General features: G+C 35.5%; 4 protein-coding genes across 5 annotated transcripts; all 4 read right to left on the reverse strand.

Annotated features, from left to right (window-relative positions):
• Nucleotides 1-9522: 9522 nt before the first annotated feature.
• Nucleotides 9523-12828, reverse strand: LOC110686926 (ABC transporter I family member 17-like). The gene is made up of 4 exons (XM_021863539.1): nucleotides 12555-12828; nucleotides 11926-12279; nucleotides 10112-10299; nucleotides 9523-9947 (listed from the first exon to the last, which is right to left on the reverse strand). Exons 1-4 carry the CDS (start codon nucleotides 12583-12585, stop codon nucleotides 9693-9695), a joined length of 828 nt encoding a protein of 275 aa, XP_021719231.1. The 5' UTR covers nucleotides 12586-12828; the 3' UTR covers nucleotides 9523-9692.
• Nucleotides 12829-24847: 12019 nt separating this feature from the next.
• On the reverse strand, nucleotides 24848-29974 carry LOC110686927 (basic leucine zipper 34-like). Of its 2 annotated transcripts, none has more exons than XM_021863540.1 (4): nucleotides 28827-29974; nucleotides 28451-28544; nucleotides 28114-28240; nucleotides 24848-25792 (listed from the first exon to the last, which is right to left on the reverse strand). In XM_021863540.1, the coding sequence occupies exons 1-4, from the start codon at nucleotides 29507-29509 to the stop codon at nucleotides 25611-25613; spliced, it is 1086 nt and encodes a 361-aa protein (XP_021719232.1). In that variant the 5' UTR covers nucleotides 29510-29974; the 3' UTR covers nucleotides 24848-25610. The 2 variants fall into 2 exon arrangements, with proteins under 2 accessions (XP_021719232.1, XP_021719233.1); XM_021863541.1 differs by having other exon boundaries at nucleotides 28451-28541; nucleotides 28827-29951.
• A 28020-nt stretch (nucleotides 29975-57994) lies between these two features.
• Nucleotides 57995-59737, reverse strand: LOC110686993 (protein FAR1-RELATED SEQUENCE 7-like). Its single transcript, XM_021863627.1, has 2 exons — nucleotides 59705-59737; nucleotides 57995-58366 (listed from the first exon to the last, which is right to left on the reverse strand). The coding sequence occupies exons 1-2, from the start codon at nucleotides 59735-59737 to the stop codon at nucleotides 57995-57997; spliced, it is 405 nt and encodes a 134-aa protein (XP_021719319.1).
• A 6266-nt stretch (nucleotides 59738-66003) lies between these two features.
• Nucleotides 66004-67368, reverse strand: LOC110686994. Its single transcript, XM_021863628.1, has one exon. It carries the CDS (start codon nucleotides 67366-67368, stop codon nucleotides 66004-66006), a length of 1365 nt encoding a protein of 454 aa, XP_021719320.1.
• Nucleotides 67369-72089: the final 4721 nt, after the last annotated feature.

Below are 72089 nucleotides of genomic sequence, written 5' to 3' on the forward strand. Positions count from 1 at the left end.
TTTTTTTTTTTTTTATTTTATATATATTTTTTTTTGTCTTCCTGTTTTCAGTTCGTGCACAATCAGACTCTCACTGTAGAGCTGATTGATACCCTACAAGATAGGGTAGACGCTGCTGTGCACGAAAAGAAGGTGGCTGAAGAGGAAGTTAAGCTTGCTAAGCTGAAGCAAGCAGCAGCTGAAGAGAAGCAGCAGGAGGTTGAGGAGTACGGTAAAAAAGCTGCCGAAGCCCTGAAAACCTTCTGCGATGCTATGGAGAAGGAGGTTTTTCCCCCACTGATGGAAGGGGAAAAATTCCTCCAGGAGCATATGGGAGTGGACGTCTCCAAATTCAAGGCTGCCATTGAGAGCCGAATTCAAGAAGGAACTGCTGCACAAGCTGAAGTGCAGCAGCGTCTAGAGGCTCTTGAAGCCAGCCGAATGGCTGCTGAAGAATTGCTCCTGGCCAAAGACGTCCAACTCTCAGAGGCTGCTGCTGCTGCTGAAGCTCAAAGAGCTAAATTCCAAAAGGCTGAGGATCAATTGCTGATCCAGAAAGTTGAAGTGGCCCAGGCCCAGACAAAGGCTTTCCAAATTCAGCAAGAGCTGAATGAGCTGAAAGGTTCCTCCTCCCAAGTCGCTGATGAGCTGAAGAAATCCAAGGAAGACTTGGAGGAGACCCAGAAGAAGCTGGCTGATGCTGAGGCTTTACTCAAAGTCCGTGTTTATACCCAAGAGGAATATGAGATGGGTTTCAGAAACGGATTCCGAGTATGCCGAAGAGTCTGCCTTCATGCTGAGCCGAAACTGGACTGGTCTAAATGTGCTGAGTGGGTCCAGAATCCCGAAGACCCTCACATGAAGTATGCAACTCCAGCTGAAGCTGAAATTCTTAAGGCTGAGGAAGCCGAAGAGGAAGCTGAAAGACTGGAGTTGGAAGCTGAGCAGAGGGAAAGGGAGGCTCGGCAAAGTGCAAAGCCCGCTTCTTCTGCTGCTGGAGCTGAGGCCACCATGGGGCTCAACGCTGATCAGTCTGATCCTCCGGCTGAAGCATAGGAACTCGGGCAGTCGTCTTCAGAATCTTGCGGTTCATCATGTGCTTAACTTTAGACTTGCCGCTTTCTGAGTTTTTTGCCTTGTTTTTTGCTTCAGCTTGCCTTGTCGTACAGCAGTTTTATTTTTTTGCTTATGTACGTATTTCGGCAGCTGTTATTTTCCGCTTGTGGGCGGCTGCCGATACTGAATTATTGAACTTGTAGCTCAATTTTTGAGAAATATTAATCTAATGCTCTTTTCTTCAGTTGCTTTACTTTTGAATGCTTTACTGTTTCTTTTCTTCAACTCTGCCGAACATAGTTGCACTGAGTGCTTCTTGCCCCCACAGAAATTGAAGTATGACTTCAGTTGAATAAGCAATTTCTGAACTTCTTCAAAATGGGTATCCGAAACACAGGGCCAACTGAAGGCCATGCTTCTGGGATGCAAGTCTTACTGAAGATTGACTGTCTGAAAGTTGGATATCCGAAACACAGGGCCAGCTGAAGGCAATGCTTGGGATATTAGCTTTCTGGGACTAACCTCTTTAGAACAAGTCTTACTGAAATTTGACTTCAGCCGAAAGACCAGCGTTCTTAAAGAAGACGCATATCCGAAACACAGGGCCAACTGAAGGCAATGTTTCAAATAATGGCTTTCTGGGATACAAGGCTCAGTTAAGGCAATATCCCAGAATTGTCCATGGACTAATGTCTTTGGAGAACAGGTCTTACTGAAGTTTGATTTCAGCTGAAAGACCAGTGTTCTTTAAAAAGACGAGTTTTGTAAGCCATCTGAAACCCAGTTACCCGAAGGCGAAGGTTTCAGACGAGGCTGATTTAAAAATTTTCAACTGTTGCTGTTATCCTTGATTTTCTGTCTATCTTTGAAAAATGGATACCCGAAACACAGGGCCAACTTAAGGCAATGTTTCGGATAATGGCTCTCTGGGATACAAGGCTCAGTTAAGGCAATATCCCAGATTTGTCCATGGACTCATGTCTTTGGAGAACAAGTCTTACTGAAGTTTGACTTCAGCTGAAAGACCGGTGTTCTTTAAAAAGACAGGTTTTGTCAGCAATCTGAAACCCAGTTACCCGAAGGCGAAGGCTTCAGACGAGGCTGAATAAAAAACCCTTAAAGAGTAGATAGAACAAAGAAAATTTTGAAAGGATAAAAAGTTGTAAATACTTATATAAATGGCGGCTCCAAGGCCTTTCATTAGTTCAAAATGTACTTACAAAGATTGTTCTGCCCCGAAGGGTTTACACATGATATTTTTTCAGTACATCAGCGTTCCAGTGATTTTTCAACTCAGTTCCATCCAACTGCCGAAGTCGGTATGTCCCTGGCTGAAGCTCATCATAAATTTCATAAGGTCCCTCCCATGTAGCTGAGAGCTTCCCATGGATTCGGCCTTTCTGAACTGCAGCAGCATTCCGAAGGACAAGATCTCCAATTTTGAGAGGCCTTGCATGGACCCTTCGGTTATAAAATTTGCTGACTCTCTGCTTATAGGCCGCCATTTTATCTCGAGCTGAGTCTCTTACTTCGTCGAGGAAATCGAGAGATTCCCTCATCAGTCGCTCATTCCCAGTCGAGAAATGGTGCACTCGAAGGCTCTCAGAGCCAATTTCCACTGGAAGGACGGCTTCGGCACCATACACCAATTCAAAAGGTGAGTGGCCCGTTGCCTCCTTTTCAGTTGTCCGAAGGGACCAAAGGGTTCCAGGGAGCTCCTCTAGCCATTTGGACTTTTGATCTTCCACCCTCTTCTTGAGGGCATTTAAGATCTGTTTATTTGCTGCTTCGGCTTGTCCGTTACTTTGCGGGTGGCATACTGCTGAGTATGCCAGTTTGATGCCGAACTGATCTGTATATCGCTTCAGCGGTAAGTTATCAAATTGCCTCCCATGATCGAAGACAAATACTCTCGGGATGCCAAAGCGAGTGATGATATTCTGCCAGATAAATTTTCTGACAGCTTGCTCTGTAATGTTCGAGGCTGCTTCGGCCTCGATCCATTTACTGAAGTAGTCGACACCAACTATCAGCCATTTTTTCTGGTACACAGCCTCTGGAAATGGTCCCAGTATATCCAGTCCCCATTGGGCAAACGGGAGTGGATTAAGGATCGGCTGAAGATCCCTTGCTGGCTGATGGATATTCCAATTCATATGAATCTGTTTCGGCTCAGCATGAAGGCAGACTCTTCGGCATACTCGGAATCCGTTTCTGAAACCCATCTCATATTCCTCTTGGGTATAAACACGGACTTTGAGTAAAGCCTCAGCATCAGCCAGCTTCTTCTGGGTCTCCTCCAAGTCTTCCTTGGATTTCTTCAGCTCATCAGCGACTTGGGAGGAGGAACCTTTCAGCTCATTCAGCTCTTGCTGAATTTGGAAAGCCTTTGTCTGGGCCTGGGCCACTTCAACTTTCTGGATCAGCAATTGATCCTCAGCCTTTTGGAATTTAGCTCTTTGAGCTTCAGCAGCAGCAGCAGCCTCTGAGAGTTGGACGTCTTTGGCCAGGAGCAATTCTTCAGCAGCCATTCGGCTGGCTTCAAGAGCCTCTAGACGCTGCTGCACTTCAGCTTGTGCAGCAGTTCCTTCTTGAATTCGGCTCTCAATGGCAGCCTTGAATTTGGAGACGTCCACTCCCATATGCTCCTGGAGGAATTTTTCCCCTTCCATCAGTGGGGGAAAAACCTCCTTCTCCATAGCATCGCAGAAGGTTTTCAGGGCTTCGGCAGCTTTTTTACCGTACTCCTCAACCTCCTGCTGCTTCTCTTCAGCTGCTGCTTGCTTCAGCTTAGCAAGCTTAACTTCCTCTTCAGCCACCTTCTTTTCGTGCACAGCAGCGTCTACCCTATCTTGTAGGGTATCAATCAGCTCTACAGTGAGAGTCTGATTGTGCACGAACTGAAAACAGGAAGACAAAAAAAATATATATAAAATAAAAAAAAAAAAAATATGTATATATATAAAGAGCTGAATTTCGGAGGAAATGAAGGAAAATTACCTGCATCATCAGCAGTTGGTTAGACCTGGCTGGGTCAGGAACTGATCTGCTGGATTCGCCCATCCCAGCAGTGGCCTTCAGCGACCAGATCCTTGCCCTGTCTACTTCGGACATGCCAGCAAAATTGCCGAAGTAGGCTGCAGCTCCTTCTCGGTTTTGACCCCATATGAGGTCCCAGATGTGATCTGGGATTGGAATTCGGGGGGCCGAGAAACCCATTTCTCCAGAATGCAGAGTCTGGAAAGAAGGGAAGGACGACGATGGAGCTTGATTAGCTTTGGTTGTCTCAGCATCGTCCTTCTCAGAGGAGTCAATTACTATGACCTCCTCTTCTTCAGGGGTGAGGACGAAAGCCTCAACCTCTCTTGCGATATCTGCCGTGAAGCCCTCAGCACTTGACATCACGACATCTTTATTTTCGTGCTCAGCAGCACTCTTCTTGATTTCTTCTTGGACCCCTCCCTTAGGTTCGGGAGTTCTCTGATCCACCTCCATCTCAGGAGGTGGCGGAGGGGTCTTTTGAGGAGATTGGGGTGTTGGCTGGGGAACCCTCGGCGATCCATTGCCTTCCTCAGGTTCCCTTATTGCGACGCCGATGGTCATCGGCCTCTGCTGAAAGTCATGAGGGCCGATGATGGCCATCCTTCGGCGCCTTTTCAGAAGAGGCTGCTCGTCCATATCTGAGTCTGAAGACTCTTGTATTTGATCTTCGGGACGAACAGGAGCTTTGCCTTCTCTGTGTCTGTTACTCTCTTCAGACTGTAACAGACAGGGGGGAAGAAGAGTGTGAGTAATTAAAAAAAAAAAAAAAAAAAAAAAAATGAAAATGAAAAGAAAAAAAAAAGTTGTCTGAAGCTCACCGAGGTTTTCAGCAAAGCCTCGTCTTCTTCAGCTGCTCTAGCTGCAGCTTCGGCCTCAGCAGCTCTGGAGGACCCTTCTCCTCCTTCGCAAGCCTCAAGTACCCGTGCAACCTCTTCGGCTGTGCGGGCAGCTTCAGCTTCTTCGTTCAGCAGCTGAAACCAAGGGTCTCTCTTCTTCCACCAAGGCTTCTGCCTCTGATACAGAGCAACAGCCTCAATTTGGAAGTGGGAAGAATCCAGATGAACTTCCCTATGCCTCGGCTCAGTGATAGACGGGGCCCGTTCAGTTACAACTCGCTCTCGGTTAACACCAAGACGAGCGTAGTTAATACCAACGTTGGTCTCGTCCCGCTCTGAAAAAAGGGAAAGGGAAAAAGTTTAGCTCAGATATGTTGGCACAGCATAAAAAAGCAAAGCGAGAGAAGAAAAAGAGGTAGTTAAAAGCCTCGGCCCCAGCCGAAGAAGCTTACCATCCTTAAACTTTCGGCTGAGGCCAACAGCTGCTAGCATATTCTCTTGGAAAACGTAATGCGTATCGGGGAGCCAAGTCTCCGGGATATGCTGCATTCGACCACTCCCCCCCGGGTTCGGCAGCTTGCCGAAGATATGTTGCTGATCCAGGTTCGGATCCGCCCCGTTATCTGCGGGGGGACCTAGACTTCCCATTTCGGGATCAGGCTCAGCTAAGTACCGGGGAGCGCTGAAGACGCAAGGGTGGCCCGGATCTGTGGGTGCCCTAACCCAAATCCATTGACCTCTCCAGTCCTTGTCTGAAGAGTCATTTGGCCACATGGTCAAGTATTGGGGCCGGGACTCAATCCGATACCACCCAGAACCATGGCTTCCGTGCCCACTCTGAATATTTGGCACTAGCCGATGGAGCTTTCTGAAGCAGTGCAGGTTCGGCACGTATTTGAAGAACTTGCAGACCCATAAGTATGTCATCACCCTTCGGATGCTGGTGGGGGTTAGCTGACATAGGGAAATGTTGTAATGGATCAGCAAGTCTCGGACGAAAACGTCCAAAGGGAACCTCAGCCCATACTGAAGCTGTCTCGTGTACACCCCCACATACCCCGGGGGTGGACGATGGATTCTATCGGATGCTGAGGGCATTCGGCACCAATATCCGTCAGCTTCAAAAATGCCGTAGTGCAACTCAATTTGCTCAGCAAATCGATATTGATCGGCGTTCTCTACCCACCATGAGTAGGGGCGGTTCTTTATCATGGCCGAAGCGACTTCGGCATTCTCCCACTCTGAAAACCCAGGGAGGATATCCCAAAGGACAGCGGGAATTTCATCGTCCCGTCCAGAAGCACTCGGCTCATCCGTTCTTTGAGGAGGAGCCGAGGAAAGGGGAGTCGCCCTAATCCCTTCAGCAGGGTCAGACTCCGGCCTTTGACCATTCCAGGTCCCAATCCTATTCCTAGGATCGGGAATCGGCCTTGCTCTTCTTGGAGCACGGGCTCTACCTCTAACTCCTCTTGCCATGGATTATTTCGAAGAGAAAAGTCGAAAGAAAAGGGGAAGGAGTTCGAATTCGAAGAAAAATAAACTGAAATCAAAGGAATTTACCTTAATCTGAAGCGAAAGTTGCCGATTTACGAGTTCGTAGTGGCAAGTCTCAGTTTCTAAGCTCAATGCTCGGGGAATTTGCGAAGTTTTGATGCGGGTTCTTGGTTTCTCTCTCGAAGAATTCTGGGTTTGTATTGGTGAATAAGTGAGGAGAATGACGCGCCTCTGTTTATATCTCCAGGTACGGGATACGAAGAGTCTGTGCTTTAATTTCTCTTAAATACCCACTAAGTAGCCATTAAACACATGTCTTGTGGTTAAACTGCCCATTATCCGTCCAACTTCCGCAAATCATTAACCGTTGTTATCTCATTAATTATGGTTTAAATTCAAATTTTTGGATCAATTAAATCATTTACTTCCCTCCTTTTCTGAATTAAATCAAACCCGACCCGTCATCCTTCCAAATCGGGTCTGGGGGCAAGTTGTTTGGGTCCAATTTAGTCAAAATTGGGCCTAAGCACTAAATGATCCAATTAAAAGCCCAAGGTCAAGGTTCAACTCTCCAATTGCTCAAAAGTCAAAGGTCAGCCCACAAAGTAAGCCAATTGGGCTAAAGCCCAACCTCTCCATGTATGATGAGGTATAAAAGCCATCATATTGACACATTCAAAAGGACACATACATTGATATTCCAATTCATATGCTCATTCTTGCATTCAGGAATATTCCACAAAAGCCTCAAGCTACAAACTCTCTTGCATAGTGTCTTCCTTTTACACATTGTACTGACTTTAGCATCGGAGGGGCCTTCCTCGGAAACACCCCCGAGGCTAGTTTACGTGTGTTCACTGTGCAGGAAACCTTCGGCCCAACACAACTTGGACCGAATCCAGTCTTCTCCACTTCAGCGGACCTTCGGCAAGGTCCCATTGTTTTCAACCGAAACAACTACTTTGCTAAAAGAGACTTAAATGAGCTAGTAGATTAATCTAGATAATTGAGGAGCAATACCAACCATACTACATGTATCCGGAAGCTTCTAGAACATGAACCAATAATTCATCAAAATAATGGGCTTATTAAAATTTGGGTCACACCCATCATAAAAAATACTAATTAATATGACCATGTTTACTCTAATGTATACAACACAAATGTTGATTAAAGTAATGCATGCGAGTAGTGCAAAAGTCAAATTGAAATACTTTTACAAATTGAAGGGGATAATTATTTTCATTTATTACGTTGTAGGGAATAAAGTAAAGACATTATAAAAATTGGTGACTCAAATAAATAGACATCTTTCACATTAATTCAATTAGGTCTAGTGATAATTATCACTACGCTAGTAAATACAACTTTTTTTCATTGTTTATCTTAAGTGACACATTTCATTTATGCAGATTTGCCAACTCGTAATTTTGAGTTCTAATAGTTTCAATTAGGAAAAATTGACATTTGCTACCAGCAAAAGAACCGTGTGTTACATTTGCTACCTGTTAAATTTTTTTGTGTTTTTCTAAGCTATGCCCCCCTTAGTTATTGAATTTCTAAGATGTACCCATGCTTTTTCAAAGTTATAAGCTATGCCCTCCACTCACGATATTTTATCAACAATACCCTTTGACAACCATATATGTTAACGAAAGTTAAGTATTTTTATCAACAATGGTGTCGTGGCGTTATTTATTTGACACATGTCCCATTCTAATTGGTTTAACACTTTAAAAAAAATTAAAAAATCAGAAAAGAAAATAATAATAAAAAAGGTTATTGTTAACGTTAAAGGTTATTGGTAATAAAAATTAGTGAAGTTGAGGGCACAACTTAGACGTTTGAAAAAGTATGGGTACAACTAAGAAAACGAAGAAGTTTGGGGGCATAACTTAGAAAAACCTAATTTTTTTTTTTTAATTTTGCTACCACCCAAATCTCTAAAATATTTATTTCACTACCAGCTGACTTACTCCGATACTATTTCCGTTAGCTGGGTTTAGCCACCGTTCAACTACCTTGCAGCCACCCCTCCACCTCACTGCCACCCCTCCACCACCCTCCCCTCAACTGCCACCCCTCCCCCCTGTCGGCATCGGCGCGAAACCCACCCCCTCCCTTTCCCCCACCCCTACGCAACCAACGAACCCCTTCCCTTTCCCCGTTCTCGCTGCCTTAACCCCCACCCCGAACCAAAACCACCCCTTTCCCCCTTCCCCCACCGGAATCTGCCCCAGCCCGTTCCCCCCCACCAAAATCAACCCCCTCCCCTTCCCCTACCGTTTTTGGCCTTCCCTAACCCTAAACCACCACCCCAAAACCACCCAAAATGAATTTAGGGTTTTGCTTATTGTGGTTTTGGGGTGTTGGTTTAGGGTTCGGGAAGGCCAAAAACAGTAGGGGAAGGGGGGTTGATTTCGGTGGGGGGAACGGGGTGAGGGGGCGGATTCTGGTGAGGGAAGGGGAAGGGGAAAAGGGTGGTTTTGGTTCGGGGTGGGGGTCAGGCAGCGAGAACGGGGAAAGGGAAGGGGGGATCGTTGGGGTGGGGAAAAGGGAGGGGGTGGGTTCGCGCCGGCGTCGACTGCTGTCACGGTGGGGACGGAAGGGGGTGACAGTTGAGGGGAGGGAAGGGGGGTTCGTTGGTTGCCGTAGTGGTGGGGGGGAAAGGAGGGGGGTGGGTTCGCGCCGGCGCCGGCCGCCGTCACGGTGGGGAGGGAAGGGGGTGGCGTGGTTGTTGGCAGCGTGGGGCAGCGGGTACGGGAGTGAATGTGCAACAAGTGGTGTCGGGGGCTACTTAGTCGGTCAGGGGTTACTAGGTCAAGGTTACTTGGTCAGTCAAGGGTTACTAGGTCGGAGGTTAATAGGTCGGTTCGGGGTTACTTGGGGTTACTAGGTCGATTAGGGGTTACTTGGGGTTACTAGGTCGGTTGAGGGTTACTAGGTCGGGTTGGGGTTACTTGGTCAAGGGTTACTAAGTCAGTCAGAGGTTACTTTTGTCTGGGGTTACTTTATCTGGGGGTTACTTTATCATTTGTTGATTTGGCACCCTGCCGCATGGTGCGGCCACCAGAAGAAATGCACTGTATGTAGTATGTATCACATTGCAAACACATTATCCAAAATACACCAACTTCTTATTAGGTGCCATTAGGGCCATTATACAATTACATCAGTCTTTTATATCCATCCAAATCAAGGAAGTATCTTCTTCTATTAGGTACTTATCTTCTTCACATTCGAAGAACTTCTCTCCTTAATTACAAGGATGTCTTAATTTGGTTATTAAGAACTAAGCTCGAGAAATCTTTTAGCCATTGGATGCTTAGCATCGGAAAGTTGACTAGGCGGCAAAACTTCAACTACTGAACCATCTACCAAAAGGCAAGCTATATCAGCTATTCTTTGCACTTGCCTTATGCTATGAGATACCATGATCACTGTCATCCCTAGTGTTGTCTTCAACTTCACGAGTGCTTCCTCAATGTTTTGAGTCGATATTGGATCTAAGGCACTTGTAGGCTCGTCTAGCAGCAAAACCTTTAAACAATATAATCTCAAAAATTAGAAATTGTGAAAGTCATGAAATTGGACATTCAGTGTACTACCTTCGGATCATATTATATGCAACTTTGGGGTATTATTTGTGAGATATAAAAAATGATGCGGAGTTAGTATATATGAATGTAAGTCATTGTTGTTACCTCGGGTTCATTGGCAAGGGTCCTTGCGAGTGCAACTCGTTGTTGTTGTCCAACGGATAGTTCGTTCCCATTTGTGTTCATAAAAGAGGCATCAAGATCAGCAGCATTTAGCAATCTTTGCACTTCTTGATCACTTAGCTTCTTTCCCTTCAATTTTGGTCCATAACGTATGTTATCTGCTACCGTTCCTATAATTAAAATCATCAATTTAAGGTCTTTAGATTTTTGAACAAACAATCCTAATCAAAACTTAAACTTGCAATCAGGAAAGTTCATTGTATAATATCTCCTCTGTTTTTCAATATATAAAAACTCATTTGGTAGACAATAATATACTGATGATAAATCACACAAGATTGATTTCGAAAAATTACTTTTCACGTACGTTTTGATTCGATATTGATCTGGATAATTTCATGTGTAATTCATTTACAAGTCAAATATGTAACAACCTCATAAGATTTCATGTCACCATGTGATTTTTTTTTTTTTTTTTTTTTTTTTTTTGACAATAGCACCATGTGATGTTTCATGACTCCAGCAATATAATATTCTTGTTCATAAACTAGTTTATTCGATAATTTGGAACATTATCGAATATTGTCAAATCAGAACAAGTTAGACTGACATAGACTTGCTGTTTTTTAGTAAAAAAAAAAAGCATGGATTTTCTTCAATTTGCAATTTTATAAATCTTAAAGCAGGAAAATGTACTGATCGAAACCAATTAAGAATTGTTAAGCAATTTATTAGCTCAATAATTTAGACCAACTCTCATAAGGGGTATCCAAGATCGTATTCAAAGCATTTATTCGCAATTCAGAATCAAATCTCATAAAATAATGCATATTAGAGGACTTACTAAAAGTTTTCATGCCTTGCCTTCCTCGAAAAAAAATTACACTTCCTCAGTCGTAAAATAGTTCCTAATTCCTTTTTAAGCGGTAACTTATCAAAATACTTTCTAAGCTTACTTAGAATTTAAACTTACTCATTCTTAGAAATTTTAAAGAATGTATAGATTAGTATGGTACATACGCTGTATTATAAACAATAATGTAAGGTACGTGTAAACTTATACTTAGTGATACTTTGACTTAAATCAAGAAAGTTGGTCTTCAATCGATATCAATTTGTTATAAGAACTAAAAGAACAATAAATTCTTCCCTATGTTTGGATAACAATGGTGTAAATACAAGGTAATATTTTTCTTCCAAATTTCTCCGATATATTAATGTTTTATGGAGTATTTATTGTAGATAAAAGTAAATGAATCCTTCTATATATTGAGAAGGAAGTTTGGACCTACAATCTGACGGTCTGACCCTCGGTCCCTGGCTGCCTTAGTGCCGTTGTACCACATAGGCACATACGGCACTTAGCATAACAATCAATTTTTGATGTTACAAACTTACAATTCAATGCTCACTCAAGGATCTAAGCTAGTCTATTTGCATTTAGCTCAAGTAAACTTTTAAAGCCACATTTTCTACACTTTTGGATTTATATAATTCCTATAAACAACCAAGCTATTTGCAAAACCATTTATTACTACTCCATACATATATAACCATTGACTTATTTTTTTTTCATCAGCTTTCGCATATAACTTTAACCACTCAAATTACGTTGACTATTTATCACTTTAAACTCACTTTAAAAATCAATTATGGTAAGAAACACAAACAAAAAATCCGATACAAAAAGTACACTTTCAAAATAAATATCCAAATTAGATTCATTATAACAACACATTGGTTATCCATTTTGATCAATTCCACAAAAAAAAAAAAAGACTAAGCTAACAATTTACCTTGAAATAGGGCAGGGAGTTGAAAGAGCATGCCAACACGACGGCGAACGGAGAGCACATCAAGATCACAAATATCACGGCCATCCAAAAACCCCGTCCCAGCCGGCGGCTCCCACAACCGGTTCATCGCCCGTAGCAGCGTCGACTTGCCACTACCACTAGGACCAATGATCCCTACGATCGTACCCCTTGATATCTTCAAGTTCACCCCATCTAATATGCACACCCCTTTATCTGATACTTTCCTCAAATTCTTTATTTCAAATTTCTTTTCTACCTTATCATCACCATTGATAGTATTGTTATCATCTTCAATGCTAACGAGCAGGTGCTCTGTTGGGTCAACCCCTTCAACTGTATTATCCATCATAACACAAATTATAAATATGATTATACGATAATAATATATAGAGCTGATCAAATATGGTCCGATTTAAATATACATTTAGACTATTGATTAATAGTCTTTGACTAGTTAGGCCGATTGAGCCTATTTTGAATTTAGCGGGTTTGGGTACAATTTTTTTAGTGGTTAAACTCGCCGTGACCCTAACCCGGCCATATAATCAGCTCTATTAGTTTGTATTTTATATAATGAAATAAAAGAGGAGAGGGGAGCATGAACGTACCTTGAAAAGGTTCAGCAGTAGTGGGTGACATGTTAAATTTGTATAAAATCTCCACTATTTTATATAAGGATGTTGTTTTTGATGAATAATTTATTGTTTTTTTTTGGATTATATGATTTTATATTGAAGGAGAAAATAGTGGAGATTTGGAATGAGGTAGACTTGGTTGAAATATACAAGGAAAATGAGAGAAAGAGCCTTCCCTGGTGTCAACTAAAGTGGATAGTATTATTTGAGGGGGGTTGTAATTTTTGTCTCTTGGGTGGAATCTATTGTGTGGTGGGGCTATTCTTTGATTTCAACACTTTGTTCGATTCTAGATTTCTATGTAGAGCAACTCGAGTAAAAGTTATAACTTATCAAGGGATACGAGCACGGGTGGCTCATATAGATAGCGTATCACTTATCAAGTAAGGTTTGATTGAGTGGTAAAGATTGAATTTCACAACTTTCACGACTTTATTGTTATAGGATTTTATTAATGGCACTTAAGAGGTGAGATTTCTCTTGCATTTATCACTTACAACTTCCAAAAGGGCATTAGTGACTTCAAATGATGAATCCTAAATCATTATTCTATTTATTTAGTCACCTGTGAGCCATTTAATTTGTGGCCTTGTGGGAACCTTTTGATGCACTTTTGTATCTTCATAGCTAGTAGAGTCTACACATGAAATCTGGTTCTATATTTATGAAAAGTCGGGATTGAAAATGTTATGAAACTAGGGCAACAATTATTTATTACTGGTAATGAGAAAGGGTTAAGTGCCTCCAAAACTTATTAATAATTAAATAGAAACTTCTTTCAGTCTATTTTTTCAAAGAGAGGTAGAAGTTTAAAAACTTTTAGTAAAAAAAAATGGATATCCCTACCTCAAAAAGGCTAGCAACAATTCATAATCAAATCCGTTTGGTAGAAGTCGAGAAGCTCGAATGTGAGCAAAGGCTTGCTATGTTTTGGAAGCACTTTGGCTAAATGAAAATTTTCAATACAAATGGTAAATTAATTTTAAAACAAAACAAAGAAAAGGTCTTTATTCAATATTGTTTTGTTGATTTAAATTAGGAAAAATTGTCCGCAATAATTCCACCTTTGGGCCGTCCGCTAATAATAATCCGACCTTTGGATTATTTTTAAATAATCCCACATTTATACCTCTTGTGCTTTAAATGGTTCTAACCGGTCACATGACTTGTTATTACAAGTTACCAGACACGTGTCAGTCTATGATTGGTCAAAAAAATAAAAATAAAATTAAAAGTAATAATAATAATAAAAAAAAACAGAATTTTTGTTTTTTTTAAAAAAAAAAAAAAAATTGAAGCCAGATTCCGGCAACCCCACCTCCCCTACCCAATTCCGGCAGCCCCACCTCCCCTCCCCTCCCCGATTCCGGCCACCCCCTCCCTCTCCCTCCCCGATTCCGACCACCCCCTCCATCTCCCTCCCCGTTTCCGACCAGCCCTTCCCTCTCCCTCCCCGATTCCGACCACCCCATCCCTCTCCCTCGCCGTTTTCGACCAGCCACTCCCTTCCCCTGCCTGTTTAAGACCAGCCCCTCCCTCTCCCTCCCCATTTCCGACTAGCCCCTCCCTCTCCCTTCCAGTTCCAGGCCGACCCCACCCCAGTACCCATGCCGCAAACGCACCACCACGAATTCGGCCTCTATCTGCTCGTTGTCCCCCCCACCCTGATTCCGGCGTCGCTAACCTCCCCCGTCCCCCCAATTTCGGCTTCCCTGACCTCTTTCGTCCCCCGATTCCGGCCCCATTGAACTCCCCTGCCCCATTCAACCCATTTTCTGGGATTTAGTTTGGTGGGTTTAATTTGGTGGATTTTCGAATTGGTTGAGTCAATGGGGTTTTGGGGTTGGGTTGGCTGGGTGGGATTCCGGTCAGCGCGATTTCCTAGCGGTGGTTTCAGGTGTGGGAGGGATGGTTGTTCCAGAGTTTTGCTTTGGGTGGTGGTGGGATGGTGGTGGCTTGGGTGGTGCTGGTGGTTTTTTTTTTTACAAGTTTTTTTTTAAAAATTTTGACCAATCAAGTAGCTACACGTGTTAATTAAACTTTTTTTTTAAAAAAAAAACCTACACAACCGGTTCCAGGTAAAATGGGACCATTAAAAAAGATTAGGGGGTAAAGGTGGGATTATTTAAAAATAATCCAAAGGTCGGATTATTATTAGCGGACGGCCCAAAGGTGGGATTATTGCGGGCAATTTTTCCTTTAAATTATTGATACAATACCAATTTAGAAAAGCTAGGATAATAAGTGGTTTTGAATTTGTTTGCTTGCTTAGAAGCATGGGTATTCACACCATTGATCTCATGTGAAACAAGAGAGGCCATTCTTTGAGGAAAGAATATGTTTTTAGGCCTTGGTAAATATTTGGGCTTAAGAAGTTAAAGGATCAATTCCCTTTTGTTTAATTAAACTAGATTGTCCTAAATTATAAGCTTAACCAATACAAGGTACAAAGTAGCAAGTCATTTTGATACTCAAATAGTTAGTAACTCTTTTTAAAGTCATATTGTTTCACTAGTATAATTACAATTAATTCTAACTAATATAAAAGAGTAACCTTTATTTTTCACTTGCTGCAGTATAAAATGACAAAATTTTAGGAACGACCTACTTGTATTATGTTAAGGGTCATTGACTAATCTAGGAATAAAAGAAGACTAAAACTTCGATTTTAGTGGTAGTGGTAGTCTTTGGGATGATTCAATGGTAGTAAAGGATGACCACTATACTCAATTTTTTAAAAAGAAAATTTATTTTAATAATCTACTAATGAAAATTAAGTATAGGAGTAGCCATTTTGTAGAAATTTCAACATCTTTGATTGGGATCTAAGTAGAATCTCCTACATTTGTCTTAACAACATCTTTGATTGGGCCCTTGTCTATCATCTCGTAGCATGTATTATCAAGACAGTTAGCCCAAGACCGATTTTAACGGCCCAAAGTTTGAAGTGTCTTATGAGCTTAAGTTTGGGCCAGCGATAACTTGTCTGTGTTTGTTTATTAAACATAATCAATTGAATTTGAATAAATTTGTAAGAGCACAAATAATAAAGTCTGAATGTCTTCCAAAAAAATAAGGGAAATTCTCGTTGGTAACACTATAGTTTTTATTTTTCTCAGTGGTAAATTGTAAAAAAAAATTATTATCCTTGTAAACTTAACTAATTATAATTTCTCAATGGTAAACTTAATAAAATTATAAGCTTAACCTTAGTTAACTAAAGAATTAATGACTAATTTACCCTTAATGTCAATTCTATTTTTTCATCTAAAATCGTTCAACCCAAAAACTACTATGACCCAGCAGTCAAAACCACCGCCCAACAACCATAGCTGCCGCCAAACCGCCACCTCCACCGCCATCACCCAGAACCTTCCCCTTCAAACCAGCACATTCCACCATTACATAGTCTCAATAATTGCCGCATCACCTGACCACAACCACCGTCACCCACCATCTCCGATCTCCACTCAACCTTGCTGCCTAAAACACCCTTTGGTTCACCCCGTATCATCAATCTCATCCCTCTCCAGCCGCAAGTCCACACATCACAAGAACACCAACAACAACAAACTCACCACACATCCCCTGCTCCACCAATCTAGAATCAACATCCACCTTCACCAATTCTACCTCGCCATTCAACCACCAACCACAGCCCACAACCCACCGCTCCACAATCGCAAACAACCACAACGACGATAGCAATTGGTGGAAGCTCAGCAAAAATCACATTCGCACTCGCCACCAACAGAAGCTCTTCACAACAACACCATACACAAGATCGCAACCAGCTCACTTCAATTAAGGAGCAGCAGCCCGTCAATTTCAGCATACAAAGCCCCAATTCAATTGATTATCAACCTAATTTCCCCAAATTTAATTGCAAGGTTTGATTTTTTTGATTATTTTGTAGGACAATTCTTTAGTAATTACCCAAAATACAAACAAGAAGATTAGTGGGTCGACTAACAATTTGATTTCTGCAATTTGAAGATCAATTACAAATTTTGGGGAGGGTTGGTGGTTTTTCTTAAGGGAAAGGAGAGATGCGGCAGGGGTGGGGTGGGCGGTGCACCAACGGGAGAAGGGCTAGGTGCGGGCGCCGGCATGGGTGGAGGGTGGAGGTAGGGGAAAGTTGGTTGGTTGGTGGTGATTGGGTGGAACTTGTTTAGAAAGTGAAAGCTAAAGATGAAAAATTAAAGAGAGGAGGATGAAGATGATGATAGGTTGGGTTTATGTGGGGGCATTTTAGGTATTTTGAGTGTATAAAGTAAGGACATTTTAGGAATTTCAATATTTTTATTTTTAAAAAAATTTAACCATGGTTAAGAATTAACTAAATTAATTCATTAAGTTTACCATTGAAAAATTACACTACGTGAAAAAATGAATTTGGCACCGGTTCAAACCCGGCCTAAGGCACCGGTTTGAACCGGTGCCAATGTGGGGGGTGCCAAAAAGGCACCGGTTCAAACCGGTGCCAAAAATCGAAATTGACACCGGTTAACCGGTGCCAAAAAGGCTCACAGAAAATTATTTCAAAGTTTTTGGCACTGGTTAACCGGTGCCAAAAACCCCCTAAAAATCATTTTTTTTTTGTTGGTGTCATTTTTCACTTAACATCAAATTGACTAAAATAAATAAGAACAACAACATATTAATCGAATATCATTGAATATAACTGAAATTTACAGTATATAGTCAAGAAAAAAATTAAAATATACGAATTATAAAATTAAACAATTACAACATATAAATAAATAAAAAAGAACTACAATATAAATAAAAAAAAAATTACAACATCACAATAAAAAAAAAAACCCAAACATCTAAATCAATATTCTTGATTCTTGATTCTTCGATTATGTGCAATATTTTGGGCTTGCAAAGCAAATAGTATACCAGCGCCAATTAGTTCATCCAACAAAATCAATTAAAATGTATTAGCTGCGAAAATTAGTTAAAAACCCAGAAAATTAAAAAAAAAAATCGAAAAAATTAAAATTGAAAAAAAATTAAAACCCAGAAAATCAAAAAAATTAATATCGAAAATTAGTTAAAACCCAGAAAATCGAGAAAATCCAGAAAATGAAGAAAAAATTAAATTAAAACCCAGAAAATCGAAAAAAAATTAAAACCCAGAAAATTAAAAAAAATTAAAATCGAAAATTAGTTATAAACCCAAAAAATTAAAAAAAAAAAAACGAAAAAATACCCAGAAAAAATTGAAATCGAAAACCAAATAATAATCCCAAAAATTGAAAAAAAATTCAAACCCAGAAAAAATGGAAATCGAAAAAACACAGAAAAAAAAACTTGAAATCGAAAAAAAATTCAAAATCTAAAAACAAAACCCAGAAAACAACCCCAAAACGCATGCATGAACCCAAAAAAAACGATTATTTTAATCGAAAATTAACCAAGAAAAATTGAAATGCTAGCCATAACCCAGAACTCGATTAATTAACCAACAAAAATCGAAAATAAAATCGAAAATTAACCCAGAACTCGATTAATTAGCCCAAAAAACGATTATTTTAATCGAAAATTAACCCAAGAAAAATCGAAATAAAATCCGAAAAAAGATTTAAATCGATTAATGAAACCCAGATCAATAGAATTAAAATCCAAAAATCGATTTAAATCGATTAATTAAACCCATAAAAATCCAATTAAACCCAAAACTCGATTAATTAAACCCATAAATCTCAAAATAAAGAAAAAAAAATACCCAAAAACCACATGCATGTACCTAGAATCGGTGTTCTTGGTGGTCTTGGGTGTTGGTCTTGGTGGTGGTCTTCGCCTCTTCGGTGGTGGCCTTTGGTGGTGGAAACGAGTGAGAAGCAGATGAGATCGAAGGAGAAAGAAGGCGAACAGAGAAGAGAGATAGAAGGAGGAGAGAGAAGGAAAAGGAGGAGCAGCTGAGGAAGTGAGGGAGAGTTAGGGTTATATATGGGGCGGGTTTTTTTTTTTAATTATATAGATGAACCGGTTTAGTGGCACCGGTTCAAACCGGTGCCCTTTGTATTTTTGGCACCGGTTTGAGTTGAACCGGTGCCATTGCTCTTGGTCTGAAATTCCGCCCATTTTTAGGCAGGTATTTGGCACCGGTTTGGCCTGAACCGGTGCCTTTTGGGGGTTGCCTTTTTGTATTTTTCTACTAGTGTTATAACAATTAAAGTTTACCTGGGATAATAAGTTTTTTTGCAATTTACCACTAAGAAAAATGAAAACTATAGTGTTACCAAAAAGAACTCAGAAAAATCATTGTATAAATTCAGAAAAATATGTATTGATGAACAAAATAGACATTTAAAGAAAGCAAAAATTAAAATAGAAAAAGTAACGCCTTTAACATTAATAACTAACCCTCAGTATGACTATCCGCATATAAAAATTTGTGATTATTGAAATTTATAATTTAATATTTTTTATTTTTGAATTAAGTTATACGTAGTAATTTAAAGAAAGCAAATGTTTAAGTAGAAGGATGGGTTTGGCAGAAGTGTAATGTAGGGTTGTACAAATTATAATGTACCACTAAAAAGAACGGTTGTCTAAAGTTGTGATTTATTTTCATTTTCGCTGAACATCTAGAGGAAAGCTGGTTGCATGTTAAGATTTAAGTAAGAAACGGTTATATTCAACTTAGGGCCTGTTCTAATCGGCTTAATTTCAGTTCAGTTTAGTTCAGTTCTTGATTTCCTTCTCTCATAAACAATTCATTTTAGCTCTATTCAGTTCAGTTGTTCTCTGTAAATCGAAACAGGCCCTTAGTATAGGTCTTCTTTGATTTTTTTTTCCTTTTGTACCACTTTGGATCCACCATTTGTATAGAAATATTGGTACGTTGTACAAAATAAAATTATAAACCAAAAGTTTTATCGAAAATAAAAATCTAAAATAACTTTTTTTTATCCTACTAAATCTATCTAAATTTTATTGAAAATAAAACTCAATAATTACTTTTTCAGTCAAATTTATTATCCTATTAAATCTATCCAACTTTTGTTTATCTTTTTCAAAAATATATTCAAATAAATCCTATGTGTCATACTTATAATTAATTGTATGCGCAACACTTGGCATACACTTCGTAAAAAGTTGGAATGCCAAGTGTCACTGTCTCGCAACCAGACTAAAAGTTTAGCTTTATATATTAGTTATATTATACTAGTTTTTTGCCTAGGTGGTGCCTAGATTGTTGATAATAAAAATTTTAGGATAAAATTTTTGGCTTGAAGGTTCATTAATACAATCCTGTAATCCCTTTTAATAATACAGAATATTTAGACATACGATATTCTATCGCTAATTTATACAATAGTGTATATTTAATTTGTAATTTTGTTTGTAAATAGTTATCTATGTTATTATTAAATTGAAATTATTGTTATTGAACTTAAATTATTTGTATAGAACTGAAAGTATTTTTACCAAACCAAAATTATTTTTACAGATTAAAACTTATTTTTACCGATTCTCAACTATTATTTTTAACAAAATTAAATATATTATAAATGGATCTCATTATAACGAAATTTTTGAAACGATTTTTATGATAGAAATAAAACTGAGTTATAGGATATTTATTAGAAATTATGATTAATTTTGTATATATTAAATATTAGAAGTATGGTGATAATAAAACTCTATACAACATTTTAATCTTAAAAAACCTATTCAAAAATCGCTTATTTTATCATTTGTGTTACAAATATACCTATTTGTCGCCTACGTGACGTAACACTTGGCGAAAAATTGAAATACTAAGTGCCGCTATCTCGTGGCCTGAGAGACCAGCTTTATTAGTAATATTAGATTTACTAAAAGAATTTTAAATTTTTATTAATAGATTTTTTTATAAAAAATAAATAAATAAAATTTCATATGTGGGTAGTCACACCGTGTGATCAGCCAAATATTTTTTTTGAAAGAATGGCCGGGGTTCAGGGGTCGTTACTCAGTCAGTCATGGGTTACTTCTCGGTCAGAAGTTATTCACTCGGTTATGGGTTACTCGTCGATAAGGGGTTACATGGTTAAGGGTTACTCGTGTGTTAGTTGGCTACACGATGTGACCAGCCAAACACAAAAGTTGCTGAAATAAATAAATATAGAATTTTATTGGAGAGAAAGTGTTTTCACAAAATTATGCCAAGTGTCTTACTCGATGATTACTTTAATATACAGTATAGATTATATCTCCGGTATCAACACTACCAAACCTTTCATCTTCTATAAATGTCACCATACAATTAATCATTTAATCATTGCTCACCCATTTGGTTTTGAAGTTTGTTCTTAACATGATTCACAGAAGAAAAACCTCTTTCTCTTTCAATAATGCTTGTTATTGCAATTGGTAAATTTAGTGCAAGTTTCAATAGCAAAAGCACCAATGGATATACATCATGCTTCTCAACCTTTACTAGATTAGTAAAATGTTCACTAATTCCGCTCTAATCACAAAAATCCTTTTTAGAGTGCATATCAATAATGTAATACCCAAGTGGATTATAATTAAGCTGTCACAACATCACTTCTAAAAAATCTCTTGATATAATCGAGCAATTTAAATAATTTTTGCTTATCAAAATTCTGAAATGAATTAGTGTCATTCATCAAATAAGCAACACATAAAAGAATGTCAATTATTGCCTGATTGAGATTTGTGATATTAAGTACCTTACATTTTAACTTCCCCTATCCTCTAGGACAAAGAAATCATCCATATTGGGAACAAAAAAATTTCACGTATTTTACAAAATGAAGATACATCTTTCATTAAATATTCAATTCTCACCATTTACTTCTCACCATTTGTATACATATTCTAGTTTTGTGAAGTGAATCCATATCAATGTTAATATCATCATCTGTAGAGGTAACTTCTAACAATGTACAATAAACAATGTACAATTGAGAGATAATGTCTAACATCTTGTCAATAATTATTAGAAGTTTACCCATTTACTACAATCAAAATTGTTGAAAATAATTAATAAGAATTACTTATCTCGCTTAAATAGATATTGTATTCCTTAATTATAATAAGAACATGATTGATATAAATATCATTGAGAAATAGAGGATACAAATCGCAATAGCAAACTAGAAAATTGTGATGCATGTAGCCTAATTTTCAATGGGGTACAATAATGAATAATGTAATAATTATTATAAAGTTTCAAAATTATTTAAACGGACACTGTAAACCTCAAATAAAAGGATGTAATCATTTCTTCTATCAATGCAATTCTTAAAGAAAAAGGGTTTCACTAATCTGAAAATTTTAACATATGCCTCCTCTTTAATTAATTTTTTTTTTCTCATATTGCAATTTCTTAAGTATACAATACACTCAATGTTTATTTAAAAAAAACAGCCACTTTATATAAAACAAGTACACAACAATACACATACTTACCTTAGCTTCTAAATAGTACAGTGCATCTAGTCACTATATGTTCTAAAACATGCTTGAATCTTAAGATTTGGTGTGTTTCAAACTTTCAATAGATGTACATTGAGCCATTGAATGTGCATTTTTGTATAGTCTAGTTTGGGAATATTATATTATTTACAGTCTCAGAAGTTCTTTTAAATTATTTCCAATTTATAAGAAAAATCATAGTGATATGCATGGGATTTTGTTTAATTCATCTTTTTTAATATATTTAAATATTAAAAATTTTATTACGTTGTATTATATAACTAAAGATATTAATGGTCAAATATGTACATTGATGAACATACCTATCTTACAAAATTTAAATATCAAAAACAAACTGAGGGGATATGGTTTTTTTTTTTTTTTTTTTTTTTTTTTTTTTTTTGACATCAACATAATATACTTGAAATAAAAATTACAAACTATGGAGTAAGTTTGATAAACTACTCAAAGAAGCTTTACTAGCTCCAATGGTACAACTATTACAAATAAAACTATTACTAAACATCATCCTTGCAAGAAATAGTCGGCTTGAAAAACCAAGTGTTTGCCTTCCAACATGCTTCGGGAGATTCCCAATGTTACCATTGTTATCTTTACATCTCATATATCGTTGATCTTAGAGAATGGACGGAAGAACATAGAACACACAATTGTTGGTTGTTAACAATATCACGAGCTCAAGAGAACTCCAGTAGTCCTTAACATTAGGCAACAGGGGATGGGAACAATAGAAGACCTAGGCTTAAAAACACACTCAGAGTCACTTTGAAAAGTGATTCGGTACTCTTAACTGTGGGTACCTTTGCCTTCTTCTCTAAGAAAAAGATCATTAACATACTATAAACCCCCAAATAAACTTAAGGGAGCCCCATGTTGGAGAGCAGGGGTAAGATAAAGGTTTTTCAAAGCAATGAATTGAAAATACATTACTAAGCTGAAATAAAGGTTACCAAGGGATAACCTTTGAAAACTCTCTTGACCGTAGAGATCAAAAGAGCTAACAACATACAAACAACAAGCCAAGACCAATCTTATAAACCTAAACATACCACAATTGGCAATCCCCACAATTACCCATACCCGAGCACCAAGACACTATAAAAGGAGGCTAACACATCCCCCTAGATCCCCTAAAACCATGTTACAACACATGATATAACATAACCAACCCCAAATAGTACAACGACAAGAGCATCGAAGAACATCCAACTTATCAAACTTTCGACAGAAAACACAAGGAGACCACAAACCGTACTAATAAAACACGAAACTAACTCCACCAAACTAAAAAATAAACAAACTTAACACAAAGGAGCTTAACCAAATAAGAAACCTTAACCCTAACCCTAACCTTTACCTTTACCTTTACCAGTGAAGTGATCAACGACTGAGGTTGGGAAAGCTTTAAAAGAGGACCCCCAAGGTGATGGAAACCCACGAACCTCGCTCATTTGCGATGAAGAACACCGGCGAGCCGACTGACTGAAGTGTCGAGTTTGAACACGTCACCACCGAGAAAACCAGGATCCTTCTGGTTGCGAACTCTAGGACTTGGATCTGAAGGTAATCCTCGATTAGAAGAAAGGAAAATCGTCCCCAAAATTGAAACCATAACCCGGACTTTACTTCGTAACCGAAGTGTTTGAGATAGCTTTGGGAGACTAGGCCCTCAACCAGAATTTCACTCTTGAGACCTTTAAGGAAGCTCGCCGGTGACCTTAGATGAGCAGCGTTGCTCTAGCCGCCGGCGATAAGGGAAAACAGAGATAGGAGTTGTTTGTAGAGAGAAGAAGGAGGTTTGATTTTTAGAGAGACACTTTTGTTAGTTCTCTACTTGATTGGGGTCTTAAGGGAAAAAATATATGTGAATTGTTATTTGCCACAATAGAATTACTTGCTATGGTATTAAATGACCTCCATGTTCCTTTTTATTTTGAAAATTACATACTCATCCAACCACCACTAACTTTGACCCACTACACTAACCTTGACCCACTACACTAACCTTGACCCTTCAAGTTACGGCTCCACCTTGACCATCAACTCCGATCCACCACATGTATCGCCACTAACCCTAACCATCTACCATTATATTACGGGTAGCTTGACCACCAACATTGTAGTTTCACGATTGTTGACCACCAAAATTGTACTTTTCGACCACTAAAATGAGTCGACGCTTGTCCGCGTTCATATCGAAGGCACTTGGTGGGGATGAACCTTCAACGTCGTTGAGTCAAGTATATGTCGAACCTTTTTTTTTTTCATTTTCCAATGTACATTGTCGCATATTGACTGTACCATGGTATTGTCGCATGTTACCTCTGCAACTACACCATGGTACAGTTGCATTTTACATGCGACTATACCATGGTACATTGTGGTATAGTCGCATATTATATGTGTTCGTGTACCGTTTAAATTTTTAAATTTTTTTTAATAATAATTAAAAATAACAAAATACATTTAATTAGTAAATTTACGGATTTTTTTTTTATTTTTTTTCACATGAATTTAATTTAATTCTCATTGTTTTTTTTTTTTTTTTTTAGGAAAAAAAAATTAATTTTAATTTCTAATATATCATGTAATAGTTTATAAGTAAAAAAAATAATAAAATAAATAAATTGGAGGGGGCATGGGTGGTGAGAAAATTGGGTGGAACCAAATATTAAATTATTAAGGGTAGAAAGATCATTTAATACCGCAGCATAAGTAATTCCATGGTGACATTTAGTAACCCCACGACTATGGGAGAATGCCAAAAAAAAAATATGGGGGTATGTTGATGACAAATAAGAAAGTAAAGTAAAGCAATTCAATAAAGTATAATTAGAACTTCTTTTAAAAATTAAAAGTTCCTTTATACAATTGCATATCAATAACACGAAGTAATAAAATAAAATAAAATAAAAAAAACATAAAAATGAAACTAGAACATTATTACAATCAGAAAAATTAACCCACAAATCCACAATGAAAAGAAGTCACCACAATGAGACATTGAACACACCCCCAGTCAATCTGACAACTTCCTCACACTCTCACTTCCTTTCATACTTCCCACTTCCTTTTGCTCCCTCCCAAAAATTCACATCCAATAAAAAATCCCCTCTAAGAATAATTAAATTTATTTTATTAATTTTTTTTACTAAAAGAATAATAACAAGAAATACCCAAAAATTAAATTTTAAAAATCACATTTAAAAAAAAAAAAAAAAATCTTCACCCAATAATAATAAGTTAAAAGAGTAATCTAAAATAGTGTTTCGAACCCCATACTTGCTGGACACGTGTCAGTGTACCATCCCCCCACCTTCCAACTTGATCATGGTCCCCCCTCATTAAAAATCAATTTAATTAAAAAAAATTAAAACCCAAAAAATTAAAAATTAGAAAAAAAAAAAAAAAAAAGTTGAGGACTTTGGGAACATGTCATGTGAATACATACAGGTTAGCTAATCCCACCACTAGTCACACTACCATCAATTTTTTAGAATGGCCTGCATTGTGCTTAGCCTAAACCCAGTTCGACTTGACCTATGATCACCTCTACATTGTTGTCGACTAAGTCATAAGTTGCTCTTTATCAGCAAAACCCATGTTGCTAAAATCTGAGGTGGGTGGCGCTGAGGCTGCATTAGCGCTAGAATTGTTATTGTTGTTCATCTTGTTCTTCATGTTTTGTTGTTGATGCTGATATATTTGCCTTAACCTCTCAATTTCCTTCTTCAATGCTTCTTGATGAGCTGGACAAATGATAATAATATCAATATATAATTAATAATTGTGTTATGATTATAATTTGTATGCATTTATATTAGGAGAATTAATTAGGGGCTTGTTTGGATCTGAAAGTAGAATAAAGTTACTCAAAGTACATGTTACGTAGTTATCCCAAAAAAGATATCATGCATTCATTGCTATTTAATTTGCATCATTAATGTAATAATTGTATTAATTAATTTAACCGCTGGACAGACTGAAATTTCTCTGAGCATTATTGTTTAATTGATTTGTGTATGGAATAACACCATATTACATAGAAAAGATTATGTCAAAAAAAAAACATAAAAAAAAAAGATAAAAAAGAATTCCATTTCAACACACAATACATAATAACATAAAAATTAGCAAGCATGTTTTTATTTATTTTTTAAAATATTCATTTTACAAATGGAATTACACATCAATTGTTTGATTTTACTATTTACATTATTATTTTTAGTTAAAGAAATATGAGAAATTTGTATTTTGTTCAAATTAAAATGTTTGATTGCTAGCACATAATAGCTTAGTTTAAATTATAGAATAACCCAAGGAAACTAGAGATTCAATTCATAAGTAGATATTATGTCATAATTACTCTTAACATAATGTATAATTCATTAAGCTATATATAGATTGTATGACTTATAAGAATAATTACTTCTAAAATATACGGAGTAATACATATACTTTTCAATTTTATTAAACTTATACTGTGCAAGCTTTAAATAAAATGCATGATTTTGGTTTTACTTTGATACATTCTTTGAGAGCATGGAAAGGTATTTTGTTATTTATAATTTAGTTAATACGTATTAGTATTAATTAAAAATATAATAATAGCAATTAAGATGGCTAGTACACTAGATGTTCGATCTACAAATTAATGGAAAAACTAGTGGAGAATGACAGCTAATATAATTATGTTAGTAGATTAAAAATATATTGTAAGATTGTACCAACTAAATTCTTACTAACAATGTCTTGTTCTTACATTATTGGTTTAAGATTTGAAGTATATATTATTAGGGATGTCAATGGGGCGGGACGGGGCGGATGTTGGCCTTCCTATCCCCATCCCCACCTAATATTTTCATCCTCATCCCCATCCCCATCCCTGCGGCGGGTCCAATTTTCATCCCCATCCCCGCCCCACCGGGTACAACTCCAAAACCATCCCCGCCTCACCCCCCACTTGGATATCCATCCCCACCAAAGACCCGCCTAATCCCCACCCAAGATCCACCTAATACCCGTATCTCAAATACACAATCTTACATAATTAATACGAATTATAAAATAAAACATTCTATACACATTTTTGTGTTATAATATAAGTGTCGTACAAAGTATTATAATTAATATTGTATTTCATGTAATTATTTTATAAATAGAATAAAAGTATGTAATTTTGCTTTAAAAGATATATAGATGTGGGTATGAGGTGGGGATGAGGCGGGTACGAAGTGGGGCGAGTGGGGCGAGGCGGGGATGGGGCGGGTACAACTTAAAATTCACCCCCGCCCCATCACCCATGGCGGGTATGGTTTTAATCCCCATCCCCGCCCCACCACCCGCCAAACCGAGACCCATCCCCGCCCCATTGGGACGGAAATGGGACGGGTCTCCTACTTGACCCGCCCCACTGACATCCCTATATATTATATATGCTTGGTCTTAGGTCAAGATTCGAACCCGACTTCATAATATACATAATACGGATTATATAATTTTGGTGTAAAGCTTTATACTTGTATATAAATAATTACATAGATCATTATAATTTTATGGGAAATAACTAAGTAAAATTATAACTTATTATAGGCAAAATTTGGCCTTCTTATATAACACAATTATAGGCCATGCTATCTTCAATAAGGTGATTCCTAGTGTGTTGATAGCATGTTCTCAATATTCATTAAAAACCTTTTCTAGGCAATGTTAAGAAACATGAATAATTAATGTTTCAATTTATGGTGATTTCGACCTACAATAATTCACATGCATGTGCAATTAAAAGAAAGAACAAGTTGATTTAAAAATCGTGTTTTTTACACTTTTGTAACACAAGATAAGTTACCCTATTATATGGTGTTACTGTAACGAGAAAAAAAATCTTTTACGAGTTAAGTAACCGAATCACCCTATAATTCAAAATTCACGAAAACTCACAATTCAACATTTTCAGCTGTACGTCTTAACAACTTGATCAAACAAGTAGAGAATTGTTTACAAAATAATTAAGAGAGATCCTAATCTGAGATTAGCAATAATAATACTTAATTAAGAAGATAAAACTTACCATCTTTGAAAATCTTATCTTGAGCCAAAGCAGCAATTCTTTGCTTAAGAGCACTATTGTCCACGTTAAGAATCAATCTTTGGTGGTCCAAAAACGCTACCCTCGGAGACAAGGCTGATACCTCCGTCTTTATAAATATTTACATAAAAATAAAATAAAAATGTAAGTCATAATTCAATTAAATTTCAAACCATAAAAACGCGTAATATATAATTAATTAATTTTATTATAATGTATAATGTAATAACAATAATAATAGTAATTGTTTAATTAATTTTCAGAATTGTAATGAATTTTGTTCATGCACGTAATATTTAATCCGTACAAAAATAAATACCTGTAACGTAGTTACACTCCTTTCTAGCTCCGATATGTATTGTAACTTCCTCACCCTTGACCTTTGAGCCGATTGCCGGTTCGCCAAAATTCTACTTAAATAAATTCAAACAAACAAAAAAATCAATCTTAGTGATCTCAAATTTTAGATCCAATTATCACATTATTCACTTGAATTATGGTGTGTAACAATATTTTCATGAATAATTATAATTATATAATAAAGAACAATTAAGGCCGTGTTCTGTGCAGTTGATTTATATTAAAACAGTGATGTAGACGAGATTTGATCTCAAATATAAATTTATTCACACCCTAGTACTTCATTAAGTGAATCAACTTATTTTTACCGAATTAAAATAAAGGAAATGAGTTACCTCTTGACGCGTTTGGGATCGAGGATATTATCGCCACCGGAATTCTGAGTGCCGTCATCGGAAGGGTGAACGGAGAGTTGGTTGTTGTTATTGTTATTGTTATTATCGGAATTATTGTTATTGCACGCGCTTTCGACCTCGCCAGGCTCGCTCTTAGGGAAGCATTGTAGTAATTGTTGCTGCTGATTTTCACCATCATTATTGTTTACATTATCAGTGGACATAGCTTTGTCTTCGTTGTTAGAATTCTGATCAGAAGGGGAGGAAGGTGGGCCCACCATTCCGGCGGGGATATCGTCGGAGAACATAGACATTAATTGATCGTCATCAAGCCTATCGAAACCACCGCCACCGCTACCTCCGCCGCCGCCGCCGCCGCCGGAATTGCGACACTCGTCGACGAGGTGAGGCCCCTCAAGGAAGGCAATGGAGTCGCTAACCGAACGTCGGTGGGTGACTCGCCTCACGGATGTGAAGTCGAGAAATTCGTCTACCCACGACGTAGGGTTGTTACTAGCATTGCCCCCGGCCGAAGAGGCAGGGGGCGATGATTGTTGTTGTTGTTGCTGCTGCCCACCAAGAGTAACATTGTTGGTTAAAGGGGGCATTCTTTGGTGAGGAGGGAAGGCAGGAGGCCAATTTTGATGTGGTAAGCTAGGAATCTTAGGAGGTAACTGTGCCATTGTGTTTTGTGTACAATTTTAGTTTTTGGTGTATAAAAAAATGTGATGTTGTTGGGTATCAAAGTAAGAATAGAATGTAACTACTAAAACTGAAAAAATATGATGAAATGGACCAACAAAATGCTGGCTGCTAAGAAACCCCTTGCCCTTAAAAACACTAAATAAAAAACTTTATTGTATAATTTTAAATATAAATGTGAAGAGGTGAGAGGAGGATAAGATTAATATTAAAGTGGATCTCTAAAAGACATCATCATAAGCTCTACCCTAAGCTGTCTGTCTTAAGTCTTTTTATTTTCTCTCTCTTCTTCTCTTACTAGTGTGCTAAACTGTAACATGCAAGGAATTTTTATGTTTTTTATTATTAGATATTAAATAAATGACACCACTATGTCTTTGTGTCGGGAAATTGATTAAAATCCCTTTTTTTTTTTACCCATTTTTATCAATCATTTTTGACTTGGAAAAATAATAATTCCTCTGATTTAGAGAACTGTTATTTACATGATAATTGATAAGTAAGGAAAATCAGGCGTTTTAATTTTATCTAATTATTCATGATTATTTAAATTGTAGCATGCATGAAATTTGTTGTACAAAATATTAACTAGAAAATATCTTTATATAATCTTTATTAATTGAATTTATGAAAATTTAATTTTTAATTATACTTATTAAAATAGATAAATAAGCCTTACATTATTATTATTATTATTATTATTATTATTATTATTATTATATGGACAAAAATAACTATTTTTGCATGTCCATATATAAGAATAATTTGTCAAAAGACCTTTTAAACTGGAGTAGTACTAGAAATTTTGAGAGTGTTTTTGTGTGATCCATCAAAAAAACAAAAAAAAAAAAAAAAAAAAACGTACACACACAAAATGTTATAACCAACTATACTATTGTATAAAAAAATTTCTTACTATATTTTATGTATTATAAATCCAAAATTTGTATATCCACAGAAAAATGACAGTAATATCTAAACTAAATTTGTGCATGATATTCTACTATATGTGGAACATGCAATCTTGTTCCATCAGTTTCAATTTAAGTCATTATTATATACTCATCCACTTGAAATAGATTAATTGAATGGAGTTATATCACTTTGATTTGTTCATAAATTGTAAATTAATTTGTTTTCATTCAACTTATTTGAACCAAATAAACCTACTTATATAGACCACCATAATTTGGTTTGACTCATATTTAACTTATTATATTTTACATGTACATAATATGAGTATATACTTGTATATACCCAATTCAATATATAGTAAATTAACTAAGTTTTGGTGTAATTACGGGATTATTTTTAAGGCCCAATTTCGAATACTTAGCGATGAGAATAACTTACTCTTTCTCACTTTTAAGTATGAACAAAGATTGTAAACATGTTACGGAGTACTTGATAACAACATATTAAGAGTTGAGATATAATTAGGGTCATTTGATTAAGACGATAAAATCATAATACAATAAAATCAAGACTACTCAAGAGGATGTAGGTCAAGAGGCATCTAATGAACATTAGCTTAATTTATTTTTTTTAATTAAAATATAAAAAAATAGTTAAAAATAATAATTTTTTTTTTTAAAAAAAAAGGAAGGGGGAGCTAAGAAGGGTGATGGGTCACATGGGGGGAGAGGATAAAGAGACAGCTAGCAACAGGCTGGGAAGAGGTTGGGGGACTCATCACTCAACGGTTTTACTGGAAAGTCATCCAAATACTCGTAGTTTTTAATTAATTTAATTAAAATTAAATAAAACTGTGTGATTTTTAAGTGAGAAAAAAGAAAGAAAGAATCATATAATAGCCCACGAACCACGTGCCCTTGGATGTGACCTCTTCCTAGCACCAACCTTGTTACGAGCAAGTAGCTAGCTAGCTGCGTGCTTCTTTATGATATGATATCAATCACAAAAATTTTATTCCTATGAGTATGTGTGACTCTCCATGCACTTCTTTCAATTCTTTCTTTGTTTACCCTTGGATTCAGTGTTCATCATCATTATTAGTTTTCTTAATCATTGGTTCCTATACTAATATCTATAAGGGAGTAACCATTGGACGATGCGTCTAGTCTTCTTGACTTTCTCATACTCTAATTTTTTTTTCTTTCCTTAAATTTCAAATCAATATAAAATGGTCTGGACAATCCAAATGAGGAGGAGGAGAGTTTAGTCTACAAAGTAGGCTTAGGGCATGTTCATATTTACTGAACTGATTGGAGCTGAACTGAACTAAGCTGGAATGAATATTTTATGAGAGAGGGAAATTAGGAGCTGAACTGAATTGAAATCAACTAAACTGAACTGATTGGAGTTGAATTGAACTGAAATTAAGAATGTAGTGCACAGGCCCTTAGTAGCTTCCATACTAAAATCAATTGGCCACAGTAGGAGTTACTCCTCTACATTAGTGAAAACCATCTCTCGTCTTTCTCCAATGTAGGCTAACAAGTGGATTACAATGAGTTTCAACACTCCCCTTCACTTGTGAGTGTCCTTAGAACCACCAGAAGGTACAATATAAATCCTCTTTGGGAATGAACATCCAATGAATCCCCATAACCAGCCCTTGACAAATACCCAGTTATGAAAGACCCAACAAACCTGAGCTCTGATACCATGTTAAATTTCAAAATAATATGAAATGGGTATGGGCAATCCGAATAAGAAGGAGAAGAACTTGTTCAACTGCTTCTCAATGTTCAACTCCTTCTCTAGAGTCTCTCTGTCGCCATGTTATCTCTGAACTTAGCTCTAAATTGGAAATGAAGGACTTGGGTAACTTGAGCTATTTTTTGGGTATTGCTGTCTCTTGGGCTAAGAATGGCTTATTTTTATCTCAAAAGAAATATGCTCATGAAATTCCGGGAAAAGCAGGCGTGGCTAATTGCAAACCATCCACTACTCCGGTTGATTCCAAAGGGAAGTTAAGCTCTATATGATGATCTTACTTCCTATCGTCGTTTTTGTGGTGTTTTGCAATATTTGACGTTTACTCATCCGGATTTTTTTTATGCGGTACAACTAGTTTTGCCTGTTTATGAACTCCCTTCGTGTCGAACACATGAATGCGTTGAAATGTATTCTTCGATACATCGAAGGTACGACTGATTTTGGTTTGCATTTATATAAGTCATCCGTTTCTTCTTTTCTTTCTTATACGGATGCTGATTGGGCCGGGTGTTTGGACACTCGGAGGTCTACATCAGGACACTGTGTATTTCTTGGTGATAACTTGATTTCTTGGTCCTCCAAACGTTAACCTACTTTATCTAAGTCAAGTGTTGAGGCAGAATACCGAGGGGTTGCCATTGTTGTTTCTGAATCTTGTAGGGTTCGAAATCTGTTGCTTGAGCTTCGAAGTCCTATTTCAAAAGAAACACTCTTGTGTTATTGCGACAATGTTAATGTGATTTATCTTTATAGTAATCCAGTCCAACATCAGCGCACTAAATATATTAAGATGGATATTCACTTTGTCCTTGAGGAAAGTTCAAAGAGGCGAAGTTCGTGTCCTTCATGTGCCTTCCCTATACCAGATTGCAGATATCTTCACTAAAGGTCTGCCTAAGGTTTTATTTGATGATTTTTGGGACAGTCTCAGCGTTTTTCCACCTACCATTTCGACTGCGGAGGTGTGTTGGATTATGTAAATAATCTATCTATGTATTTATTGTTATGTAATTATCCTTGGTAATTATCTTTTGTATAGTTTCCTAGATTAGTTTAACCTAGAATATCCTTGTGTATATATTGGTTAATTGTTAATGAGAAAGGCACGACAAAAATTCTCATATTCTCTCACTTTTTTTTGTTGCTTAGAGAGCCACTAGGGCGAGGTGAAAATCGATCCCAAGATCTCTGAAACTTGAGAGAAAAGCTCTAACCATTTAAGTAATCCTTCACTCTCACTCTCACTCCCTCCGCTTTTTCAAGTGTTACTCTCTTTGTTTTTGAATAATTATCACGGTCAAATATTTACACATGTCATTGCACTACTTTGACCATAGATATATATGATTAACTATATATTAATTTACCTTATATGATTAAGAGCATTGAATATTATGCAACAAGGTCTTCCAATAATGCCATGCTAGCTAATCTTAACTAAGGCATTGCTCTTTTGAACTTCCGGGGAGAGCAGGACATATTATAGCAGATCAGAGTAGGTGTCAACATCAGATCAGAATAGGTGTCAACATATTAGATTAAATTAGCCGAGCAGAATAGATTTCAGCAACGCAAAGCAACTCTAAAGAACAAGGCCTAAGTGTAAAATTGGGTGTGTTCAATTCACCTAATTTTTACTTATCTGAACTTGTTAGACCTTATTAAAACTTATTGGTTTTTTCTATATAGTAACCCTGTTTTTTTTTCACTTTTCTACGTTGTGCCCCAACATATATCACTTTCTACACTGTAATCCCAATATATTTTTTTGTTTACATACGGTAACCTTGCCGTTATAAACTTCCGTTAGCGGGGCCAACTCTACATTATTAATATTTTTTTACCGATTTGCGCGTTGAAAAAATTCTGCCAAAGATTTTGAGGGCTATTTTGGCCCTTAGGGATCCAAATTGAGCTCGTTTTGGCAAAAAAAAAATAACGTAAATGGCTCGTTTTGTGTGTTAAAATGTGAACACGTAAATCGAGATATTTCTTAATAAGCAAAATGAGGCATTTACGTAATTGTTTTGCCAAATCTGAGCTCAATTTGGATCCCAAAGAACCAAAATAGCCCACGAAACCTTTGACAAAATATTTTTCAATGCGCAAATCGATAAAAAAATTACTAATAATGGAGAGTGGGCCCCACTAACGGAGTTTTTTAACGGCTGGATAACAGCAAGGTTACCGTATGGAAACAAAAAATATATTGGGGTTACAGTGTAGAGAGTGATATATGTTGGGGCACAACGTAGACAAGTGAAAAAAAAACAGGGTTACTATATAGAAAAACCCAAACTTATTTTAGTCATAATTTGAACTTGGGTAACCCTTATCAGGACTTATTTTTCTTGAAGTGAACTTTTCAGAATTTAACTGAACGCATTAGACCTTAAATAAGTGAAAATAAGATGAATAGAACAAAGAATGATTTCCTATAGAAAACGAGGCAACATTAGAGTAGTAATAACAACACTGGGTGTTTTTATTTTATTATTATTATTTTTTTTGACAACATGTTGAAGCTTATAGGCTTTGATGATGATGAACTTAAACTAAAGAAAACTCAACTAAAGGTTTGCAAGTGTTTGATTAGTACAGGAGAAGTTGACCTTGGTGGTGGAAGAGTATCTTGCTATATGAAGACTTGAAGAAACCTTAGTTAAAAGTTAATCAATAGAAGAAGAGTTCTCTAACAAGAACTAAAATCCTTAACAGGAATGTTCCCTAACAGGAACTTGAAGGTTGTAAGCTGAAGACAGTAAGTTCCATAAGGAACTTAGGCTGCGAAGTTCCAGTTGAGGACTGGAGATCAAGTGACAGCAGGAACTTGTTCCTGGTCTGCGTGAAGCCCAAGTAATTCGAGTTTACAGAAGCGCGACATTGCAATAGTAATTTAGTTAAGATCTTATCTTCTAGATTTACTGTTAAATATGTTAATAAGATATGCTTGAAATCTATTAGAGACGTGACAAGATAAATTGGCAAATTAGATAAAATCGAAAAATATAAAAAGATAGATTTTGGAAAAAGATTTTGTTTTAATTTGTTTCTTAAAATCAGTTTTGTTAACAAGATATTATTCTTTTTAATTATATCTTTTTGCGTTTTTCGGAAAGGATCTTCTTCAATAAAAAGATTTACCTAAACCATGTTTTAAGATAAGGTAAGTTAACTTCTTTATCTTTAGAAAACCTACTAGCTATACGAGTTGCACTTGTATAAATAGTAGAGATAAAATTGCTTTAGGTTTTTGTAAGTTTATGCGTGAAGAAATCTTGAGAGCTTAATTAGTGTAAGTTTTCCAAGCTTTATCTTGTCATATTAGTTTTGTATTTTATGCATTGCTTGCCTAACATATTCTAGGTGTTGTGTTTTTGTAATTGGTTGGGTTATTGGGTGTGAGTGTATGAAATTTACAATTCCATACAGGAGAGACAGCTTTGTGGTTAAAGGCTGTGTTTGTACTGTGAGAGTACGAGTGAGTTCAAGTCAGGGGACTTGAATTGGGTAGGATAGAGTCCTACTGTGCAGCAAGTTCTAGTTGGAACTTGTAAACAAAGGTCTGTGTTATAATAGTTTTGTAACGTTACGTTTGCCTTATTATAGTGGATTGGTTTTGTGTGAAATTCCTTAGAATGGTCGAGGTTTTACTTCCAGTTGGGCCCTTGAAGGTTTCCTCGTAAAATCTTGTGTGCACTGCTAAGTTCCTTTTACGTTCAGTTTATAATTTGCAAAAGTAGTCACTAGGAACTTAAGTACAATTCATCCCCCCTCTTATAGTGTTCATTTCAACTAACACAACAACATAACCAAACAAGTTACACAGTAAAAGAGAAACTAATTAAACTATTCCGGCTTTCATTTGCTAGCAAATGAGCTTTATGTACCGGTTCCCAGTCTACCTTGAGAATGTTACAACATTGAAAATTCATACCCAGTTTCTTAATTTCTCGAATAGTCCGAAAGATACTAATATTAGTAATGTCTTCTTTCTGCAAAAAATTGATTAAGTTCATTGAGTCTGAGTATAGAAGTATTTTCACAAACCCATATTAGTACATCATTTCAAGCCCTCAAGGCACGCTTAGGCTTCTGCGTGTAAGGCTGAGGTTGCTAGTCCAAAACCTGTTGCGGCATTAAAGAAATCCCCTTCATCAATCTTCGCAGACCATCTAAAGCCGCATCTACCACTTAATTTCTCTCATGATCCGTCCACCTGAAAAGTAAAATTCGACATGCCCATACTCTGGCACAAAACAAACTTTTCCTTGCCAATGTGAACTTGGAAAAAACCTGACGGTTCTTCAAATTCCTTTCCCGGATCATCTAACGTTCCAAGTGCATGAAAATCCGAATTTCTAAATTTTTCCAAATTTTTTTTAACAACAACAATTTGGAAGTTGTTCAAAGAAGGAAAATTAGAGCCACATAGAATGTAATCAAGCCTGGCCTTCACTCACTAAACAAAACAAGAGAGAGAGAATGAAATGGTGATCTAATGTTGTAGGTCAAAATAGCCCCAATGAAAACCCATAATTTGAAGCATGTTTGATGTTCATGCTGATGGAAAATGGTTCTATTGCACATAGCATAAATGGGAACATAAACAAAATATGCACCAAATGTGTCACATTAAAATCAAGAGACATCTTCAAGATAAAAAAAATTAAATAAATAAATAAGATAAAAAGTTAAGCTATCTAATTTAGCTAACCACTATTGTATACTTTCTTAGATCCCCTAATATTGCAACAATTACCATTTTAGAAATTAAAAGTTTCATAAATGATGCACCATAACAATTGCACATGATTTCTCTCTATCTTCTCCTCATCACATAAATTCCTATTCTCATTTCTCTCCCTTTTTTTTACTTATTCTTAAATTTTGTGTTTCAATCCTTGTCGTGGTTTTAGGGGAACGGAGAAAATATGAATTATCAAGTATAACTTGATATATTGCCTAAGCTATACAAAATTCTAAATTTAAACTCGGTTGTACTCCATGTTCTCTACTCTTTCATTGATTTTATTTATTTATTTTACATTATCACCAATGATGATACTCCCTTTGTTTCTTAATTAAAGTGTTTTTTATTGTTTACATTTGTCAATGCATTAATTTAACCATAAATATTTTAGGCCGTTTGGTTGGGGTTAATTATCAAAGGGAATGGGAACCAACTGCCCTCATTCCCATTGCTGTTGTTTACTAGACCATTTTTCTCATTCCCTTTACCCTCTTCATTCCCCCAAATCTCTCTAAGTTCATTCCCCACCCCCAGACTTTTCCATTCCCATTCCTTGGCCGCCATCTCACCACCATACCACCACCCTCTTACTACACTCACCACCGAGAAATCAACCACTGCACCTCCCCAACCGTTCGCCGAACCTCCTCTAATCGTTTGCCGCACATCCTCTGATCGTTCGTCGCACCTCCCCTGACCGTACGCCGCACATCCACCGCCCTTCCCCTCCCCAAAACCCTAAAAACTCCCCTCCCTTCCCGTAAAACCGTTAGCCGCCTCTCCCACCACCCTCGAACCCCTAGGAGCTAGGGTTTTGAGGGTGGGGGAAGGCTAGCTGATGGGTTTTACGCGAAGTGAGACTAGTTTCTAGGGTTTTCTTGCCTAAGGAAGGTTCTTAATATTAAGATTTAAAATTACTTAATAATCATATTTTTCAAACCTTTATTATTCCAAAATCCATCAAATTTTATCCCTATTCAAAGTTTTAAGTGATGACCCTATTAAATTTTTTTAGATCTTTTATTATAGATTCAAAATCACTAGACAGATTTTTTTTCTTATCAAATAATATACATGATCTAAAATAACAATTATAAGAATTTATAACTAATAGTTCTGGTGTACACATACATGTTAAATTGAAATATTATTAAAGTCGGATAATTGATCGATAAAGCACCACATCAAAAGGGTTGCATTGAGTTCTATACCATGATATGGGAACCATGAAGACAGCCCGCCACTGGAACTTGCTCTCACTTCGATCGTTCCCACCTGCCTTCTCCCTACTAAATTGAGAGTCACTCTAGTACGTAGGAACCTCACAAACCTAAACTTGACGAGTGTTCAAGTTTTGATAGAAAATTATTACATTATCAATTTTATTATCTTAAGTACTTCTTCTGTCTCATAATATAGTTCTTGTTTTCCTATTTTGGAGAACCAAAATGTTGTTCCTTTTTCTATTTTTGGATAATATGTAAAGACTATTATACCATTATTTTTTTTAAACTCTATTCACTGTACTTCCTATATTACCCTAGAATTTTGCACATTTCTTGTATTTTTTTCCACTTTATCTCTCCAAGTTTTGTCTATAATTGTACTTTTTACTTTTATTAATGTAATTCATCTACTTTCTCTTCATATTTCTTAAATACCGTGTAAAAAAACAAACAAGAACTATATTATGAAATTGAGGGAATAGAAAAGTAATCTTGTCCAATGAGATCAAATTTTCATTGGTCCCCCTCTGAATGGGACTTAGCACGATTATATTGGTTTTTTTATTTTTTATTTTTTTTAAAATTTTTTTTTTATTATTATTATTAATAGTAATTAAGATTTCATATAAGAAGGACAAAGAGGAACATAATAGTAATTATTAAAAAATAATAAAAACATAAAGTTGTCTTTATTGTGTGACGTGTCCTTCTAATTTAGATGGCACTTGTATTGTACATAGTCCATTTCATTTATCATACGTAGAATAAAAAATAAAATTAAAAAAAAAAAAACCCCAATTACAATGGCCCATAAAGTATTTATACCAAATCATAACATATTCGTACATACGCGTAAAAATCTAATAGTCTACCAAAAGTAATTAATGTACGAAAAAGTGGGATAAGCTCTTGTTTAATCTCTTTTAATCAAATCTCACATGGGTTTGGTCCTATTTTATGTGATCTCACAATCTCAACGATACTATAGTACCTTAGCCAAAAATACATGTAAGCATCTGCCCAAAAAAAAAAAAAAAATATTACATGTAAGCATAAAAAAATAAAATTATACAAAGTACGTAGTAATACATGGAAGTCCAATTACACATGATTGATGATTCTATATAAGTCTAAGTCAGTCTAGTCCAATTCAATTCAATACAATTCAATTTTATTAGTTTAGTTGATCAGTTCTACTTAGTGTTCATTTAGCTCAATCCCGTTCACTTTACAGAATTCGTACATACAAGCATCTAAACATCTAACGAGAACAACATATTGTTCACATAGCGTACCACCTACACGAAGCAAGCTTGGAAGTACGTACAACCGGTACATACAAGCATCAAAACATTAGCTACAATGGAATATATCTTAGAATTAATGCAAATAGATCTAAACTATAGTGGTAGTAATGTACGTGTATAATGTATGAGCTGTGATCGTCAAGGATAGAAAGAGAGAGAGAATATCAAAAAAATAACATAAGAATCGATGGCCATCTTCCCATGTGCATCCATTGTTGAAAAAGCCCCCACTTACTGTTTCCATTGCTTTGCCTCTAAATCAGACTCACATGCTGTCCTATACTTACATGTATTTTTTGTAACATTATATTATATAATTATTAATTATAATTTTTGTTTATATTATATTAACCTACATACATTATATACTATGCTTCTTGGTAGCTTCCACATATCTTCTCATCTCATGCAACTCTTATGTAATTAATTAGTAGTACTAATATTAATTAATAAATTAATTGTTGATTAATAATATAATTACATTCGTACTTTGCAGACACTAACAATGATTAGGGGGAGAATGGTTATATTTACAGGCCAGCGTATAATGTAGGAGACTCATGTATCTCCCTTTCGTCAATGTTATATTCATCACTAGTGTTTTTTTGTTTCCATTTAAATTTAATTCTAAAGTTACATCCTTTAGAATGGTGAGGTCACCCATTACGGCAATACATAAGGAAACTTAGGGCCTGTTCTCATACGTTTATTTTCAATTCAGCTCAGTTCAGCTCCTAATTTCCTTCTCTTATAAAATATTCTATTCAGTTCAGTTAAGCCCAGTTCAGTTCAGTTCAGCTCAGTTTAGTTCAGTTCAATTCAGTTCAGTTCAGCTGAGTTCGTTCAGTCTATGAGAACAGACCCTTAGTACTTACTATCGACATATTAGAAATCATCATAAGCGATTATTGGATAGTTTAAGACCAACATGTTATATACATCAGGTTATACCCATACAATGCTAATTAATAATCAAGATGTCATAATTAATGAGATTTTTGCTAAGATTAAGGATCTATTATATATAACTGAATGTATGAATCAATATATATACTACCCCCGTTAACTTATATTTGCAACTTTGGGGTATTATTTGTGAGACATAAAATATTTCAAAGTTGCAAATAAAAATTAACGGAGGTAGTATACATATATAACTGAATGTATATTTGAAAAGCGCAAGTTCTATAACTAGACTAATGAATTTCTTTGAGAATTTCCAAAGAATATGAGCCTTCTAGGCTTCTACTATTGCATCAATAGGCATATTCTTAAATTTTATTGGACATATAACATATACTTTTACAAATTGATTAATTGCATTGCTTGTTGATTGAAACTAAGTTTCATTGGATTAAACCTAAGAGAACAATTTGTAATTAACAAGATTCACATGACAAGTAATTAAAAGATTTGCAACTTTATCGTAGATGAAGTAGGTTGCGCATAATATCTCTGGCCCCCTTGCAATTCACATAACCAAGATTGCGGAACATTAGCAATGTGTTGGGGCCCATGCTATGATGATTATTACCTGACATATGCTTATGTTCTTACAAAAAAAGAGGTCTTGGGAGGTTAGTTATGTATGAGTAAATGCATAACGAGGGGCATGGGGGTCATTTCACGTAAATGCATTTCTGAATTTAGAGTAGTGCCACTGGGTGATCAATTGTATCACTAGATGATTAAATGTTATCATTAAAAATTTCAGTGGTATTATTTATGTATGTAGTGGTATTATATATTCATTCAGTGGTACTCACTACGTGTAGAAATAGTATCACTACGGTAAAAATAGTATCACTACATAGTCAATGACACTACCTAAGCTTTCAACGGTATATTTAAAAAATGACCCCACTTACCCATCTCTCTTCTCCTTTCTCTCATCCCCATGTGCTTTTTAATATTTTAGTGTTTGTTATGCATTTGCAAATGCATAACTAACCTCCCTTACTACTTCCTCCAAAAGGAGTTTATATATCATTAAAAATAAATAATGTAAGGTTGCAAATGTACGATAATTTAAGGATTGGCATGTGCATTCCATTGTATGCTTATGCTTACAACTGTGGTTATTAGCCAATTAGTTTGATGCACACGGCAACTCTATATCACTTCGCTCCCATCGTTACGAGGAGTAAAGATGGCACTGGGCCGATCCCAACACGAGTATGGGCACGGTTTAAGCTCGATATGGCATGTTACTGAGTATGTTAGGCCGGGGGTCGTCTTTATTTGGGAGAAGTACAATAAGGCACGACACGACAAAACAAGTTAAAATCCATAAAAATTTTCTTAGGCATGCAAGCCTGACACCAGTGACACGGGTGGCACGTGGCTTGGGTTGTGCACCAACCAATTTGTAAAATTCGTCCTGATATGGCATGACACATAACTATTGGACAGGCCAAGGGTCATGCTTAACTAACCCAAAACACGTGGGCCCAGCACGAGGCACGATTTAGCACGGTCGAGAGCCATCGTTAACGAGGAGTGATATCTGATAATCTGTTAGAGGACTATTGCATATTGTATTATGCCTCTTCACACGAGATTCTATTGGATTTGAAGTGTGGATATGGCGACTCTATCACAATCAATACTTAATATTCCATTTCGAAATAAGAGCTGGATAAAATTTTAATTTATGACCTTTTTGCATTACGTAGGTACTAATACCATGTTAGATGACCATTTTAACTAAAAGTTTATGCTAATGATTAAAAGTAGATATGGTTATTAGGTAGGGTAGCTCAACGATAATAGGGTTAGAGCTAAGGTTAAAGTGCCATTATTTATGAATAAGGTCTTTAATAACCGACATAAGTCCACATAACCCTTATTGGTTAGGGTCAATATAGGGCAAAAATATTCGACCAACTTAATAGATAAAGAAAGATAAGGTAATAAGGGATCGTTTGGTTCGCGCGGGGAAATCGGAATGGAATGAACAAAGGGAATGTAGGAGAATGGAATGAAACCCTTTCCAAGTACTATGTTGTTTGGTTTTCAATAAACAAAGGGAATCACCACCACCACCACACATCCCCTTTCTTCACTTTTCCAGCCACCCCACCGCCCAGCCACAACGTCGACGGGAATCGTCAGCTCTGGGCGGCGTTTGTATATCCCCCGCCCCTCGCAGCCCCTAACCTCCCCGAAAAAACTTCCACCACCCACGCAAAAACCCTAGAAAACACCATCCCTCCCCGTTAAAAAGCCGGTCGACCTTCCCCTACCCTCAAAATCCTAGCGGCTAGGGTTTCGAGGGTGGGGGGAAGGTCGGCCGACGTTTTAGAGGGGAGGGATGGTGTTTTCTAGGGTTTTTGCGTAGGTGGTGGAAGTTTTTCCGGGGAGGGGAGGTATTTTTGAGGGGAGAGGTGGGGGAGGTGCGCGGGCTCCGGCGAGTTGTGGGGGGAAGTGTGGCGAGTCCGGCGGTGGGGACTGGGTCTCCGGCGAGGTGGTTGGGCTAGTTCTGACGAGTACAACGGTGGTGGGTATGGTAGCTAGGGATAGGGAATGGGAAAGTCTAGGGGGTGGGGAATCAATAATGTAGACTAAAAATGGGTGAACCCAAAAATAAAAATGGGTAAAGGGAATCAAAAAAAGTGACAAACAAACAATAACAAAGGGAATGATATCAGTTCATTCCGATTCCCTTTGATTATTAACCCCAACCAAACGGCCCCTAAAAATAATGGATATATATACTTAATTATTGCTTTGTCTTATGTTCTTTTTTATTGATAATTTATCGATTTGTCCATTATTGACTTGTTAATGACTTGTGACCCGCACATTGGTCTGAGCCGCTTAAGACCCTATAAAATGTGACCCTTATTTGACCCAAGCCGCCATTGGCCCACACTGACCCTTGGACCCTCTCCAATGGTGAGACTCAAGTGAGATTTTTTTAGGAGAGAGAAAGTATTTTTTGCAATGTATACCAATAAGTTGGTATCTAAACTTAGCAACTTCAAAAGAAAGTTGCAAAATTTAGATACTTAACTTTGAGTCTCATTTGATAAAAAGTGTGAGCTCCATGTCAATATTCTAATATATTTTGTAATTTATTTAAGTTTTACTTTTTTTTAATCTTACAATATTTGATATTAAAAAAGAAATGGATTTGGTGAGCCATAAATTGAAAGTGACATTTGTATATTTTAGAGAGTCTCACCATTGGAAAACTAGGCTTCACATGAGTTGCTAAATTGAGAAGTGGGTATAGTATCACCATTAGAGGTAAAAAATAACTCATTTTGTATTTCAATACTCAAACTTAAGTCTCACCATTGGAGATGGTCTTACCTGCCTCGCATTGCCCAATAATCAGGTCTAGTTGATGAAGGTAAACTCAAATTTGGTTTTATATATTCTATCAATATTTAGCTTAATAATTAAATCACAATATATTAGGTGAGTTTGTCATGAGTTCACCCAAATACATTAAATTTTAAAAGTTGATATGTTCATTAATAAATATGATAGAAAATTTTTGACCAATTTTGTGATTGATGTTTTAATGCAATACTCTCTCTATTTTTTTTTAAAAGTGCTCTCTATTGGAGTACGTTTGACATTTATATGGATGCAGAATAATATCTTTAACTATCAACAAGCATAAATTATAACAATTGAATATTAATAATCTATTCATTAAGACAATTCCAACAATTACCCACAAGACTTTATATATTTTTTTTCTTATGCATAATTCATAAACATTGGTCAAAGTGAATCAAGTGAATAGCGCAAAAAGTCTCAATGGGGCACTTTTATTTTTGAATAAAAATCAATTCATTAATAAAAAGCCATATGACATCTATATATGAATGACATCTAAATTTATATATAAAATGAATCAAATAAAGGTTTCTTTCATCATAGCTACGATCATTGAATAGATCTTGTACTATGGTACCTCTCTCGCACATATCGCTGAAATATGCAGTTATGATGGTCTAACGATTTGATGTAGCCGTAAGGATGATTATCATATGATTCGCTTGAACGTATTTGAGAATTCAACGAAGACTATTGCAATACCAAACTACTAGTAATTTTTACCAACGAATTGATAATAGGATAAAAGATGGTTACTCTGATAGGAAAAATTACCGTGAATAATCTGAATTTTGCTCCGCCCATCCAAAATAATCCCACCTTTTTTTTTATTATATGAGCTTTATACACACTTCGCTCTCATTGCTTCCTATCGGTCATCCAACTTGATATAGCAAGTTACTCGATCCGACTCGTTTCAGCACGTGATTAGTCCCATTTTTATTTTATTTTTAAAAAACAATTATAAACCCTTACCCCTACCCACTACCTAGTAGGTGGTAGTCCCTGCCACTTCCAGCAGGCGGCAACCGTTGCCACCTTCGGCCCCCGTTCCCTCTCTTGTCCATTCCTGACTACCCCTTCCCATATCCAACTTCGACCCCTTTCGGCCCCCTTCCCCACTAGATTTCGCCCTCACATCCCTTTCTCGTCGAATTCCGACCACCTTTCTCCTATCCCTACCTAATTTTGATCACCCCGACCTCTCACTTCCCTCACCCTTTTCGCCACTTTGATTCTCTTCCACGCCATATTTTGCCCATCCTTCCCTACCCTATTGAATTTCGACCACCCCGCTTCTTTCTCCATCAAATTTAATTTCGACCAACCCCTGGTAATTTCGAGAATGAGGCTATGGGAGGAGGTATAGGCAGGGGGGTGGTGGTGATGGTGATTGAGGCTCAGGATTTTTGTTTAATTTTTTTTTAATTTTTTTTAACCAATCATGTTGCATTACGATACGGGTGCAAATAATCCCAAGTCACCAAGGTTTACCTCTTAAACCAGTTCCAATAATTCACTTGGGAGTGGTGATTATTAGAGGGGTATGAAATTGGGATTAATAAAAAATAATCAAAAGTTGAGATTAATTTGAACGGATGGAGCAAAGTTGGAATTAATTATGACAATTTTTTTTTATTTTTTTTTATAAGCCCTAACACACATATAAAGATTATAAACCCAAATGAAAAACAAACAATTAAATTATTAAACTAACGTAAACTAATGACTACACTATAAAGAGATATTCCACTACAGGAAGTCAGACGAACATCTACACTGCTTGTGTAGATTTATTGAAATTTAAAAAGCAAAGCTATTGAAAAACAAGGTAAAGGGTCAAGAATAGTAGAATTTTCAGCCTAAACAACCAAAAAATTACATACCCTTGAAGAAAGGAGAGTGGAGAGAGGAAAGAAGATGAGACGTTGTTTCTATCCAATGGGGCACTTAAAAATAAAGGTATTATTCTTTTTATTTTCTACTGTATCTCTTGATAATGATTTTTAGTCATATTTTATGATTGAAATTTTATTAACATATCTGTTTCTTCATATACATTTAATATGTTTTGAATTTTGATAGATATTTCCATAAAGAGGTGGCAAATATTGGTTCCAATACATGAATTTAAGCTTTTGTTCATCACTTAATTTGAACTTCTTTTTCCAAAATAGTAACATGTTTTTGTATGCTTTCTCTTACTTATTTTCTTCTTTTCTTTCATTATTACGTGTGAATAGTTCTCTAGGTCTAGGGGATTGGATGACCTCCTAGAGAATCATAACTTAGCTTATCTGATCTCATTTTGTAACAAACTTTTAATTTGTACCTCAAGGTAGTCTAAGCTAATGATTTTTTCTTTAAATTGGAGAGTCTTAAAGAGCTAAGATATCCTTGGGATAGGGTATAGTAGTTAGGTTAATTTTTTTCTTGCTTGCTTTGAATAAAGATTATTTTTCTTAGGACTAGAAGACCTTTGTCTTGCTATTAGGCTTCTACCTTGGTCATTATTTGCACATAGATCAAGCGCAAAGTCAGTTTAGACTAGAGTTTGTGCCCTTGACACTTCCTTGAAATCGTTGCCAACAAAAGATAGTCAAGAGAAATTATAGTGGGCTTATACCAATTTTTAGTTGTCCGTACGTATTGCATTGTATTTCTCTATAATAATATAATTAAACAATGCTTTGTATAGTCATGAATTCATGATGATCTAGTGGGGATTCGATAACCCCTAGTCTACCATTATTCATGGATTATCTACCAAAATCATTATCCTTTCTCACCTATGGATTTGTTGAACTTGCGAAGACTCAAACTAGTGACCATAAAAGCTTACCTAGGCTAGCTTGATTTTTGTGGAAAATAACCCTACTTGCCCTATATAGCATGTGTTTAAGGTAACCTATAGGATTTGGAGAGCAATTTTTTGACCTAAAAATATACATCATAAGTATTGATTTGTGTTTAAGGTAACCTAACTAGCAAGTAATAAGGGTAACATTTTTCCGTCAAAAAAAAGGGGTTCATGATTACAAGAAAGTGAATTTATAGCAGATAATAATTCGATTATGCTCTCGCAAAGTGAAGTGTGATCGATTGAGGCCAACAAGTTATGTTATTAGTAATCATTTCTTTGCGCGATAAGAGTTTGTTTGCCTAGACTCGTGATATTTTATAAGCAAATATTGCATTCGCAACACATGTAAGCATGATATTCTGCAATAATTTTTTTGAAACTGTATAACTAATATACCGACAACAAGTTTCAACTGTTCAAAACATAATAGCCTACTTAGTAAAAAGACTTGCAAGTGTAAAATGGGTGACGATAACCCCTAGCTTGTGACCGGCCAATAAACATGATTCCATTTTTTGAATTGAGCAAGGTAAAAAAAAAAAAAGTTTATAATGCCACTTATATTATATGGAGAAAACTCATCTTAAAAAGAGGAATTGTAAAATAAATTACTTCTGGAATAGTGTTTGATGAAATTTGACCTGTTAGTTGTCTCAAGCCTTGAAATAAAAAAGCTAACCAATTACTCTAACCCCTTATCTTAGGGCCTGTTCATATTTACTGAATTGAGCTGAACTGAACTGAACTGAACTGATTGGAGCTGAACTGAACTGAACTGAACTAAGCTGAAATGAATATTTTATGAGAGAGGGAAATTAAGAGCTGAACTGAACTGAACTAAACTGAACTGATTGGAGCTGAACTGAACTGAACTGAACTGAACTGAACTGAAAATAAGTAAATATGAACAGACCCTTATTATATAGAGTACCATTTTTTTAGCCTCTTGCTGAATAAAATTTTCTGCTTTCATATTTTTTTTATCTTCCAAAATAATCTCTCCCAAAATAAAAATGAAGTTTTCCCTCGAATTGAACTCAAAGAATCACGGATCCAAATACCAAACCCAAATGTACAAAACGGGTCAACAAGTAAGTAGGTCCGTACACGTGATAACCAATAATTTTGGGTCAGGGACTCAGAAGGGAAGCTATCATTGACAAATAAAATACTCAATTTTTTTGGATAAGAAACACTATCTAAAATTATTAAAGTGTATGTTAAATTATTAAAGTATATGTAAATTTTAATTTCCTAATTTTTGGAGATCCCAATAAATTGTAAGAGTACCGTACACAAGAGGGGGAGAGGGACGAAGTGTTTAAGTAAATGGCATTATTGCACGTGGGAGGAGCAAAGAATGCCCTCTTTGTTAAGAGCTTGTAGGGCATACCAACAATTCATACAAATTACTCACTACATTTTTTTCATTTTGATTTTTACCATTTGTGAAAATATTAATTTAACTACTTAAATGTGTATATATGTAAAATTAATAAAAATGTCAATGATATTACATGCATATTGCATAATACGGAGTAACATTTGGATTTTGGAGCAATTTAAAATAAAGGTGTCATTTCGTGTATATGCTTGGATGGTCGTAAATAGCTACGATGACTTGTGATGCCTTAACTTGTATCAAAGTTCGTGGTGGTACGAGACTACAATACCGAAGAGGCCGTAAGTTATGTTGTCCTTGGTTTGTGGAGAGGATTGTAGTTTTGTAGGGATAGGCAATCCAAATTTCACATGGAAAGAATAAGTGTAAAAGTTTCTTATAATTGAATGTACACTTCATTAGCACGGGCTATTTAAAAAGATGGCAAAAATAAATTTGTGTAAAATAAGCTTAAAATGGACAATATTATACTACCTTCGTTAAATATTATGTGCAACTTTGAAGGGGGTTGCGATTACCAAGACAAAATTTGAGGGGCAAATATTAGCTAATGTATTGGAAAGAAAGGGGAGAGAGAAAATGGGACCACCCCACTTAAAAAAGAGAGAGAAAAAATGGAATTACCGTACTTAATTATTCAAATATGATTTTTAAAGTAAGGATATATTAGTCTTTTTAAGCTTTTTTATTTATTAAAATAGAAAAGAAAATAAAAAGTTACACATAACTTTAATCATTAATTTTTGACAAAAATTACACATAGTATTTAGAGGAGATAGTATTAAAGTGAGGAGAAAATGTGCAAGCGGCCCGGCCATGCAAGCTAAGTTATAAGACCCGGGCCCAACAGGAGTATTTTTTCAAAGATTATTGTTCAGAACTTGATGAAATACAAAGTACTCCGTATATGTAATTATTAATTTTTTGGTAGTAACAATAAGTGCAGAGAAAATATCAGCCACTGAATCTAAAAGAAAATCATTTAGATTTACAGGGCTGGGTCACCACTTAACTAGAACACATGCATCCAATTTTGCAGTGCTTGTAGAATATTCTGTTTCTATAATGGAAATTAAATTTATAAAAAAATGTACTCGCAGCATTTTATTTTGGTCTATTTCTGTCTCACACAGTCACACTACTACAATGGGAGTTTGCTGTTGTCCAAAAGGTTAAAAAAGGATAATTTGAGACTTCAGAGTTTCTAGTAATTTTATTGTTTTAAATTTTTAATTTGTAAAGATATTGGAATACAAGATAATGTTCAATGAACAAGGTAAGAGTATAATTTAATTACGCCACTATTTTTCTTAGTTCTTAATTAATCTTTTCACATTATCACCACAAAAAAAAAAAAAAAAAAAAAACTTTTCCCATAATTAATGTTGTTAAATTTGTCTTTAAAATTAACGTGCCTTTTAAAGATCGTCTGATCAATTGTACGATGTTAAAATTAGCTTACTTGCCAGTTGCCACGTTAAGTTTTGGATCATAAAAACATGTATCACAGACGGGAGTAAATGATAATCACGTGGCTTATTTTATTTATTCTTTTTAATACCAGATAAGAAAACAAATGAATTAAACGAAGGGGAAAGGAAGGCTAAGAAAATCCTATTCTAAAGAATCACATTGGTGCTATTATTGAACTTAAGATCTCAAAGTAGGTTATAAGGTGAAACCTCTACCGACTACACCACATACTATTTTAGTAAGGGTCTGATCTCTTCAGTTTATTTTCAGTTCCAGTTCAGTTCAATTCAGTTCTTAATTTTTTTCTCTCATAAATAAAATATTTATTTCAGTTTAGTTTAACTCAGTTCACTAAATCAGAATAGGGCCTAATAGTTGAGCTATTTGTTGAATTATATTGCCTACAAGCATATAATGCAATATTTATAGAAATTGAGTAGCTAGATAAAAAAAAAAGGTTAATAACAACTCTTTAATAAATAATGTAGAATACTAAATAGATTACATAATAATTAAGAAGATGGAGCACACTTCTCTTAGACTCTTACTCTTGATGAACCATTATGGCTCCACATGATCCTTTCCCTTTCTTCTTTAATAAAAGGGTTGAGACATCGGTAGATACTTGCAAAATCAATTATATGCCATCAATTCTTTATTTGGTCCCCTCTTAAAACCCTACTTTTATTCCCCATCTCAATTTTTACACCAAAAGACAAACATGGAGGATATCATCTACCACCTCTACTTGTTAAAAGGTGGAATTGAAACTTCTTTGTAAACTTTACTTTGATTTAAATTTCCTAAAATAAAATCAAATATAAATTGGAAATACTTCAAGAGACAAACGAAAGAGCCGAACATATTCGAGCTCGTCTAGTGCACATCTTATACATGTTGACAATTATGTTGTGAAATTGAGAGATGGAGTCATCATAATCTCTTTTACTAACTAGAATTTCTAAATTTGATGTGAATATTATAATTCAACTTAATCCTTTCCCACATGCATTTTTAATTAGGTGCATTTTATTTGCCTATACGAAGTACCTTTATTTTAAGAATCTTTTTGAACAAAATTAAGCTTATTAACAAATTAAACTTATTCTTGTCCAAAAAAAAAATAATATGATTTTAGATTTATTTAGTTTGAATTTAGATAATTCTTATAATCCTTGATTTGAACTTTTATTTTTCAACATTATTATCTGATTTCAACATAAACCTTTCATAATTAAACTGTGTGAAAATATGTGAAATAATTTCCTTCATCCCTAAATTGCATACATTCCTACTTCTCTCTTTTAAGTGAGGAATAAATGTTAGAAGTAGGAATGAAATTTAGGGACGGAGGGAGTACTTATAAAATATATGGCCTTTCCTTCACCTTAATCAAGATAAAATTAAGTTAAATAATGTATAGTGAAAATTTATTAACCTCCCATTCGACTTAGGACGGACCTGTTATCTTTAGCTTAATTTCATTTCAGAGGTTTACCTATGAGATATGACCACATGACTTTCAATTATGTAAAGTGAGAATTTATTAACCTCCAATTCGACTTAGTTACTGTTCTCTTCAGCTTAATTTCAGTTCAATTCAATTCAGTTCCTAACTTCCTTATCTCATAAATAGTTCAGTTCAGTTCAGTTCACTTGAGTTCAGTCCAATTTAATTTAATTCAGTATATCAAAATATGCCCTTAATTATTGTTGAAAGATAGTAAACATTTGCATGGATTATAATTTAAATGAAATACAAAGTTAAAAACACACTATCGATACATATACATATATAAGAATTAAAAAAATATATATGTATTTTTTTTTTTTTTGGTTTAAGTATAAATAATGCAACAAATTGACTTTTGCGTAAATATTAACTTTGAAATGATTTTTTCACTTTAAGGTCTTGTTTGATTTGGTTTGCACAATTTCATCAGCATTAACTTTTTTTTTTTAATTATTTTTTATAAAACACATATACTTTATCATGTCATTACATATATTTTCTTTTTTCATCAAGCAATTTTTCTTTTCTGAATGTCTGAAAATTATCAACTTGAAATACTTTATATACGAAATACTTCCTCTATTTCATAATAGTTGACAAGCTTTTTTTGGCGATTGGTACATCCATTTTTCATTACTTGATTTCAAACACCAATATATTCAATTATCAATATGCAAAAATCATTTAAAGTTGATATTTTCGATTTCTCCGATATTATACATTTAAAGACCTAAATATATTTATTTTTAAACACAAATCTTTTAAAAAAAAGTCAAGTAATATGAATTAATAATGTTAAATTTAAAACGTGTCAACTAATAAAAACGAAGGAAGTATTATAATAGTTAATTCATAGTAAATCATTGACTTGGCGTAATGGCATATACCTAAATTTATGAACTTCATTCATAAACAATTAAGTTCCCGGCCTAAATTTGGACTTAATAATACAGATTTGGATTAATGATCATTTATAATTTTAGATTGGTGGATCCTAAATTAATTAGAAGTCGAATACACGAGCAAATTCTGTCAGCTAGACCCACATTGAAGTTAAAGTTATCAGTGGCTCCATAAATTCACCACAATTTTGCAAACTGACAAACTTCAAAATCCATCATGCATGTGCTTAATGAACCTACCACTATTGCTATCACTTACTACAAACGAACCAATATATTTGTGAACATATTTATTTGCAAATTGACCTTATGGAATCCTACATTATATTCCAATTTGCATATAAATTATTTAGGTAGATGCAAACTCTTAATTTAATTTATTTACTAATTAAATTAAGGATGTAATGGTTGCAACTAAGGTCGGTCTTTTTAAGACTCTAAGTTCTTGCTTTGATATGAAAGACTTGGAGTGATTCTTGAATTTACCATTTGATTATATTGTTGTTAGACCCATTTTTTTTGGTTTTGATTAACTTTTAGGATCTAAACCCAATTTTAAAAAGACAATCAAACAATGGACTGAACTAATAGACTAACACAAGGCCCAATGACCCATTTGCATAAAGCTATAAGTCAAGGAGGCCTAGAACTATGAAGTCAATGAAATTTATACTTTTTTTTTTTTTTAAACAAATCAATTTATTGATAAAAAGTCATCCGTCATTTACAAATGAAATCTAAATTAACAAATACATAAAATTGAATCAAATTAGGGTTTCCTTAATCAAAGCGACGATCGTTGAAAATATCTTGCACTGTGGTACATCTCTCGCACACATCGCTGGAAATTCAACCTTTTCGGATTGACGGTCTAACGATTTGTTATAGCCGTAAGGATGATTGTCATCTGATTTGCTTGAACGCATTAGAAAATTTGACAACTGTTGCGATCCCAAACAAATCTTTACCAAAAATATGACAATAGGACAAAATATGATTACATTTTTTATAAACCCTAAACATAAACATACAACTAAACAAACAAAAACTAACAACTCTACCATAGGGAGATGGACAAATATCTACACTACTCGTGTAGATTTATTGAAACCAAATTTGCAAAGGAAAATTTGTCTGAAAAGGACATATATGTTCACTATTTTGTCTAGAAAGACCTAATGTGACCTTAAAAAATGACCCCTCCTTTTTTTCCACAATTTCCCTCAAATTCTCTTATTTTGATTTGTGTCATTTGGGGATTAGAAGAGAGAGAAGGAGGAATTGGAGGGAAATCATAGAAAAAAAGAAAAGGGGTTCATTTTTTTAAGGTCACAAGAGAGGTCTACTCCGGAGAAAAAAAAAAGTCAATTGTTGCCGAAAATGACCTCAAGTTCTCCCCAAACAACAAAATAAACTTATAAGGTCCTCTTAAACAATTTTAAACATATAAGGTCCTTCCGGACAAAATAGTGAACATATATATCACTTTTAGACAATTTTCCATTTGCAAAACTAAAGAAAATTAAGAGAAAAGGGTCGGATATAATCTAATTTATGAAGAAATTAGACTATTATATTTCCAGCCTAAACGGTCAAGATTTTGGAGAATACCATCTAAACGGATATAATCTAAGATGAATTCATACAGAGAAAAGAAACGATTAAGAGAAAATAATCGTCGAATCAAGTAGATGCCAATGCGGGCGAAGTTGAGTTGACTTTCATGATTCAACTTCGTACCATCATCCCCGATCCTTCATATGTGGTTCAATTCATGACCATATAGAGTTAGAAATCTCATGGGGTGTAACCTAATTATACATGTTATGAATATGCTTGGCAATCAAATCGTTAATGCCTTTCGGTTTCTCCCTTTTTGTGATTGTCTTTAATGATCCATGAATGGTTTACAAGTTCCTCAAAAACTTGTTGGAGGTATACCCTACTTTTCGTCCCTAATCGTACAATGTCAAATCCCACTTTTTTTTATTATCGAGTATATTCACAACATGTTTTAAGTTTGCGAGCTTCATTTGACTCATACATTAGGAGAGGTGATACGTAGAATGAAATACCTACATTGGGATGTAGAGAAAAAAAATTATAAACAACTAATAATGATTTTCTTTGCTTGATTGGGCCCCGCCTTGCCAGATGAGGGACAAGCTTACTACTTGCATGGGCCATTTACTTCTTGGATTTGTAACTGGGCTTTGATATGAATTAGCTCAATTTCCTTATATTCACCAATTGGTCTTGGTTGCACTCTAATGCAGCTATCTTAGCTGCAACAAGACGCGGCCCAAAATATGCGGCCCAGACTTCATCTAATTAAAAGCGGCCCAGAACATACCTCCCTCAACTCACTTCAACAACCACTATTTTTTCTGAAATTTATTTCTCCTCCTTATGGTTTTCTCTCACTAGAATCAAACACAATTCATTTGCTCTCCTCTATGAATTTCTATCACTACAAATATGGAAGAACAACCATGTATTTTCGGGATGAAGTGAAAAATCAAACAAATACTCCCAAAAAAAGTAAATTTAGTGAATATTACTTACTTTTGTGTGAATTGTTGGATATATATTTTCTTGAAAATTCATGAATGAAATCTATCCCAAAGAAGATGAAATTATATGAAATTTTTTTAGATTAGTTTCAATTTACAAGTAGTCGAATTGATTTGTTTAATTTTTGAGGTTGTATTCATAATTTGAGGTACATATTTCATTTTTTTTTATTTTTTTTGTAGAAACAAAAAATTCTTCAACAACTACTGAAAATCAAGATGAAATGTAAGTACAAATGATTATTTTACATTGTTGATGTTATAAATTTATTGTTACATTGTTGATCTACATTTTTGTTATGTTCATAAACTTCAAAATTCCTTTTGCTCGTTCTTTTAATCTTAAAGTTTCATATTATTAAGATTAATAACAAGTATCAAGTCTATTCATTTTTTAATGCGTATTATTCATTTTTAAAACATCCTAAATGTTCATTTTTTTTTTTTAAAAAATAGGTAAATTCATTTTTAAAACATCCGTCCTATGTTCAATTTTTTTTACAAGGATAGTAACAAATATGTTCAATTTTTAAGGCTTGTATGTTCATTTTATTAACGCATATAGATTCATTTTCTGTATTCTTGATGTGCATAATCACTTAACTTTATGTTCATATTTAGTTGGCTTTAAGTTTATTAAATGAAGCATATGGAAATATACATTTCAACTTCTTTGCGAGAGTGGGTTTGTGCCTTAAAAGCTAATGATACAAGTTATTTAAATTTAAAATATTTATTTATAAACGTGTGTTCATTTTTGAAACTTATATGTTCAAATAATTAATTCATTTGTTCATATTTTTGTTTTCAGGCTGATCAAATTTGGAAGCTAAAGGCGAATTTTGTGTTAAAATTAGATTAAGTAACACATACAGAGAATAGCGTAGAATAGACATGGCTACAAGAACCTATACTAATTAACACAATCAGAGAAGGACGTAGAGTAAGGATGGCTACAAGAAGAAATGATCGAGATAGACTTTATATATGTTGTAATTGAAATATTAATTACCTTGCAAAACAAGTGTAACTTAAAAAAAAATATATTTTTGGGATTGATGTAGGACAAGTGTGGTTTATCTTTTTTATAAACAAGTGTGGTTTGTAAACAATTATCTTAATATATTTGGGAGTTTCTTCATATATATCTTACTAGTTGTTCAACTTTCTTGTCTATTATGTTCATGTATTACTTGTTTATTTTTAAAGTTTATGTTTAAATTTAAAAAGTGTAAATAAAAACATAAATCTTAAAAATGTAAATGAATTATAATATTGAACTTCATAATGTAGTATAATGTATACTTTTACATTTTTTTGCTAAATGAAAATTTATAATCAATTTTTTAAAAATGTAAATTAATTGTCTTTTTTTTTAAACAAGTAAATTAATTGTCTTGTTAGACATTATTGTTAACATTTCATTATAACGTGAACAATTATGCGATCCACCAACAATAGGCCATTCATTCCCTCAATTGCGACAACATCAAAATACATTAAAAAAAAATTTACAAAACATTAGTCTAACCAACTTTTGTAATTTCCCCTTCCTTGTACAAAAACCAAACTTAAAGGCAAAATCATTGTACATATCATATGCTTCTTCATCACTTATTTGTTTCTTCACTAATTCAGATTCTTGGCCTTCCACAAATACAATTGATCTGTACTCACTAAAATATAACAAATAACAACAAATAATCAGAATTTTCAATCAAGATCATCACATTATATGTCCATAATAATTGTTTAGAATGTTCATAATATATAATCATCAATATAATAATTAAAAATATAAAGTATCACTCTATATGTCACATGTGTTCAAAATCAATAACAGATTTGTTCGTAATAAATAACAAAACATATACATTTTCATAACAAATAGGTAAATATATATAATGCTCAGGTTTTTAACACTAAATATTCATATAATTCAACTTTCAATGTATTATAATTACACTTTCAACTTAAATGAACATTTCATAAAAATATTAGAACACTCTAAAAATAAACAATTAGTATTAAAAAAAACAAAAAGTTATGAACATTTAGGATATTAAAATGAACATGATTTTCATTTAAGTTCAAATTCATTGTATATAATTATCGGATTTTTCACCATATACCATTGAGTTTAATGTAAATTCACCATATACCACCCAAAATTTTCAAATTCACCATATAACCTTCAGTTTTATGAAAATATCACAACATGCCATTTCCGTTAACTTAGTTAGTTATTAACGTTAATTATGCCACGTGGCAGCTTGTAATAGGTGATTATTAATATTATTTATTTAATTAAATAATTATTCTAAAATTTAAAAAAACCTCAGCCAACCACCACTCCGTAACCCAACCGCCCACAATGCCCCCAACCCCCGGCCACCCTACACCGGCACTTCCTCCCTAAACCCCGCAGCGGCGCACTCTAACCCTGAACCTCCCGTCGTTGGCGTCTTCCTCTTCTCGCAAACCATCATCTTCTCAATATAAAACCTCATCCCTTCCTCGAAAAGCCTCCCTCCCAACCCGTCGGCCGTCTAAGCCCCCTTGCAAAAGCCGACAAACCTAATCCGCCCCTCCCTCTGCCATCTCCATTTTCCTGCTCCCCTGAATCACCACCTCGAAACCCTTAAACCAAAATCTAGGGTTTCAATTATGGGGTTTTAGGGTTTTGGGGTGGTTGTTTTCAAGTAAACTGGGCGGCGACGACGTGAGGGAGGAGAATTAGGTTCGCCGACGCGAGGGAAAGGTGTTTGGGCGTCGGCAGGTGGTTAGGGGAGGGTTTTTCGAGGGAGATAGGGGTTTTTTAGTGTTCGGGAACGGTGGTTCAAGGGAAGGGGGAGAGCGCCAACGAGGGTTCTGGCCGGATTCCACGTCGGTACAGGGGTTCTGGTGGGTTTTCGCGTCGGCGCCGAGATTTTGGTCAAATTACGTGCAGGCAGGGGTCGTCGGGACAAGGTGGTGGCTGGGTCGAGATTTTCACCGGCGGGAGGGGGGATGGTCGACGCCAGCCAGGAAATGGACCAGACGGCCAACCGGAGGTGGGGTCGGGGCTAGGCTGTGGGTGGCAGTGGCTAAGGGTGGCTGGTTTTTTTTTTTTTTTTTTTGTATAATCTTTTGATAATTAATTATATAATTATTTTAAAATTAAGTAATTTAAAAGGGAACAAATTATATGTTGCCACGTGGCCTTATTAGCCTTAATGACTAATGGTGTTAACGTCCGTTAGTCATTAATGGCATGTTGTGACATTTTAGTTAAACTGAATGGTATATGGTGTATTAGAAAGTTTTCTACGGTATATGGTGAATTAAGCTTTAACTCAATGGTATATGGTGAAATTTCCGTATAATTATTAACAAAAAAAATAAAGATATTATAAATTGTTAAAATATATTCATGTTTTTCACTTTTCTTTGAAACTAAGCAAATGTCTCTTATCAATTGGTATCACAGGGTGATTATGCTCCATAAGATGCTGCACAATAGTCCATACACCACGATTATCAATAATGAACTCAACTAGAGCACCACAATTTGTTCGAAAATCCAACCTCTCATACCTCCTAACATCCTTCAAACCAACATTTGAACATACATATTTCCTACTTCGCCAAATGTTAGTGTTATAAATTGTTCGTACATTGCCCCTCCTTATACTAAAACCCATCTTAAAGGCATAATCATTATACAAATCAAATGCTTGCTGCTCTCTTCCAACTTCTTTCAACATTACTTTAGATACTTCGACTTCCTCAAACACAATTGCATTTGTATTCTTTGAAATAATAAAAATAACAAAGTGTTCATAATCTGCACAATAAATGTTCATAAAATGGACAATAAATGTTCACAATGATTATATATAGTGAACGAAATAACACTTTTCATTGTCTGGTGATTGTACATTGCTCACTTCTGGAGAATGAATGTTCATAGTATAGAAATGGAATGTTCATATATTCAAAATGTAAATGATAAACATATACAATGCTAAATGTTTATAAAATGAACTCAAAAACAAATTTAATTAAAAAAAAATCATAAAAACAAAAAATATAACAAATTAAGCATGCTTAAACAAAATAAAGCAAAGGTAACAATGCAAAACCATTGTCTAATATAAAAAAAGTGTTTCCTTGTAGCTAAGACAACACATATGAGGCATAATTTATGCCCCCGTTGTCTATTCATAAGGCAACACATTGTTATTCAAAGGCAACAATTTGAAAGCTTAGGTAAAATGATACATAAGGCAACACTTTAACAAAGACAACAAATGAAAAATGTTGCCATATAAGAAGATAATTCAAAAATGTTGTCACTCCCAAGCATTTAGTAGTTGGTAGGGCTCGAACTTGTGACCTCAGAGTCACACACACACACACACACACACACACATATATATATATATATATATATATATGTTGTCATTTTAATATAAATGTTGCTATAGATGGCAACATAGATATTAATGTTACATTTTTCAAACAATAGTTTTGTTATTGTTATCTTTTCATGCAACAATTATTATATTTGTTGTCTTAGACAAGAAAAAGGTAACACTTTAAGCGACTGTTGTCTTATATAGTCTAGAGCAACACTTTTTTTTTTCTGTTACTTTAGTTCAAGGTAACAAATAAGTATTGTTGCGTTAGATTATTAAGAGTAACATTTATGTAAGTGTTGCAATCTTAAGTGTTGCCTATTCTCATTTTTTTTGTAGTGGCAATTCAAGATTTCATAACTTATTTTCAAGAAATCAATAGCATTGGTAAGTTGAAATAGTCCAACTCATCAAAATCAGCAAAATGTAGATAGAATTTGAACAAATTCATGAAATCCATTGCAAAATTCACTAATTATAAAATCACAAAATAAATCATAAAAATGTAGAACAACATTCATCAAATTATAAAACTAGAAAAGCTAAATGAATCAGAAATTCATCGAATTCATTCAATTCATCAAAATCAATGTCGTCAAAATCTATTAATCAAAATCAATTAATCAATAGTAAATTGAAATTCATAAAATTCATAAAGTTATAAAATCAGAAATAATTACAAATCCAACAAAAATAAAACCTAATTAATTATAAACACACAAAACTAACCTTGATTTCATCAGGAACAACAACCACCTCCATTATTAATTGAAGAAGAGAGCATAGAGAAAATCTTGATTAAAAAAGAAGAAGAGGAGAGAGAAAATATCACATGGAAAAAAGAGAGAGGAGAGAGAAAATTGCAATCAAATGTGTAATTTGAATGAAGAAAGAAATTGAATCATATAAACAAAATAAGGAAAGAGGCGAAAAAATAAGGAAATTTCTATCAGGAAGAAGAAAGGTTAAAGGAGAATGCGTTTCATTGATTGAAGCCTACATTTTGGCTTGTTGCAGCCATCTTGGCTGCATTAGAATGCAGCCAAGAATTTGTATCTATTCACTACTTGGTCCATGCTTGTAATTTGGACTTTCGTAGCCTAGTCACTTAATCGAGCCCTTAATTATCGAACCAAATTTCATTAGCTCGACCTTAGGCTTCAAATATTCGGTCATGTAATATGATTCTACTCTAATGTTTTGTGTTGACTTAAATGAATGAGCTTGGTAATTGTCATAAATTTGCAAATTGCTACAAAATAATACTAATGCTACAAAAACATTAGGAAACAAATACTCCCTCTGTGTTTTTTTTAAGTGTTACAGTTTGACCGGCACGTAGTTTTAAGTAATTTAATCGACTTAAATAAAATAAGAGGTAAGTGGGGTAGTTGGAGTATTAAAAAATTGTAAAAGAAAGATAGTGGAGTTTATTGTTTATTGAAAAGTAATGAGTGTGAGAGGAAAGATATAATAAAAAAAAATAGTAGTGGGTTTGGGTGGGGACCATGAGAGGAGATATATATAATATTTTATTGTAGCTTTTTGCCAAAAAAGGAAGTGTAACACTTATTACAACGGCCGGATTTGGTAAGTGTAACATTTATTAAAAGACGGAGGGAGTATTAATAAATGACTTAGTTTAGCTCAAATAAGAGCATATATGACCTGGAAGGATAGAATTGTAAATAAAATAGACACATCAATTTGATATAGTTGATTTGTTTCCTTTCAATTCCAAGATTTAGTTGATATTTTCCTTTTTTAGTATGTAGTTGATTTCTTTCCCTTTAAGTAGTTGATTTCTTTCCTTTTAAACTTGCATTATTTCATACATTATTGTACATTTCTTTCTTTCAAATTTTATTAGAATTGCCAATAATTATTTTCTTTTTGAGCTTGTCTATATACATTGTTACATGAACATAGCACTCCATAATACATACACTTCAAAAAGTTAAAAAAAAATGGCTTCAATGAACCTTATTTTCTTACACATCTTTATTACTTCAATGTTGTTCACTAGAATTAACACACTCTCCTTACCAATGATTCCTTTAGATTCACCCCGTTTACAAATTGTACCTCAAAATCTAAACACCAAAGACCGTTACCAATTCCTCAAGAACATATCCATGGCACGAGTGTCATCATAATATACAAGGAAAAATTCGAGTTTAAGTACAAACATAATAGATACGACATCATATCGTATTTTAAGCAATTATTATGTAACAGAGATCTTCTTCGGAACAGGCCAACTATTCTCCCCTTACGTTATACTCGACGCTGGGGATGATAGGACGTGGATCCAATGTGCCAGATGCAACCCATGTTTCGAGGTAAAGGGTGGAAACATTCAACCCTCTACCTCGACTTCTTATAAACTTTTAAATTATGATGATCCGCGATGCAACCCTAGACTTCTTTATCATTGGGCATGTGGCTTTAAAAGAGGGTACGGAGGAGATCCATCTATGATTTCATCCACAACCGGTCTTATGGGAACGGATACATTTCTTTTCATAAACTCGGATACCCATAAACCACAACCATTTCAAGAATCTAGCATTTGGGTGTGGTCTAGAAAACAGAAATTTCAGCTTCGGGTTAAACAATGGTCCTAACAACCCTATAGCTGGGGTCTTCGGACTTGCACCCGGTCCACAATCATTTCTTACCCAATTAGACGGTGTAACCCAAGGTCGATTTTCTTATTGCTTAACGTCTTGGGCTGAGACAAATCCTGGCATTTCTACTGTCCATTTTGGCCCTAGTGCTCAAATAGAAGGGCCTGATGTGCTAAGATTAAACACAATACCATCATCAAACTATCAATTATTCTTACGAGGTATAGTGTGGATGGTAAAAGTGTTCCGTATAATCGATCTTTTTGTGCACCAGACTTTAATAAAGAGCTCAGAGGCTTTATCATTGATTCTGGTGCACCATATATGCTACTTCCTCGATCCATATATCAGCCATTTAAGTCACTCATAATGCTATTTTTTGCAAGGTTTGGGTTGGAAGCATTGCAACCATACCAGGGTCCAATTTTTGATCTTTGTTACAGATATGGACCTAAAAGACCTGAAGTTTTTCCAAAAATTATATTTCAATTTACAGGTAGTCGGGGATTGACCACTAATTGGATTATGGAAAATGAAAATATGTTTTTGACATCTAATAGTGATGGCGGGTTTTGCATGGTGGTAGAGGAGCTCGCCTTGCATTTTAGGAGCATATCAACAAGCAAACTTCAGAATCTCACATGACTCCAAGAAATGGAAGATGGATTTTAAACCCGAGAGATGTCAAGAGAATCTTGCAATGTATGATCGTTCAGACATGATAAATTATGCTAAACAAGGATTAGGTGTACCCTCATTATAATCATAGTAAAGAGTTTGAAACCCGCTTTATTCGTTGTAGTACTCTTGTGACGTTATGAGAACTTAAAACTCTTATAATTGAAGCTTTAGTCAAGATTAGTTTTATACTCTATCACGACCTTTCACATGAGAGCCCCTTGAATTTGAAATGTGGATGTAATATAAGTCTCGTCTCTGGTTTTAAATGTTCCACTTAAAGAGACGAAGACGGGTGGATAAGATATAAATATGTACCTAATTTCTTTATCTCACTTGCTCTAGATGCCATGCTAAAGGTTCAAGCCTAAAACTGATTTTTTTACTCTATAAATTTTTAAAAAATTTATTGCTACATATGTTCTAAAAAAATCTATTGCTACATACTTTCTCTAATCATCGTAATGCTTAGATTTCCAAGTTGCTTTCAATAATTATATATATATAAATATTTACTACTGCTGCTGCTCCTGCTGCTGCTGCTGCTCCTGCTGCTGCTGCTGCTGCTGCTGCCCTGCTCCTGCTGCTCCTGCTGCTCCTGCTGCTGCCCCTGCTCCTGCTGCTGCTGCTGCTACTACTGCTGCTGCTGCTACTACTACTACTACTACTACTACTACTGCTACTGCTACTACTACTACTACTGCTACTGCTACTGCTACTGCTACTGCTACTGCTACTGCTACTGCTACTGCTATTGCTACTGCTATTGCTAATGCTACTGCTACTGCTACTGCTACTGCTACTGCTACTGCTACTGCTACTGCTACTGCTACTGCTACTGCTACTGCTACTGCTAATGCTACTGCTGCTGCTGCTGCTGCTGCTGCTACTGCTGCTGCTACTACTGCTGCTGCTACTTCTGCTACTGCTGCTACTACTGCTACTGCTGCTACTACTGCTACTGCTACTGCTGCTACTGCTACTTCTGCTGCTGCTACTACTGCTACTGCTGCTGCTGCTGCTACTGCTGCTGCTACTGCTGCTGCTGCTGCTGCTACTGCTGCTGCTGCTGCTGCTACTACTACTACTACTACTACTAATACTACTACTACTACTACTACTGCTACTACTACTGCTACTACTACTGCTACTACTACTGCTACTGCTACTGCTACTGCTACTGCTGCTGCTGCTACTGCTACTGCTGCTGCTACTGCTACTGCTACTGCTACTGCTACTACTGCTGCTGCTACTGCTGCTACTGCTACTACTGCTGCTGCTGCTACTGCTGCTGCTACTGCTACTACTGCTGCTGCTGTTGCTACTGCTGCTACTGCTGCTGCTGCTGCTGCTACTACTACTACTACTACTACTACTACTGCTACTACTACTGCTACTGCTACTGCTACTACTACTACTACTACTACTACTGCTACTGCTACTGCTACTGCTACTGCTACTGCTATTGCTACTGCTACTGCTACTGCTACTGCTAATGCTACTGCTACTACTGCTGCTACTGCTGCTGCTGCTACTGCTGCTGCTATTACTGCTGCTGCTACTTCTGCTACTACTGCTGCTACTGCTGCTGCTGCTGCTACTGCTGCTGCTATTACTGCTGCTGCTACTTCTGCTACTGCTGCTACTACTGCTACTGCTACTGCTGCTACTGCTGCTTCTGCTGCTGCTACTACTGCTGCTGCTACTACTGCTACTGCTGCTGCTACTGCTGCTGCTGCTGCTGCTACTGCTGCTGCTACTCCTACTGCTACTACTACTACTACTACTACTACTACTACTACTACTACTACTACTGCTACTACTACTGCTACTACTACTGCTACTGCTACTGCTACTGCTACTGCTACTGCTACTGCTACTGCTACTGCTACTGCTGCTGCTGCTGCTACTGCTACTGCTACAGCTACTGCTACTGCTACAGCTACTGCTACTGCTGCTGCTGCTACTACTGCTGCTGCTACTGCTGCTACTGCTACTACTGCTGCTGCTGCTACTGCTGCTGCTACTGCTACTACTGCTGCTACTGCTGCTGCTGCTGCTGCTACTGCTGCTGCTGCTACTACTACTACTACTGCTACTACTACTGCTACTGCTACTGCTACTACTACTGCTACTGCTACTGCTACTGCTGCTGCTGCTGCTGCTGCTACTGCTGCTACTGCTACTACTGCTGCTGCTGCTACTGCTACTACTGCTACTGCTACTACTGCTACTGCTGCTACTGCTACTACTGCTACTGCTACTGCTACTGCTACTACTACTGCTACTATTACCGCATTATTATTATAATCATTAAATTTTTAAAGTTATATATTAATTATTATTATTATTATATTAATTATAATTATAATTATTATTAAATATTATTTTATTATTATTATTAATAATTAATAATTAGTATTATCTTTAAATATTAGTTATTATCTTAATATTAATTGTTATTATAAAAATCAATTATTGTTATTATAATTAATATTATTAGTTATAAGTATTATTATTACTATTAGTATAATAACAATTATTATTATTATTATTAAATATTAATTATTATTATTTATATTATTATTATTAATTATTAATAATTTATTATTATTATTAAATATTAATTATTATTATTATTATTATTATTATTATTATTATTATTATTATTATTTTTATTAAATATCAATAATTAATTATTTTATTATTATTATTATTAAGTATTAATTATTATTATTAAATATTAATTATTTATTATTATTCTTATTAAATATTAATAATTATTATTTAATTTTAAATATTAATTATTTATTATTGTTATTATTAAATATTAATTATTATTATAATAATTCAATATTAAGTGTTAATTTTAAGTAGAGTAGAGCAGAGCAGATTGAAGTAGAGCAGAGCAGATTTCAGCAAAGTAGAGTAAAACAGATTTCAGCAGAGCATAGCAGAGCAGAGCAGAGCAAAGCAGCTCTAAAGAACGGGGCCTAAAAATTGTGTTGTGTCTCTCTTTAACAAGAAACATCGATCTCATATCGTTAAATTAAAGGATGATGCTGATGTTTGGGTTGATTCTCCTCCAGAAATTACTCAACTGTTTTTTGATGAATTTTCCAAACGCTTTAAATTAAACTATAATTTCACAAGAGTCATGTGTATACTATGGGTTCACCATGTTATCTCTCTCTCAAATAATGATGAATTATTTAGCCTTTTTTCTGATGATGAGCTTAAAGATGTTGTCTTTAATTTGTGCCCTTAGAGCATTCACACTAGTGTGCAAAAAAAAAAATCTCATCCTCTCTCTAGCCACTTTCTCTCTCTACAAACCCATGAGTATTTTTGGTGAACAAATTCTATCCCACTAGTGAGCAAAAAAAAAATGCTCATCATTCTCTCTCCTACTTTTTCACATACCCCACCAACATTTCTTTAATTTCTCTTACACATCACCATACTATTATTTAATATATTTTGTTTAATAAAGTTTTAGTGCTACTAATTACAACTGTACTATTATTTAACATAATACAATTATTAAATATTAATTAATAATATTGAAAATTAACGATTACATTTAATAGATTAATACGATTACATTTAATACATACTACAAGATAATTAACGATTAGTACAAACCAAGACTATATTCAATCTTTAACGTACGATTACATTAGACTAGATTAAATTGTTATCATACGATAATTGAATTTTTTAATCATTAGTAGAACCATATTTTTGCCAAATGTGTTCCACTAAATATGCTTTTAATTGAACATGATTGCCTCTATCGCGTAGAGACATTCTTCTCTGGACATACGTTTTGAAATCAACGTTAAGAGGTTGGCCAACATTGAATTCAAAAGGCTCGTTGTTGTTAACTGTAGCACTTGTATTTGGTCTTGTAATTTGCGGACGATCTTGTTCATAGTACCTTCTTAAAACTTCGGCCCGAGTGTAGTTGTGTCGTTCATCTTCGACAATCATGTTGTGCATAATGATACAAGCTTTCATTATGTCACACAAAATGTTTTCATTATACGCAAGGGAAGGTTGTCGTAGAATGGAAAACCTAGCCTGTAAAACCCCAAAAGCTCGTTCAACGTCCTTCCGAGCCGCAGCTTGTTTATCAGCAAAAAAATTATCCTTTTGAAGTTGAGGAAGTGTTATACCTTGAATAAAAGTAGCCCATTTTGGGTAAATGCCTTCTGCTAAGTAATACCCCAAGTTGTATTCATGGTTGTTCACGGAAAACTGAATTGGAGGTGCCCGACCATGAAGAACATCGTCAAATACCGGAGAACGGTAAAGGACATTAAGATCATTACAAAATCCAGGGATTCCAAAAAACGCATGCCAAATCCATAAATCTTGATATGCAATGGCCTCCAGAATGAGGGTTGCATTTTTATCCCGGCCTGCGTATTGCGCTTTCCAAGACATTGGACAATTCTTCCACTCCCAATGCATGCAGTCAATGCTACCAATCATACCGGGAAAACCTCGCATTTCATTTTGATGCAAGATTCTCCTTAAATCTTCGTTCGTGGGACTTCTGAGGTATTCTGCTTCAAAATGTGTAATAACCCCTTGACAAAAATGTTGCAATGCCTTCCTGGATGTTGTTTCGCCAATGCGCAGATACTCATCCATGGCATCCGGAGAGGTACCGTAGGCCAACATTCTAATCGCAGCGGTGCATTTCTGCAACGGTGATAACCCAAGCCTTCCAGCTGCATTCCTACGCTGCTGGAATAATTGATCCCCCTCGACCACCTTGTTCATAATCCTTAACAAAGGTCGTTGCATTCGAAATCTACGCCAAAATTGTTTATCGCTATAAACTGGATTACTTGCAAAGTAATCATTAAATAAATGTACATGCCCCTTTTCCCTATCTCTTCTATCTGTATCCCCTCTATGCTCCAGAACATATTCAACTTTGGTTATGGGTTCGGCTTGTGTTTGGTTATACAACAAAGTTGGTAGATGGGTTGTGACAAATTCATCAACTAAATGATCAAATTCTACGTACTGATCAGAATCAGATGAGCTGGAGGTTGAGCTAACGGAAAACATTGTGTTTGCTTGATACGTTTGATAGTTTTGAGTAGTTGGATTAAATTGTGTTTGGGTATATGGTTTCAGTGGTTTTTATAAGCATGAACTCTCAATGAATGACAAAAACATGAATGACAATTCATTGAGTCATGAATGACAATTCAATGAGTGATTAAAGATACTTTTGACAGAAAAGAATCTTCACTATTCAAAATACAACATGACAATATACATAACCGACACATGACAATTCATAATACAACAAGATAATTGACATGAACTCTCAAAATGACTACTCAAAATGAAGTAAGACAAGAGACATGTATTAGACATGACCATAGCTGATTATGACTAGTCTTTGCTTACAACAATTCAGCTTCATTACATAAATTAGAAAATTTTCACCTCGAAATAAAAGTAATTAAAAATAAACTTCGACACCACTTTAATAAAACCTAATTTTTAGTTAACACGTAAATTTAGAATTACATCACAATACTTAAAGACAAACATTCATTTTCTACCGTAGACTAGTTGAAGTAACTCTTCCTTGTGGGCCTCTTCAGTAGGAGTGAGTGGTGTTGTCCTTTGTAAAAGAGATCACTACTAGAAATAGGCCTATTTTTGACGGATTGGTTCCGACGGACACCTAATTCCGTCGGAAACATAGGAAATTCCGACGGACTTTTATTCCGTCGGACATTTACGACAGATTTTGAAGATCCGTCAGAAATCCGTCGGAGATTTCCGAAGGAATTAAATATGTCGGAATATATAAGCTTTACGACGGAAAATTCCGTTGGAAATGTAATTTTCCGACGGAATTAAAATCCGTCGGAAATTTTCGACGGAATATTCCGTCGGAATATATTTTAAAAAAATCTACAAACCCTAAAATCAGCCCTCCTTTTATTTCACCCCTCAGCCGTTTTTTTTCACTTCCCCCTTTTCATTCTCTCTCCTTTCTTTTGTTGTTTCTCTCTCATCTATGGCTTCCTTTCCTTCTCCTCCTTCTTTCTCCGTCATCTCACCCACGATCCTACGTTCTCTCCTTCGTACTTCTCTCTGTCGTCGTCTCACGCCGCTACAACCTCTATAAATCCCCTTGCCGCGCCAATTGTCTTACGTTTTTGATTTTATACGATTTTTAAGGTTAAATCCGACAGTCAAAACTCTAGATCTAGAGTTTTTATTGTCGAATTAAGCCTCATTAACCTAAATTTGGTGAAATTCGAAGCTAATTTCATAATTAAAGGTATGCTTTAATGTTTTTAATGTTCTTTCTTTTGTTTAAAGTTTTTTTTTTAAATTTGGTGGTTCTGGTGGCTCATTGGTGGTTTTAGGGTCAGTTTAAGGGTGGGTCGAGGGAGGTGGTGGTAGGTGCTGCCAGGGCTAAGGGTTAGGGTTAGGGTTTGGGTGGTGAGCGAAGGTTGGTTTAGTTAGGTTTCGTTCTGGTCTAGGTTAGGGGTTTGGGTGTTTTAGGTTGGGTTTGAGTTTGGGGGGTTTGGGTCTGAATTTAGGGGGTTTGGGTCTGGGTTAGGTCGGGTCTGGGTTAGGGGTTTGGGTCTGGGTTAGGGGTTTGGGTCTAGGTTAGGTTTGGTTTTGTGGTGTGGGTTAATTTAGTGGGTGGCGGTGGTGGTGGTCTGTAGTGGCGGTGTTGGTCTGATGTGGTTGGTGGTGGCAGTGGGTTAGGGTTTGAGAAGGTTGGTTTGGTTGGGGTTGACAGGGCCTTTTTGGGTGGTTGGAGGTGGTGATACGCTGTGCCGGTGGTGGCACGACGTATTTTTTTAATTTCCCGAAAATAGTTTCCGACGGAATTTCCGTCGGAAATTTCCGACTGAATTGGAAATTCCGTCGGAAATTTTCGACGGAATTCGCAGGTACCAGAAATTGTCTTGCGACGAAAAATTCCGTCGGAAATTCCGTCGAAATAGCGTTTCCGACGAAATTTTCGTTGGAAAAGGTGGTTTTTCCTACCAAGGCATTTCCGACAACCTTTTCTGACGGAATTCCGTCGGAAACACCTTTTCCGACGGATTTCAAGGTGTTTTCGACGGAATTTTTCCGTCGGAAATGGGCCTTTTTCTAGTAGTGGATTGCAGCATATTAAAATTCATCTTCTTCTCTGCTAAATCAACTTGTCTTTGCTTCCTCTTTTCCTTTTATCTATCAAGTTCCAACCGTTCTTGTCTTAACATTGCCTCTCGTTCTCTAACCTCGGTGCACGCCTTTATCTGTTCACTAATGCTTAAAATTGCACTATCGGAAGCAACTGCTTTGCCCTTACGCTTAGCCTTTGTTTTTTTGACACCGTTAGGTCGTGGTAGACCTCCTGACATAAATCCGTCACTCGCATCCCTAGACCTCTTTCCACTTCCACTACTATCTTCCTCATCACCAGCACCATAACCCTTTCTTTCCTCCTTTGATAGAACCCATCTTAATGTTGTGGATTAGAGGAGAGATAAAACAACTTGGAAGCATTTTTAATTCGATCAGCTTCGTTGTAACCACTTCCACTTTTAGGAAGTTTGCCAGCCTCCTCATAGCAACTAGTCCACTCTAGCAAATCAGCTGCATTCTTCTCCAATGTGTCTCCAAACTCTTCATAGGTCTTGGTGGGAGTATATGCGGCTTCTCCGCTTGAACTTTACAGTAAGCTGCATGAACTTTTCGCCAAAGATCGGATTCCTTTTGGTTCGTACCACGAAGCGCATCATCACTTATTTTTAGGTATAACCCAATTAGAGCTTCATCCTCAGCAACCGACCAAATGCGACTCGCTTTAGCGAGTGGTTGATTGATCGGATTCCTTGGAGGTGGTGGAGGGTATTGTGGTGTCTCCAGAACAACTTCTTCTTAGCTCACATTGTACTCAGAGTTGCTCCCTTCAGTAACGGGAGGAGTTTGTTGCTCAGTATAAGTGTTTTCATTAAGAATTTGTGGAGGTTTTTGTTGATGAACAGAATTTTGCGAAGACGGGTTTCCTAATCTTTGTAGGATTAACTGAAAATTGGGACTATTGATGAAATCATCACCTAAATCAGAAAATTGTTGAGCAAGTTGATAGTAATTAGGATTGTTGGGATCCATTAGATTGTATAAACATTTTTTTTGAGGCAATTAGATTGTATGATAAAATATATTTTTTTTGACAAGGATTGTATAATAAAATAACAACAATAATAAATAATTAAAAAACACCGATATTATAATTACAATATCGTTAATAACGTTTTAAAAAATATTAGAGTACTTAAAAAAGTAATTAACAATAAATAAATAAAAACCTTTTTGAACTTTATATTAAAAAATATAAAAATAATCTTACTAGAATTGGGAGTAAAAATAATATATAGTGTTTTTGTGATTTTTGAAAGTGTACCAAAATATGTCAAAATGGATCTCTATTTATAGAGAAAAAAAAAATTATAGCCGTTTATGAATTTTTTTTTAATTTAAAAATTGGCCAAAATAGCCGTTTTAAGTTAAGTACCGTTTTAAAACGGTCATATTTTCTCATTTGGTAAGGAGGCTGACAGGGACACGTGTCAGCTCCTTGATGGCTCGACTGACACGCCCTGTCAGCAAGTGGGATTTAGTTTGTTTTTGCTTCCCAGACTTCACAAAGATGCGTTTTGGGGTATGGTCCCTTTTGTGGGCTTCCCAAAACGAGGCGTATTGCGGGTGTTTGAAGCAAAAAAATATCGCCAGTTTGGAGAGTTGTTGGGCCCCACGTATTTACTGTTCATCCTCAAATTTGCTCATAGGATGAGCAAAATCAATTATGCTCATGAGCATTTTTTCATTTGCTCATTGATAGGGAAGCTATTATTACAATTTTGCTCACCATTTTTGCTCATGAGCAAAATTCTCCTCACTGATGGGAATGCTCTTATAAAGCTTTTAGGCCCAAAATTTTCCAACATTATTAGCCTATCATAGGAATCAATGTTTGCAAAACAGGGCGGGGGTTCTTCTATAACGATATTATACTACGACAACTTAATCACACGCTCATTTCTCTTATTCCAAAAATTGATAATACAACTAAGGCTAGCCGTTTTGGCCTATTAGTTTATGTGCTACGTTATACAAAGGCATTTCAAATATTCTTGTTAATCGTTTAAAGCCTCTTTGTAAAGCAGATCATAGGTCCTTACCAAAATGTTTTTGCTTGATACGGCTATTCAAGATAACATCATGTTAGCTCAGGAGATACTAAATATTTTTAACTAGTCAAAATAAAAATAAAATTAAATAAATTAAATAAATAAAAAAACTGGTTGGTTGCATTGGTGTGGGGAATTTGAACTCCGGCTTACATGTGGGTCATGTTTTTAGGTGTGCTGGCGATTCTAGGAAAGAATCTAGATAAAAAGAGTCGCCTATAATTTTTAGGATCTTGTAAACCGTTCATGATTGTGAAGGTTACATTCCTTTTGCAACCACAGAGATTGCTAACTCGATCCATAGTGGTTCAAAAACATGACTGGATGTTCGGGGATGATGATACAAATTCAACTTTTAAAGAGATCAAAACCCGCCCAAAAATAGGCCTCTACTTAATTTTTATTGATATTCATGCGTGCATTTCGATCAACATACATACATCAAATTAATCCTAAATATGTTTAATCTTTGTTGGTTGATTATTAATGCATAATTAAATCTAATACTTGTGATCACTTGAATTAAAATCATGTTAAACCTAAATCCAATTATTAATTATCTTATTA

Source organism: Chenopodium quinoa, unplaced genomic scaffold (assembly GCF_001683475.1).
Source record: "Chenopodium quinoa cultivar QQ74 unplaced genomic scaffold, ASM168347v1, whole genome shotgun sequence".
NCBI classification, from domain to species: domain Eukaryota; kingdom Viridiplantae; phylum Streptophyta; class Magnoliopsida; order Caryophyllales; family Amaranthaceae; genus Chenopodium; species Chenopodium quinoa.

What these genes read in the sequence shown, in the direction of transcription:
- LOC110686993 (XM_021863627.1), bottom strand. Translation starts at nt 59,737, where the DNA reads ATGGAGGTGGTTGTTGTTCCTGATGAAATCAAG. An exon ending in TTGTTCCTGATGAAATCAAG is followed by an intron (nt 58,367 to 59,704) that starts GTTAGTTTTGTG and finishes ATTATTTCAAAG; the next exon opens with AATACAAATGCAATTGTGTT.
- LOC110686927 (XM_021863540.1), bottom strand. Translation starts at nt 29,509, where the DNA reads ATGGCACAGTTACCTCCTAAGATTCCTAGCTTACCACATCAAAATTGG. An exon ending in GGAGTGTAACTACGTTACAG is followed by an intron (nt 28,241 to 28,450) that starts GTATTTATTTTT and finishes ATATTTATAAAG; the next exon opens with ACGGAGGTATCAGCCTTGTC. An exon ending in AGATAAGATTTTCAAAGATG is followed by an intron (nt 25,793 to 28,113) that starts GTAAGTTTTATC and finishes TCATTTGTCCAG; the next exon opens with CTCATCAAGAAGCATTGAAG.
- LOC110686926 (XM_021863539.1), bottom strand. Translation starts at nt 12,585, where the DNA reads ATGTCACCCACTACTGCTGAACCTTTTCAAG. An exon ending in TACTGCTGAACCTTTTCAAG is followed by an intron (nt 12,280 to 12,554) that starts GTACGTTCATGC and finishes TGGATAATACAG; the next exon opens with TTGAAGGGGTTGACCCAACA. An exon ending in CCCTTGCCAATGAACCCGAG is followed by an intron (nt 9,948 to 10,111) that starts GTAACAACAATG and finishes TATTGTTTAAAG; the next exon opens with GTTTTGCTGCTAGACGAGCC.
- LOC110686994 (XM_021863628.1), bottom strand. Translation starts at nt 67,368, where the DNA reads ATGTTTTCCGTTAGCTCAACCTCCAGCTCATCTGATTCTGATCAGTAC.